Below are 52,500 nucleotides of genomic sequence, written 5' to 3' on the forward strand. Positions count from 1 at the left end.
TTCATTATAACGTCCTGAAAACTCCTCACAGCCTTGGATTTTTTTTATCTCATTCTGTCTAATATATATATATGCAAGCTAATACAATACATTAGACTCCTCACTCGTATCATTATCGAACCAAGAGTTTAACCACGGTCTATTCATAGCACTTGCTTAGCGTTACCCGACACTATTTGGGTCTTCTAGATACCAATACCTCTAATCTATCTATCTATCTATCAGTCTGTCTGTCTAATGTTCGTCTGTCGTTGTCAATGATGACCAACGACATCACATGGGAGAATAGGAGAAGATGGATCACGATGGCCGATGGGAGATCGGAAGGTTCTGCCGCAGGTCGGGCACAGGGGTCTGTTGAGAAAGAAGGCAAGGAAGAAATCAGATGAAAATTCATACGTAAAAGCGCAAAATCACGGTGGTGCTCCAGCATGACTGAAGTTGCATGGTTGAAACAAATAAAAGAACACACACACACACACACATTCATATAAATATATAAAGACATAACATGCATATATGTATGTATGTATATATAAAATATATATGCACATACATATACACAAACATAATTACCCATACAATATTTACATATACACCTATATACATACATACATTCACGCACGAATGTACACATTGAAAAATTTTATGGATGATTCTCTGTAGAATTTAATATTGTTGTTTGTTATGACATTGTATTTATAAACGAAAACGATATACTTATTACATTTTTCGTTCAGAGGGCAGCTAGAAGGGGCTCAGCAGTTACAGTTGGATATATTCTAGTTATGTTGCCTGGTAGAACCCTTAGAATCATTATTGTGTCTGTTACTATCTGCAACATTAATGTCACCTACTTTACGAGATCTATTATCAAAATTACTGTCACCACCATATCATCAATATCACCAATTTCTTCAGATGAGACAGCATTTCAAAATGCTGCGCCGCATTATAATAATGCATTAAGGAAAAGTGGATTTTCGGAGATCTGGTATAGTCAGGCTAATTCTAACTACAATAGAGCACGTAGAACTAGAACTAGGAAAGTTTTGTGGTTTAACCCCGTATTTAATATTGCCTTAAAAACTAATATAGGTAGGGAATTCTTAAAATTAGTTTCTAAATACTTTCAATCTAGCCATAAGTTCTATAGAATTTTATAGACATCCTACTGAACCCTTGCTGAATTACATAAAAAGTTTCATTAGAGATGATTTAGACATGCTAGAACACCTACCAAAAACAATTAATGAAGAGGCAATATTGGTTACCCTCGATGTTATCAATCTTTACACCAATGTCCCACATGACTATGGAATAAAAGCAATCAAATTCTGGTTGGAAAAGTACTCCGAAGTACTCCCGGAACGCATAAATCAGATCTTTATTATTGAATCTTTAAAATTTATGCTTTAGAACAATTATTTCCTATTTGATGACACATACTATCGTCAGAAATACTGAATTGCGATGAAAACGAAAGCAGCCTCTGTTCTTGCGAACCTAATAATGGGTTATTTTAAATTCACCTTATATGAAATATCACTTCAGAAATATGGTTACCCATTTTACCTTTACATAAGAGAAAATTGGAAAAAGATACCTGGATGACTGTTTTATCATTTGGAAGGAGAACATCGATAAACTTTTGGATTTCAAATCAACACTAAATGATATAAATAGTAACATTCAATTCACAATGGAATATAATAAAGAACAGCTCCCATTTTTAGACATCACGATAAAAAAAGTCAACAATCAAAATATAACTGACATAATATCTCCTCTTTTGCCCATGCCACCCAAAACACATCAAAATAAATATCCCTTTCAATTTGGCAAAAAAGGATTTGAACAATAGTGTCTGATAGAACTACTCTTGACCTTCGTCTTCAAGACCTCAAAACAACGCTTACTGAAAGACAATATTCACCCTCACTTATAGACGAAGGAATTAAACGTGCCAAATAATTAGACATAAAAACACTAAGAACAACAAAACATAATGCCACACCTCATTTCAAAACACTACTATTTATATCAACACACAACCCCAGAAACAGTGAGGTATTCAACACTGTTGTGCAAAATCTCCCTTTACTAACTAGAGTTCCAAAAATGAACAACATCCTGAAAACATACAAACTCATCAAATGCAAAAAGCAACACACATCGCTAAAGAGACTACTAACAAATGCTAAGCTTTACAAAACAACCACGAAACAAACGGTCAAAAAATGTGGACGCCCAAACTGTGGAAACTGCCCCAACTTACTTGAAGGCTCGGATTTCCTTTTCAAACAAGGACAAAGGTTCACAATTAAAACTAGTTTCACTTGTGCCTCTGAGAACCTAATTTATGTAATAACCTGCTCGGGTTGTGGACACAACTATATTGGACAGACGAGTATGACCTTGAGACGGAGAACCGCTCTATATAAAGAGCAAATCCGTTTCCCGCAATACAGGCAAATTCCTCTCAGTGAACACAGAAAAATGTGCAGATAACATCAAACCAAATTTCACAGTCTCTCCCTTCTACCGGTGCAAAGACACAATTTCTCCACAAGAACGTTTAAATAAAGAAACTTTTTTCATTGAAAAATACAGAACACGTCTTGATATGCACGCATAACCAACTTTTATCTTTTTACATATTTCAATTCACAATTACATAACTGTACATAAATCCCCTCACTAAACAAGTTTTTCGAAACTTTCTTTTATGTGTATATATATATTCCCCTTCCGTTGCCCACAACAATAACAATAATAACAATAACCAATTTTTCTCCCCTTATTTTTCTACTTGTGAAGTCATTCACTCGTAAATATCATCACACACAACATGGACAAAAATTTCTTCTTAAGAAAATATAAATTCAAATAAGTAAACCTCAATATCATGAATAGCGAAAGCGAAACCGGTCGATATATTAAAAATTATACTGAAACTACGTTAAGTGTGTGTATTTTCCTTTTTTAATTTCTTATATATATTACAACTCAGCACGTGGGGATAATCGAAATTCCTTCTTTTTCTGTTACTACTACTACTACTACTACTACTATATATATATATATATATATATATATATATATATATATATATATATATATATATATATATATATATGTATACATATCTGTGTGTGTGTGTGTGCGTGTGTGGGCATGTATTTGCGCACATATTTATTTGTATATTTGTAATTTGTAAGTGGGTGGTGGAAAGAACTAGGGACCGTTGAAGAAAAATGGGGTGATAATGGTGTAGTCAAAAGGAGCGTCAGTTGTCAATGCTCACCTACTTACTTTTGTCATGTTTAGAAAATGTGTATGAATATATATATATATATATATATATATATATATATATATATATATATATATATATATATATATATATGAATGTATATATATATATGTATATATATATATATATATATATATATATATATATATATATATATATATATATATATATATATATATATATATATATATATATATATATATATATATCTTGACGGCGTTTTAAAATTTCATTCTCTTTAACCCGGGCAACGCAGGATATTTCTGCATATATATATATATATATATATATATATATATATATATATATATATATATATATATATACTTATATATATATATATATATATATATATATATATATATATATATATATGCAGAAATATCCTGCCTTGCCCGGGTTAAAGAGAATGAAATTTTAAAACGCCGTCAAGATTGCGCAGGTCACAACTGCTAGTAGCTGAGATACCAACTTTCTTCATTAATAACTCACCAACCAATGCCAGCATGGAACATAGACGTTAAGTGAAATGTTAAAAGAAAGTTTTCAACTCATATATGTATATAAAGTAAATACACATAATTCAAAAACACATTTTGTGTAGCTTATTTCGTTACCAAAAAACAGGCACAGATTATAATCAATTAAAGATCGATTTTGGCGATTCATTTGACAGAAATAGTAGAAAGCTAATCCAATGATAAATCTGACCGTGGATCTTGAAAGTTTACAGTTAAATCTCTTGTGGTTCCAAATGATGTCATCTGTATTGCAGCGTTGTATTATCTAATTTTGTTTTGGAAGTGCTTGGAATCTTGGTCAGTTGATGAGAACAGTTTCTTCAATGGTTCTGGAGGTTGGGGATTGCAGGGGGCTTAACCTTTCTACCACTGCAGCACAGTGCAGGTGTCTCTCCAGGCCTCTTTCTTGCTTTACAGTTGTCTTTGCACCAATGGAAACTCTAGTGTCATCTGCATAAGGAACTGCTGGATCATAATTGAAAGCTGCTTCATAGAAGTTGCTTCTCTGAGTTGTTGCAACTGCTCTTCGTTCTGCAGTGGAGATCCTATTCCTTCTCAGCCGTGCGTTCCTCTGTTCATCACTATAAGATGGTCTGGCTTTTGTAGTGCACAGGCTGTTCGTTTTTGGTATGCTTCCTTTTCTTAAGCTGTCTCTTTTTCTTTGGACAGAGACATTCTTTTTAGTTGACCTTGACATTGTAGACAAATTTGACATTTTCCTTCTAGGTATGGTTATATACGTATACAGAAATACACGGGTGCAGAAGATAGTAAACGATGAAAATAAGTGGGTAACGGAAATTATATTTCTTAATACGACGGGTAGAAAGTAAATAAGAAATTTTTACGGAAAATAAAGCATTGTACGGGTTGAAGCGAAATTTGCCAGTGAACCAAAGAGCCAGTATCGAAGGAACCAAAAAAAAAAAACCGTTAACAACAGAAAACACAGAACCGTTGCAAAAGTAAATAAGAAATTTTGAGGGAAATTAACAAAGTGTACGGATTTAAGCGAAATTTTTGAAGTTACTTCCGTCGGTAAACTATGGACTTACCTTCATCAGTGATTCCGTAAAAAAAAAAAAAAAAAACCCCACAAAATGTTGCAAAAATAAATCAGAAATTTGTAGGCAAATTTAACGAAGTTGTACAGATAGAAGTGAAATTTATGAAATTACTTCTGTCAGTAAATTATGTATGAAATTACTTTCAGCAGTAATTGTGAACTTCTTTCTGCCGGTAGTTTGTCGTTGTTCGTAAATAGCGATTGAAAACTTACAGTGAAAACAATACCAGTTGAACTTAGAGTGAAAACAATAGCGTCTGAAAAGTGAAATTGAAAACAATAGAGAGTGAGTGAAATATAGGGAGAGAGGGGGAGAGAGAGATAACTAGTTAGATAAACAAGATAGATACAGATAGATAAATAAGATATAGACACAAATAAGATAAATAAGATATAGACACAAATAAGATATAGATACAGAGACATAGATAGATATAGAGACAGAGATGGACAGAGACGTATAAATAGATATATATATAGAGAGAAAGACATAGATAGAGATGAATAGAGAGATATAGACGTCATTTACGCTAGAAAACCGGAAGCAAATATTCTAAAAGCTTTGAAAGACGTGAACCTAATATTAAAAGTAATATTTAAAATTCTTTTTATGACCAATGGATGCTAGGAAGACAATCATTTTCTGAAAGTTACTTCGGAAAGAGTTACTGCCCTTCTCCACGTAACCCAGGAACGGGTGTTTTCTGTCCCAGGGGTCCGTTACTCATTATGTGAAAAATTTTAAGAGTCTAAAACCATCCCTGGAACATACGTAATGTATGTTCCCAGTTTGGAGAAAAAATAGTTGAAAAATACAGCCGTTATAATCTTTTACACACACAGAACGAGATTTATATTATATTGCACACACACACATACACATTCATACTGCACGTGCGTGAATATGTAGATATGTATGTATGTATATGTGTATTCACACACACACACACACACACACACACACACATACACACACACACACACAAACACATTACATGTGTGCGTCCTTGTTTTCTTTTCCTTTACATTAGTTTTATAGTGTGACAAGAAAGTCCTTACCAAATCCGCATCAGATTCTGAAACACGATTAATAGATAATTATATGACACTGATATCCAGAGTTTCTTAAATGTTATTTGACATTAATCTTAATTTCTCAATATTAAGTACTGTATATCATTTACATACTATATCTATTCCCATGTCAAGCGAAGAAGAATGATATGCAACAGGTTGTTTGCAGATAACAGGTTGTTTCCTTCGATTTGGACGTAGTATTCTACATAGTTCAAATGGCCTCCAGTTATTCTTTTCTACTCTAGGCACAAGGCCCAAAATTTTTGGGGAGGTGGGACCACTCAATTAGATCAACCCCCGTACGCAACTGGTACTTAATTTATCGGCCCCGAAAGGATGAAAGGCAAAGTCGACCTCGGCGGAATTTGAAATCAGAACGTAAAAACAGACGAAATACCGCTAAGCATTTTTCCAGGAGTGCTAACGTTTCTGCCAGCTCGCCGCCTTTAAATGGCCTCCAATTATTGACTTAATTGTGATATGCGTTAAACTGATATTAGAGAATATCGGTGCAAAAATTTGGCACAAGGCCAGCAATTTGAGGAGGAGGAGTTAAATCAGTTACATTGACCCCAGTGCTTATTTTATCGACTCCGGAATGGATGAAAGGCAAATTCGACCACGGAAGAGATTGAACTATACATTTTGACCGGCGTGTAAACGATTCTGCCAGCTCGCCGCCTTAAAATTAGAAAACATCAGATGTTCTACTCTACACATTTTTTATGGACCGAATATTTAACCAGCTAATAAAAAGAACTTAAAACTTAATTTTAAATATAAAAATATTTTCACTTTGTGCGACTTATTGGGTATTGAAAGCGGTCAGGTGGCTTTTAAACAATTGATGGACATTCTAATGCGATAAAAAAGATATAAAGGATACCGGAATCTAGAATGGTATGAAAATGTGATGCGCAAGAACAAGAAAGTAATCAAATGTTATTAAGAAGAGTGGAATAGGGTTTGATTTGTCATTTACTGGTAGGGACGACACGATCGGTTGAAGGTTCATTTGCTTGAGATATCTCGTGTAATGTCTATGGCTTATTGTTATTGGATGAGATTGGGTTGCAATCGTATTTTTCTTTACTTTTCGTAAATGTTTGCATGAAGGAGGGCAGCAGGCTCCCAAAGAGAGTTTTCTTTGCTGAACTGCGTCAGGGCAGGCGGAGCCGTGGTTGCCAGAGAGTGCGATACAAGGTTGTATTGAAGAGACATGAAAAACTCTGTTAAATCCCCCAGACACCTTGGAGGAGAAGGCTCTTCAGTACGATGAGTGGCACCAATCGCTGACGTTCGTAGTTCCATCCATTGAGGAGAAACAACAGGGAGAATACAAAAGGGCACATGAGAGATGACACTTCTCCGTTGCGTCAAGTAGCTTCACCTGTAGTACATGACATCACTGCTGGAGATCAAGAGCAGACCTTGTAACCCACATGCGAATCTGCCAGAGATGATAATTGAACAAGATCAGTCAATGGTGACCTAGATGGAAAGAAGAATAAGAATAAGAAAATAAAGCAGGCTAAACAAACAAAATGATGTGGTTAACATTTCTGAGAGTTAAGAAATAAATTAATTATTTTAATTTGAAAGTTTCCCAGTGAGAAATTTATGAATAAAGAGATATGTGTGTCTGTTCCGACAACATCTAAATAAATTTTATTTCAAGATTTTTACGAAGTTATAAACATTCGAGAGAAATTATTAAGAGATGTAAATGTTTTTGTCTTATGATGAAACCCCACCACGGACAGGACTTTGTTAAATGAATATTTTTTAATGAAATATTCCAGAGATATTTTTTCGAGGGTGAAGATAATTTTATTGATTAAATTTGGAAAAACAAAATGCACATAGCGACATCACCAGCACTATGTAAATTGACAGAATGAAATACAAACTCAGTCCACTAGCAACTGAAAAAATAAAAATCAAATACATGTATTGCCAAACCAAAAGTAGCACTATACACCGTTTGGCCATTTTCACGAGTTTTACATTTCATAAGCACTACCAATCCATGAAATTATGAAACATTAATTACATTATTTGTTGTCAGTATCATGAAACTTGGAAGGAGAGATAGAAAGAAACACACACACACACACACACACACACACACACACACACACACACACACACACACACACACACACAAGAAAAATGACAAAAATCAGGAATCAAGTTACAATGTTACCATGTGTGTTGTTGTCACGCCGGATCCTGAGTGTACGATCTACGTTACGATATGAAGAAGTAATCTAGTTTTACCAAAACTACTGTTAAAGTTTTAGGGTTACTTTTTAGGATTATGGTTAGTTTTAGGGTTAGTTTTTAGGATTAGGGTTATGTGAAGTCACAGTAGATTTGGTAAAACTAGATTACCTCCCCTTTATATTGTTACGTAAATGCCTCGGAACCTCTGTATTTAAGTAGTACCTAGAAAATGCTTTTAAAATGGAAAAATATTTATAAAACGTTGAGCAATATAATAAATAATTTTTTTATATATAACCTTATTTGAACTTATAACCCCCCCCCCCCCCCCCCCCGCCACATGGCTAAATTGCCTAAAGTGCTCGTCTTTACCATTCATTACCAAAAAGTGATCGTTTTGGACTCTGCCTTCGAAAATAGGCTAGGTTAGGTTATGAAAGACAGATTCCAAAATCGGTAACGGCAAAGGTGAGCACTTTTGGCAAATTTCACCATATATATACACGGAGAGAGAAAAAATTGTATGTATGTATGTATGTATGTATATATGTATGCATGTCTCTTCAACTTTTTAGTTATTGAAAATCTTCCACTGAAGACGGAGCCGGTTTCCAACAAAGATACAAAGCTCCATCTTTGGGATGTAGTTAACATAGACAAATTCACATTTGGAACTTGAGAAAAGTCTTGCATATTTTTACTGTTCCACTCACAGATTGCACTTGTACAAATTAGCCGATCGATTTCTCTTTCTAAAAATCCCAGTTTATCCAGATTCTCCTTTAAGCATTTACTAACAAAACCTAGTGCTCCAATTATTATTGGTATGAATATGAATTCATAGTCTGGATATAGAAGATGGAAGTTTCAAAGCAGTTGTCCATAGATGCCCTCTTTTTTTTTATTTTCAAAGAGATATTTATATCTGTAGGGCAGCTGACCTCTCTGGTGGTACATACCTTTGCCCGTCTGTCCCAAACATCAATATCCAGCCTGTTATGTTTACATTTGACAGAAGTTTTGATGGGAATATTCCACCAGTATTCCTTGGGTTGGTGTTTATGAATGTATTTCACACAGAAGTATTTTCTAAGTTTATTTTAGGGCAGTCTTTTTTTGCGGATGGCATTGTAAATTGTTTTAGCAACAACATCGTGCCGCATAGTGAGGTAGTACCGTGACGACATTTTAGGACAGCTGCTAATCACATGCGTGATGTCTTTCACAGAAACATGACATAGCCTACACATGCGGCTGCACCTTGGGATTACAAAAGTGTCACTGTCTCTCGTGTTCATCAGGTACTTTGAGACCATCTCTTGTTCCTGGATTGCAAACACATAACTCTCAAAGTGTGATGTGATGTAGTGGTCTTGTGTCCAAGAGAGGCTGCGCTTCATGTCAATTCTACTGCCTTCCTCAAGCTTCCGGGCCACATACCCATGCATAGTCTGTTTTTGCATGCTGAGTGCTTTCCATCCAGGTCTTCTCTGAGGTAAGAGAGCCCAGCTGTTTTGGGGCTGTATTGGAGATCATCAGGAAGAGAGTGCTTCTTGAGGAGTACCAACTCGTACCATGTTGCTCACTTCATTTTTCAGCACTGCATTTATATATTTATTTTTGCTGCTGTTGTTTACCAGATGCTGCCTGAGTGATACCATACAGCATTCGATCTCAGCACTCTACCACTTTCATTTCGATCTCAGCCCTCTACCACCTTCATTTCTTCTTAGATAGAGCCTGTCAACATCACTGTTTCTGTGGAAGTTCCCAGCTGTTGTCAGGATTTTGCGGGTCTTGATATATATGGAGTGGATTTCCTCTACAGACCAATCAAGTATCCCAAATGTTGGGATCAGCACTAGTACTGCAAATGCATTGTGGTATATTGTCTTGTTGTAAGAGGCGAGTTCCGACTGTCATATTTTCCTAAGTTTGATGTAATATTCTCGAGTCACTCTATCTTTATCTACAGTGCCTTCATGATACATTTTCGTCTATGCCTAGGTACTTGTAACATTCTTTGTGTGGAATGGGAGAGATAGAGAGACCGTTGATGCACAGGTTTTAGGTTTGGTGGACTGACTTTTCATGTTCTATAACCAAATATGAACATTTCTTTTGGCCAAATTCCATACCCATATCAGCTGAAAATGTTATGTACTCCAGTTTTTTCTTTGGCATTGTTAACACTTTTAGTACAAATCTTCAAGTCGTCTATAAAGAAATTATGAGTTACACTGATATTTCTAGCAGTTGAAGATCCTAGCATGTAACCATTTGTTTTCTGCAGTAGGAACGATAATGGATTCAGTGCCAAAATGAAAAGAAGTACAGAAAGACAATCTCCCTGGAATATTCCCTTTGAAATGTCTATACTATCATAAACAATTATTATGTTCTCAGTTGTAAGGGTAAGAATTGTTGTCCATGTCTTTGTGAGTCTCTCTATAGTAGTAATTAAAGTAGTAGGTACTTTTGCCAGATGAAGGCACTTCAATAGCCATGAATGAGGGATAGAGTCGAATGCCTTCTTATAGTCAAGCCATACTGTCACAAGGTTTCTGCGTTGTTTTTTTACTTCAGAGAACAGTTTTGTTTATTAAAAGTTGTTCGGCACATCCCCACACTCCCTTGTTTCTACCAGTCTGTTTATCAGTCACAATGTTGTTCGACTCACAATGGTCCTGGAGGAAATGGTTGAGGCAACTTGTGTACAGTTTGTACATAATGTTTCGGTAAGCAATGGGCCTATAGTTTCCTGCCATCTCGGGGATTTCATTTTTGGCAACAAGATTTGTCCTTGTTGCAAGCCCATTTGGTATAACTTGATTAACTTTTACCTCATCTCTCATTGTTAAAACTCAGCAATTAAATATCTTGAAACAGATATACCAATCCTCCCGTCTAGTCCAATAACTCACTGCTAGCACTTTTTCCCACACAGCTAAACATTCTCCTTACATAACTAAATTTCAACTTTTCACTCTTATTTAGGTACGTACTTATCTTTCTTTCTATATTAATTTACACATAACTGTATATATGTGTGTGTATGAACCTGTATCTATATGACTGTTTGTGTATGCATAAGTACATCCATTGATGTATGTGTGTAGACTTACAGGTACCCATATGTGTGCGAAGAGGCGCGGCAAGATAAACAACATACGCACGGATATACACAATACCTTCCTAGGTTCTAGCTAGTCCCATTGGACCACCCCTCTTTTTGTTATCTGAAAAACTATAACCCATTTAATTTTAATTTTGCTACTTACTTTAGCTATTCAGTTATTTTCATTCACATAGTATATTATATTATATTGTGTAATATTGTAGATTGGATACAGTCCGCCCATCTATACATCTATTGGTTGGCACTCCGTCGGTTACGATGACGAGGGTTTCAGTTGATCCGATCAACGAAACAGCCTGCTCGTGAAATTAACGTGCAAGTGGCTGAGCACTCCACAGACACGTGTACCCTTAACGTAGTTCTCGGGGGAGATTCAGCGTGACACAGAGTGTGACAAGGCTGGCCCCTTTGAAATACAGGTATAACAGAAACAGGAAGAAAGAGTGAGAGAAAGTTGTGGTGAAAGGGTACAACAGGGTTCGCCACCATCCCCTGCCGGAGCCTCGTGGAACTTTTGGTGTTTTCGCTCAATAAACACTCACAACGCCCGGTCTGGGAATCGAAACCGCGATCCTACGACCACGAGTCCGCTGCCCTAACCACTGGGCCATTGCACCTCCACTATACATCTATACACATTACATAATTTAATATAATACATAAACAACTCTGGCTAAACTCTTTTAAGCGCTTGAGGAATAAATACTTAAGCTTAGATATTGCTTGATAAATTAATAATTGCCTCTCATTAACCACAGATATTCGTAAATGTTCCTACCACATTATACACTTCTAATCTGCATGGATATAAGCGACTTTCTACCCCTTACGATAAATATTCATTGTTTATCTATTTCCGCTCCATCGATTAACGGTTCTTTAATGTCTGTCCTTTTATTTTTGAAATTAACTGATCAATAGTATCCTCTTACTGTCTTGAACATTCCTACTCCTGATCTGGGGTTGTTTCAGGTATGTCGACCACATATAATACCAAGTAAAACACATAGAAAATCAGTGATAAATAACAAATTATAGTTAACTGTTATTATTTTAATTCTGTAACTGCCGGTATTTTCAATTCTATTTCTTACTTTTTATTTTTATTTTACGAGCTAACCAAAATACTCCTATAGTTATTGTATATTTAACCCATGCCGACAGTAGCCTTCTTCCCGTATATAGGAATGTACTACTAAGTATTATAACTATTCCAATTCTGTTACTAAATTTTTGCCGGTCAAAAGGTTCCCAGAGGGACAACGTGTAATATGAATTGATATATCATCATCTTCTCGCTTTCTCCCTCTTTTTCTTTTTCTTTACTTTTCCGCTCTGATGAAGTTATTCAAATTGGTATAATTAATTACTTACAATGATAATTATTATTATTATTATTGTGGTAGTTAAGCCTGAGAATAGCACCAACAGAAACAGCTGTCAGATGAGATTCTGTCTTTTATAATCAATAAATGATAATTGTTCATCAATTATCATTCATTAATTTTATCTCCATTTTCTTTTTTCTTTAAATATAGATAAACGTCGGTATATTCTTGTCATTACTTGTCATTTATGAGCATTAATACTAATGCTCACAATCACATATAGGTAATACACCAGTTGCTTCATTGGATACAAGTATCCTTTAAACGGTTGTTATAACCTCTAACTTAACTCACTTATCTCTCTCTCTCTCTCTCTCTCTCTCTCTCTCTCTCTCTCTCTCTATATATATATATATATATATATATATATATATATATATATATATATATATATATTTATATTTATAAAAAAGAAGTTTGAAAACGCCACTATATAAAATAAATTTTAATTTATAATTTTCTCAGAGATATTTCACATGTTTCGGTTCTTAAAAAAACGAACCTTATGAAAAATACATATTAAAAAAAAAATGTAATCAATAGAAAAGTTCATAATTGTTTCTTACTGGTGTCAACATAGTCCACGTGGGGGCGTTTTTTGTGTGGGGACATAATGGTTGTCTAGTGCGTTGACTTGAATCATTGGCTGTAGTAGTGGTAGTGACCGTATTGGTAACGGTAAACGAGATTGACCTCTGTCCGTATAAGCAGCAGTAGTTAATTGGTTGTAGTAGTAGGGGAGATAGTAGCACAAGCATCAGCAGTAGTAGTATATATATATATATATATATATATATATATATATATATATACATATAAGATAAAACTTACTTGGAGGCAATGCATGGCATTCGATCATATAATAACAAATAATATAGAATTATATGCATATATCCATACATATACGTAGATACCTACATCTATATGTATACATACAAGCATATATGGGTACAGGCCATCACAAAAAAACGTTAAACACAATGTGAAACTAAAACATAAAGACGAAGACAAAAAACGAACTTTTGTTTCGAACAACGAAAAACACAAACAGAGAAACGAGACATGCAACATAAAGAATATTTTGAGAAAATTGTGTATTTTCGAAGTTATTTCGCGTTAAAGTTGTCGTATTTCGGTAATTTCAACCAATCAATGACGTCTATTGAGATGAAAACAATTACTGCTGTAGCTTGTCAACAACAACTTCCGGCGGTGTATATTTCGTTTGTCACTGTTATTTATGACATATTTCATCTCAGTTACGTTTGTATGAATAAACGAGTGTATCAGAAGCATGTTTACTTCATGACACCACCACAATCGTTCGTGCATTTCTACTGCTTTTAGTTTTTTTTTCCTGTTTTTCAGCTACTATTTTCGGAAACACATTTTTGTCTCCGTCCCCCTCCAATCTCTTCATTTTTCACATTTTTCCGTAACTCTAATCCTAAAATCCCAACCCTAACCCTAACCCTAACTCTAAAACCTTAACCCTAACCGTAACCCTAAAACCCGAACCCTAACCCTAACTCTAAGACCCGAACCCTAACCCTAACTCTAAAACCCGAACCCTAACCCTAAGCCTAAAACCCTATCCCTGACCCTGACCCTAAAACCCTAACCCTAAAACCCTAAAGCTAAAACCAGTACAAACGCACGAACAATGTCATAAATAACAGTGACAAACGAAATATACACCGCCGATAGTTGTTCTTGACAAACAGCGGCAGTAATTTTATTCAGCTGAATACACGTCATTGATTGGTTGAAATTACCGAAATACGACAACTTTAACACGAAATAACTTTAAAAATATAAACTTTTCTCAACAACACTAAGAGTAAAAGATGTTTTATATGACGCATTCTACCAGTGTTCGAAATTTGAAAGTGTTTCGTTACAAAAAATAAATTTCTCGATGTGCCGTTCAAAGGGAAAAATCCGTCACAACTTTCATTTTGTTAAACTTACTACTCGCATGCTTATGGATGACTTTGATTAGAGAAGGCTAAATCGAATAGGCTAGAATCAGGGGTTTTCAAACTTTTTGACTTGCGGACCCCTTTATATTTCAGGCTTTACCTTAGGGACCCCTTTATAAACGCTTATGAAATTTACACATAAATATTTGCTTAAAATAACATATATATACATTTATTTATTTAACAATATTTAACAAATAGGTTTATTGTCAATTAAAAGATTTCGATTAAAAAACATATATAAAATCAAATTGCCCATAAAAAGTATTTGCCGTCCACGGACCCCCTGTTTTGTCCTTGCGGGCCCCCTGTGGTACGGGGACCACAGTTTGAAAACCCCTGGGCTAGATCACAAACCAGCGAGTGACTGTCTACAGGAAGAGTGCTAAAATAACACACAAATCTTCTTCAAGTCATACTTAGCTGTCTTAAAAAAAAAATTACCTCAAATAATTTAATCCTAGAAACAACACGTTTCAAAAATAGACAAGTGGGTCACAGTTGGTATGTATTTAACTACATGTCTGTCTACTCACACATGGTTGACCGGGTATAGCATTAAGTAACATCAGCAAGATCACGATTGTCTCGTGGTTGTTTTCTAGTACCCATGCAGAGAAAGCAATTAAAAGATTTTCAGAAAATTTTCAGTGAATATTGCATTAGAATGGCTTTCTACCATCTTTAATATGCCAATATTACTACGAAAGATTAGCATTATAGAGTAACGAAACACTCGTCAAATATTTAATGTTCCTGCTGCTTAGGTTGTACCAACTGTCGCAGATATTTACAAAATCGCACTTGATGTAATAGCACCCAACCCTACCACTCAACATTGCCATCTGTGACTAGCTCTTGTCAATAACCTTTCTACAATTACTTAACTGATTTATAATTCTTTTCTAAAGGAAAGAAAATTAGTAGACAAAACAATAGCCCCTTTAGTAGTGGCATTCCCTTCTATTAGGCGTCATTCCTAAGCATGAATACACGATGTGTGTAAGCAATCAGATTGAAGAAATAAAATAATGTTTTATCTACTTCCAGCTGTTACTAATTTGAATTTACCTTTTTATGTAATAAAGATTTCCTCGTTTGCCATAAAATGCATGTTAAATGAAACGGTATTCTTTGTTCTGTGGTATTTAACATTAATTTATATAACTGAAGCTATGAAAACCTTTCAACATTTAAACATTCATTTACAGTTCATTTACAGTCACATATACATGGAATAATAATTTCTCAATATCAAGATAAAAGGTGTTCCATTAACGTGTTGTGAAGAAGTCTACAAGTAAAATAAGGTAAAATAAATTTTAAATAATGTTCTTTACTTTGAACATCATGCACGGGATTTCTTTTTGTATTTTTCGATTTTTTCCTTATTCATTTTAAATTTGTTACCAATTTGAGTAATTTAAGAAATGTATAACATCTTTTTTACCATCCACAAAGAGTCGAGCGGTGCCTAAGGGGTCGTAATTATTTCTATCATGTGTACAAAATCCTGTCAAATTAGTCTTTTCCATTAGCTCCTTTGCTGGTTTGGTAGTATTCTATGTATTGAATTTTTTTTATCAGTGTTTTAATCAGAAATATTCTTTCTCTTTTAAATATTAGAATAAGTTGTTTCTTTGCCAAAATGTTGGCTGTTCACATCCTATAACCTACATTGCGTAGTGATCATTAGTAAAACCGCTCTCTCAATGCCGGCTGATGCCGGCTTTTGCTAATAATTGGTGACAGTATAGCAGCATTTACTGCAGTAAGCAGCAGTTGCATTGAGAGATTAACGAAAGCTTCGTTAGTTTGTAGTATCAAGTTCAACAACTTTATATAAATATTTCGGGGAGGATGTCCTCTACAAAACTAAATTGTCCTAGAAATAAGTCACATAACACTGCGACAAGAATTATTAGTTAGATAAACTGTTGTTGTTACGGTTCATACAGTTGTTACTTCTGTCGAAGCAGAGCCATAATAAAAACAATCGTTCCAGCCATGACTATTCCAATTTGTTTCAAACGCAGAATATTTCGGGTTAGTTTAAATAATCTTTCTTTTTAAGGTTTAGATTATGATTTGAAGGAGATAGGTTTACGTAGAGATTTACTGGTTGACTCAGGTAGATTGTTCCTTATTAGCTTCCTTTGTTCAAATACTGACTCTCTTTTTAGCACGAGGAAATGCTTTCTAGTTGGGTCACCTACAGTTTCTTGTTGGTTCAAACAGAGAACACTATTAGATTCTTGAAGTAGCTTACTAGTTGAGACCAACTAAACACCCACTAGCTAGCTCAAGCGTAAGCTCTTTAAAGGTCTTTATTTGCTTCTTGTAGAAGTCTCCTAGATGAATCGCGAGGATTAAGGACCTTTCTTTTGTTAGAGTAGTGGCTCTCAAATTCTTTCGTGTAAAGACTGTCACGTTGGCTTTTATAGGATCGTGTAGAGATTTCTCAATTAAACATGTTATAGTAGTTGGCGTTATTTCTTTTACTCAATGTTTGACAATGAAGATTAATAAGTATTGTACATAACGTTAATTCATTTTCATTGAAAACAGAAAGGTTTCTTACAGAAATAACCAAAGTATTTTTTTTCATTGTAGAATGGTTTTATATTGTCTTGTGTAACATCATGTTAGCTTGTAAGGAAATGGTCAGCTGGACGAACAGGTCTGACCTTCAGATTTATTAGTTCATGTATATCACCCCACTGCCTAGCTGAAAGTCCATGCAGCGTATGCTGACATGCAGTGATGAACCCTTTAGCATTTAAACCGCCCATATCTGGCCAAGACGTTCTACCTGTTTTATAATCAAACTGGCCAGATTTGGCTTCCTACACTAACCCTACAGTATTGTTATAAAAATAACACATTGAAATCGCAAAGTTACAAAGCAATGCGTGATTAATTTTTATCAATGTGAATAAATGAGCATTACATTTGACAGAATAATCTGAATGCTAAAGGCGGCGAGCTGGCAGAATCGTTAGCACGCCGGGCGAAATGCTTAGCAGTATTTCGTCTGCCGTTATGTTCTGTGTTCAAATTCCGCCGAGGTTGACTTTGCCTTTCATCCTTTCGGGGTCGATAAATTAAGTACCAGTTACGCAATGAGGTCGATGTAATCGACTTAATACCTTTGTCTGTCCTTGTTTGTCCCCTCTATGTTTAGCCCCTTGTAGGCAATAAAGAAATAAGAATAATCTGAATGTTAAGGGGTTAATAGTATCGGATGTTGCGTAGAAATTTAGATATAAGTATTCTCTCCAACGTCTGGTCTATTTCTCTATATCTGGATTGGATATTCTGGTTTTGCTCATAGCAGAGGCGAGGAAGTTGTAATTGATTGTAGCCATTACGCCTTTGTTTCTGCTATTCTGCAATTGTTACTGGTGCTGTGCATATCAAAACAGATTTTAAATTTATATATTTGTGAATAGTGTCATTAGGGGATCCTAAAACTGCTAGTGATACTATCATTTTACCTTTTTTTAATATTTTTATCTGGAATAAGCGTATAGGAAAGTGGGTTATACATCATTAGATGTACACCTGACTTTCCTATATTAAATTAGGAATTGAACGGAACGCTGAACTCCAGACTATCAACACAAACAATATTTATTCATGGTGGAAAGTTATATACATCTTTAATCTTGTTTGTTGAGACGTCTTCGGTGTGTCAGAACATGGTTGTTGGGACGTTGGTATATTGATGTGAGCTGTCTAGCGTGAGTTCGGAAGATGGAGAGACAGCTAGACACGTCCTTGCTCAATCGCTGGCCAGTAAGAAAGAGATCGATCAAAGCGGGAAAGCTTGGTTGTTGAATTCCACGCATGCGTGAGACTACGCATGCGCACGGCGTTACTACAGGGCTCCCCTCGCCAGTGTGGAACGCACGATAATATAATTTTTGTTGTTGGAACGCCTGAGGCAGGATGGCCACTGAAAACCACCCACAAGATGTAGCACAAACACACAAAGAAAATGAAAGAAATGAAATGTACACTCGTGTGATACATGCATGCAATGTACAAATTGAAGGAATGAAAGAAAAACATGCAATATGGTGTGTCCCTGGTGGTGGGGTTGTTGGCGCACGGCATTGTGGTAGACAGCACATTGATGGAGAAGACGTCGGCGCAGGAACTGTAATATAGCTGTTCTGTATGTGTGGTGGTAATGGTGTTGACGGTGGTAATGATGTCCAGTTTTACAGTGACGACAAGGAGAAATGGTGACGAATGGAAAAACAGAGGACTCCTTTTATTTAAACGTGTCACACGGTCGAACACAAAATAATATATCAAAGATGATATACATGATACGTTATACTACGATAACATATGGCCAGTAAAAGGGAGACGATAGAAGATGATAAACACAACCGTATAAAATGAATAACAAGAGATATTTAGTGTGGCATAAAAGATGTATGTGTATGTGAGAGTGTGAATACGACATATAAGAACATAATAAAAGACAGGCCGTCTATATGTATGCGAGATATTACAGCAGATAGAAAGTCAGTACACGTGAGAGTTTTATACCAAGTTCTTGAGTACACAATTGGAAGTATCGCAGGCTGTAATTCTTGTCTGTTTATTATCGTGGTGAAGCTAAGTCACCTAACAGAATCGAAGAGAGAGATTTGCCGCGGTGGTTTAGTTTGGTGTACATAGTAAGTCGTGTTGACTATGGTTGGAGATGTTGGTGACGTTGGTGGTCATCGTTGCTTGGTAGTTCAGTCTCCATGGCCGCATTTGTTCTGTAGTCGGGGTCACCAGTTATAGGTTGGTAGTCCAGAATCCATGCTGCAGTTGTTCGTACTCGGGGTCACCACTTTATAGGTATGTGTGTGGTGGTTATTGTAGCTCAGCGGGCTGCGTGTTTGAATCACGTCGGGGGGGGGGGGGTCACCACTTTAAGAAAGTGGGTTATACATCATTAGATGTACACCTGACTTTCCTATATTAAATTAGGAATTGAACGGAACGCTGAACTCCAGACTATCAACACAAACAATATTTATTCATGGTGGAAAGTTATATACATCTTTAATCTTGTTTGTTGAGACGTCTTCGGTGTGTCAGAACATGGTTGTTGGGACGTTGGTATATTGATGTGAGCTGTCTAGCGTGAGTTCGGAAGATGGAGAGACAGCTAGACACGTCCTTGCTCAATCGCTGGCCAGTAAGAAAGAGATCGATCAAAGCGGGAAAGCTTGGTTGTTCAATTCCACGCATGCGTGAGACTACGCATGCACACGGCGTTACTACAAGCGAAAGAATATTAGAATGATGTTGTAGTTATATTCCGGGATATTGTATTAGTGTTTGGTGTGATTGTATTTGTAGTGATATAGACTGTGAAGTTTCGATCAAGTGTCAGTAACAAACTGTGTTCCTCGTCTGCCAATATTTTTGTAGTATGTTGGCGAGTTGGCAGAAACGTTAACACGCTGGGCGTAACGCTTTGCGGTATTTCTTCTGTCTTTACGTTCTGAGTTCAAATTCAGCCGAGTTCGACTTTATTTTTCATCCTTTCGGTGTCGATAAATTAAGTACCAGTTGCGTACTGGGGTCGATCTAATTGACTAGCTCCCTCCCCCAAAATTTCGGGCCTTGTGCCTAGAGTAGAAAAGAATCGTAAGAGAATCTGTGTTTTTAGCGCAATATATATAACACAAATTACGTCGTTTCATGTTCTCTATAGTTTAATGTAGTTTGTAACCTGGAAAATGGAGACTTCCCTATTGTTTGTATACTAATGCTGTATCTTTGCGGTGTCCAAATGTGGTACGTGTAAGTTTTAGAAATATGTTTGTGTAATGATCTGATTCATTTACAATGTATTCTATGTATGCTGTGAATGTTGTAGAGATATTGTATGTAGTTTTTAGTATTTTCATATAACGTGTGTGTGCGCGCGCGCGTATGTGGTATATTTATGTTGTTTGTAGTGGTGGCTGGTTGTATTACTTGATGTTCGGGAAATTACTGATCCTAGTAATATTAGTTTCTACACTGCTTAAGCACGACAACTTGACAGGTTGTTTGCTAGCATTTTGCGTATTGTCTCACGAATGTTGTTAAGTATTTTGTTTATAAGTAGGAGGCAGAGTATGGAGTTGGAACTTTTGCAATCGATGGTAATCATTCTAGTTTCTGTAAATTTGGCAGTGCTGGTTTGAATAATTGTTCAATGATTCCTTTGGCTTCCACTCGAGAGAGGTTCTTACTGATCTCCTTACAGCACATGTAGCACGTGGCCACAATGACTTCAGTCATAACAAAAGGACGTGATGACCTTATCTTATGCATTCCTAGGCTGAGCTGTCGCCTGCTGACAGTACTTGAAACGGGCCACCATCTTCCCCAGGGTTACGGATTCCGTTCTCACCAGATCTTGAAATCTGGGTTAGTGTCTGGAATATCTGGTTCCTGGACCTGAGGGAAAAGGATGGATGGAACGCAAAGCTAGCAAATTTACCTTCAGTGTACAAACTACTGAGGAAGCGGCGAAATTTACACGTATATTTGTGACCCTAAAGTTCCAAGTTTCGTGTTTTCCATAGAGCATTACTTACGTCTGACAGAAGGAAGAAGTTAAGATAGAAGTCATGATGGAAAATAGTTATTTTATATTTTGCTTGTTTTCTTTGTGCAGTGCTTGGGGAAATGGTTTTCGAAAGATGCCTAATAAACGAGTTCGCTTTCTGTTGAGTGCATGTATGTTATTTCCTGTTATTATTATGATACGGGTTGTGGTAATGTTTCTGCTGAAACGTTGCTATTTTTCTATACCGTATTTAATTGTTTATTTTGCGATTTATGATGTGATTTATGAACAGAATGGTTGATCTCTTTTATTTCTTTGTTTCTTGTTTTTTGGTGTTGAGTTTATTCATGTTATGGCTGAGCTTATTTCCAGATGTTATCAGTTGGTTATTTCAGTTGTGTAATCAACACTGTATTTTTGTATATTGCGTTGTTGAGTACGATTTTTTTAGAGGGATCCTTTGTTGATATATAACAGTGTGTGGAGGCGCAATGGCCCAGTGGTTAGGGCAGCGGACTCGCGGTCATAGGATCGCGGCTTCGATTCCCAGACCGGGCGTTGTGAGTGTTTATTGAGCGAAAACACCTAAAGTTCCATGAGGCTCCGGCAGGGGATGGTGGCGAACCCTGCTGTACTCTTTCACCACAACTTTCTCTCACTCTTTCTTCCTGTTTCTGTTGTGCCTCTAATTCAAAGGGTCAGCCTTGTCACACTGTGTCACGCTGAATCTCCCCGAGAACCACGTTAAGGGTACACGTGTGTGTGGAGTGCTCAGCCACTTGCACGTTAATTTCACGAGCAGGCTGTTCCGTTGATCGGATCAACTGGAACCCTCGACGTCGTAAGCGACGGAGTGCCAACAACAAAAACAACACTATAACAGTGTCTAATATAGTGTTCATTTCTATGAAACATAATTCTGTTTACTAATGGGAGTGGTTTCTCAGGGCATTTTTTAAGTTTGTGAGAGTATTTTTATATTGTACATTGATGTGTAAGTATTTTATGATAATGATGCAAAGATAGTCAGGAGAGAGTTAGAAGTGGTTTGTCATGTAATTCTGATTGCTAGAAGTGCAGAGGGTCATGCCTAAGAAATGTTGTTGTAGTTAGTTTAGTGAAGCATATAAACATATTACTGTAGGTTATTTAGAATGTGATTTAGTTGTGATCCTGTTGTGCTTCGCTTGTGTTTGTACTATAGGGCTGGTGAAAAGTAAGTAGGCATTAAAAATTGGTAATAAAATCTATATTACAGTTCTGTATTTAAGAGATTAGGAATTATGTACATTATTTACAATTGACGGATATTTGTCATTTTGTTTGTTGTTAACATACCGTTTCGGCTGATATACCTTCCCCAAGACACCTGATGAAGGCTGGAGGGTATATCAGCCGAAACGTTGTGTTAACAACAAACATGACGAGGAAAAATATCCGTCAATTGTAAATAATGTAAATAATGTAAAATCTATATTCCTTTTACAAATTTATTGAAACAAATGTTCTTTATTACATTGGAAAATAAAAGTAAATCTTCATATCTTCATATTTCAATGTGAGGATCGGTGGAGTCAACCAGTTTCCCCAAACGGTCAGAGTTGGAATGAACAACCTTCTGAAGGGATTTCATTGAGAACCTCATGAATCCGTGTCTTCAAGTCATCCAGTGTGCGAGGTTTGTTTTGTGTAGCCCCACAAGTAAAGATACAAGAAGATCCAAAAATAAAGTTGCAGAAGACAAAAAGGGAAACGAACACTTAATCCAGCGAGAAAAGTATTGAAAATAACCGTTAACCGATATGGATGTATAAACGCCCACGGGCAAGCAGCATAACACGAATACACACGCTCATACAAGCAATACATACATACATACCAGGCATGTGCCGTGAGTAATTACTCAGGGTAGGCAGTTGGTGACGTTTATGTAGTAAAACAAAAAAATTAAGCGAAACACAGGTGCTCAACTGAGTTGGAGGCAGATTTACTTCTGCCTTTATAGCGTATAAAGAAAACGTTGTTGTAGGAATGTACGCAAAACGTGTACTACAGCACTACTATGCGTAGTTTTAATACTGAGACTGAAAGGCAGGGGCGAATTATGCCTACCTAATCTACAAAAAAATAAAATAGTCAGGGTAACTTTCATAATTTTATCGAATTAGGTGTATATTTTGCCATAAAAAGAAAATGTTACTATCGATCTATTTCATTCAGGCTAGGCACTGCCTACCTTGCCTACCCAAGCGGCACGTCCCTGATACATACATACATTGCAGTTGAAGTACAGAAGGACGTGTGTAATATGTGGAATATAAGGAAGGACATGTGTCTGTGGAATATAAAGGAATGTATTTGAGTTTATGCATGTATCTGTCTAAATCTATTGATGTTAATATTTATGTATAATTTAAGGCGGCGAGCTGGCAGAATCGTTGGCACTCCAGGCAAAGTGCTTAGCGATATTTGGTCCGTCTTTACGTTCTGAGATCTAATTCTGTCGACTTCGCTGCTCATCCTTTCAGGGTTGATAAAATAAGTACTAGTTGAACACTGGGGTCGAGGTAATCGACTTAACTCCCCTCTGAATTTGCTGGCCTTGTGCAAAAACTTGAAGCCAAGATTTATGTATTACTTGTTTTGTGTAAAAGGAATTTATAAGTGTAAATACCTGAACATCTGTGTGTCACATCGTCCAAACTTAATTTCATTACTTATGTATTTATTCTTATCTTTTATAATAAAATTCTAATTTATGCTGACAACTATTGCACGTACTTATTTATTGATGATCTCAAATCGTATTTCTGATGTTAACAATTCTGACGATAGCATTTATTCCGTGAAGTCACGTATGCTAATTTATATTTCAATCTTAAAACTGTTATAAAATCAACTGTTATAAACGAAACTTGATGCCTGTCAATTACTAGTGTAAATTAATTGATCGCTTATTTTATCTTTTAAGCTTCATCTTATTCTCACTTTTACTTTTTCTTATAAATTTCATCAGTGAATTTGTTTTCTAATGTATCTTCTAAATTCCTCCAGTGAGAGGTGCACTTGATGTATTGTTCGTGCAGCGTTTATTAAAATGCATTACTGAGACCTACGCAAGGAATGGCAAATAAACTGATTTAAATATCAACGGTGTTTTTGGCCCCTGCCTTCTAGTGCTAAATCTGGTCTGTATATATTATGTCCCACATACTACCAATGAAACAAATGAGTATGTATGCACACACACACACACACACACACACACACACATTATACAAAGACAGGACACTGTACATGCTAGAAAGGGCAGTTAAAACCCAAACCACGGATAAAAGCAATTTCAAAGAGAATGAAAATAAAAAAAAATATATATGTAGAAGGTTGAAAAGGAACACACGAGTTGATATGTATAAGGAAAATAAGACAAGGAAGAAAATTCTAAAATAATTTTATCATGAAGAACATTTTAGTACTGGTTTCAGTCTTTGCGACTTTTTGAACTTAAAGTAAAGCATGAAAAACAATTGTGGAAAAATTAAATGAAATGTTTTTTTAAAAATATTTCCATAGTTTTCAAATGCAAGGGACATTTTCCTTTTTTCAGTCTGTCTCTGTCTCTTTTTTTCACTCTTGTGGGTTCTAGGTAATTAGCAGCAGTTAGTTTGATATGAATTCTTGTCTTTGATTGTTTGCAGCAGTGGTAGTAGATAATGGAGGTGGCGAAGAAGAAGAAGAAGAAGAAGAAGAAGAAGAAGAAGAAGAAGAAGAAGAAGAAGAAGAAGAAGAAGAAGAAGAAGAAGAAGAAGAAGAAGAAGAAGAAGAAGAAGAAGAAGAAGTACGTGCACACCCGGCAACCCTGGTCGCCTACTGTGGAATATAAAAAGAACTTTTTCAACTTATCGTTCTTCGATACGAAAAAATTCACAACCCTCCATCTCAATAAACCACTACTGTCCCTGGAAGTTGTTTTTTTATATTTACTACGATTTGCTTGAAGCTATCTTTCTTCCTATACCTAGATAATAATAATAAATGAAATGTCCATATATATATATATATATATATATATATATATATATATAGTTTTAGGGAAAATAACCAATTTTCAAGAACTCATCGATGAAAATCCACTATCACATATAGAAAAATTATATTATATTATATTATATTTATTATATTTATCTTATGATATTTACTTTACTTTATATTATACTCATTTATTGTGCTTTTAATTATTAATTTTTCTATATGTGATAGTGGATTTTCATCGATGAGTTCTTGAAAATTGGTTATTTTCCCTAAAACTATATATTTTATATATACTTTATCTATAAGGCTCAATTTAATTTTAATTTTTTATAAATTGATTTTAATTGAGTTTTTACCTGTAATTTTGGATTTTGTCCCTAATATTATATATATATATATATATATATATATATATATATATAATAATAATAATAATAATAATAATAATAATAATAATAATAATAAATAAAATGACCATATATATATATAAGTTAGATAAGACCGGTTTATGGGATTACCCTCGGTTTCACGTCCTTATCTAACTTTATTTATATTATCAGGTCATCCCACAAGTTCTGTCCGATTTTACTTTTTTTAAAATTGAATGAAATTTAATAGTATTTTAGAATGTCTAATGGAATTAAAAATTATTTTTATGCATTTGTGTACATTTAAACTAATTAAATATTATTTTACAGAATAATAGAATTAAAATTTCTTTGATTAAAACCCTTTCTAACATGAAAGTATCCAAAGGGCATTTGAGGTACATAATGCTTTATGTGTGAAAAAAAGGAAACTCTGCAGCCGAAGCGTCTCGAAACATACACTCAATTTATGGGAAAGAATGCTTGAATGAAAGAACTTGCAGAAGATGGTTTGTAAAATTCAGAAGTGGAGATTTCAGCCTTGAAGATGAAGACCGAACAGGACGTCCAGTTGAGTTTCATGATAAGCTCCTTGAGGCATTACTTGAAGAAAATCCTGCATTATCAGTTGAAGAATTGGCAATAACTCTTAGTTCAAACCATACAACTGTTCATCATTATCTTCAACAACTTGGAAAGGTTCCTAAACTTGGAAAATGTGTGCCTCTTGAATTGTCCGAAAGCAACTACAAATCCCGAGTTGACATCTGCTCTTCTCTCCATTCTCGCGAACTCATTTCACCCTTTTTGAATAGACTTGTGACTGGTGACGAAAAATGGATCTTCTATCGAAATGTTAAAGGTCGTAAACAGTGGCTTGGTAAAAGGGAAAAAGCTCCACCACAACCGAGAAGGGAACTTCATGGGAAAAAGGTTCTTCTCTCTATCTGGCAGGATTGCAAAGGAGTAATTCACTTTGAATTGTTACCACCTAATGCAACAATAAATGCTCAAGTCTACTGTCAGCAATGGTGAAACCGTATGGCATATACCAGTCAATGTACGCCACTAGCCCAGAAAGAATATAAGAGACGATATATATATATATATATATATATATATATATATATATATTTATATATACACATATACACATACATATATATATATATATATATATATATATATATATATATATATATATATATATATATATATATATATATATATATATACATACACATACATATATATATATATATATATATATATATATATATATATATATATATATATATATATATATATATATATATATAGAGAGAGAGAGAGAGAGAGAGAGAGAGAGAGAGAGAAAGGGAGAGAGAGAATAGGAAGGTTTTAGGTCACTGATGATCTAAACAAATAGGTACGTTGCGTAAGTGCTGTAGCTGGTAATCCGTTAGGATCCAAGTTCACTTCGGAGGCTGGAGCCAGAGATCCGTAGCAAGCTTCTGAGTCAGCGGTTATAAATTAAAGGAAAAGGAAAACAAAACTAAAGCAGGACAAGCTTATCAGATCATTTAAAATATTTTAACTAATGTAAAGGTAAATCTAAATAAGGGAAAGTAAAAGTAAATAATGTCCTACAGCTGTTTCTGGAATATCCCAGGTAATGGATAAACGTGTAGATCAACATGTCCATACATTGGGTATTCCATCATCAGAGACAAGATGTATGTGCAGGAAAGTTCTAGACAGAAAATTTAAAGTAGATAGATGTATAAGGTTCATAGTTCATCTTGTTCCGGAGGGTATGGAGGTTTATACGTATTTCCGTGAAGTTACACATTGATTCATTACCTGAGATATCCCTGAAACAGTTGTAAGACATTATTTACTTTTAGTTTTCCTTCTTTAGATTTACCTTTACATTAATCAAAATATTTTTAAATGATCTGATAAGCTTGTCATGCCTTAGTTTTGTTTTCCACTTCCTTTAATATATATATATATATATATATATATATATATATATATATATATATATATATATATATATATATATATATATATATATACATATATATATATATATGCGAATATATTTTATTATTTCAATTCATTTTCTTTTCTCTCAAAGTATAAAGCACATCATATCTGCCAAACATATTAAAAGAAGGAAAATAAGCAATGCTTTCTAACTTCACTTGGTTTATATTTGAAAGTAGTTTTAATTAAATGGCTGAATTTCAAAAGAATTTTTTGAAATTCCTTGCTTATGTGTACTATAATAACAATGTTTCCAAATATACTGACTTACACTATGGAGTTTCCACAAGTTCTGCTTGTTATTATTATTCTATTCAATTATTTTCAGGAAAATGTTAATATCATCAACTAAAAATATAAAATGTTCTGTACCCTGTTTATTTGGAACGTTAATAGCTGCAACCATAATCATTGTTTTCGCCTGTAAGTATTTCTATCTATTTCTTATCTTCAAACACCAACTCTTCCTTTTTTTGAAATTTTCAAGATTCTCCATTTAATGTTAACTCAGTTTACCCATCATTAACGTTGAAGTTTTTGCTTCAGAAGCATTTTGACATATTTTTTAATATGATTGTTTTAAATTCATAAAATAAGTTATTTCCTTAACCCTTTCAACCCGGAATTTTTCTCCAGAATTTTTTCTCAAGTCAGTAATGACGTGGGGTTTGTACACATGCGAGCCTTTTGGGCTGTCATTATAGTGTCATACACACCGATCTGCCGCTATATGCTTACCAGAAAAATCGGAGCGGTACTATACTGCATCACACAGGTTGTAAAATTTTTGACTGGTACAAATATGTACCAGCCGGGCCGAAAGGGTTAAAACAGTGGAGGGAAGTCGAATTGAAATTATTTATAGAAGCGAAAACTGAAGCTCCATCTCAATTAAAATTCACTAACTTTTTAATCATGAATTTAATCAGATTTGAGCATTAAGAAATATTCTAACATTGAAATAGTAATAAAAGCCAACTAATCAATTAGTTTGAACAAATTCAGTAAGACACAGCCAATGTCTAAAGCACTTCTTAATCAATAGAAATATTTTCTTTTAAGAATAATGTTGTAAAAAAAAACAAAAACACACATTCACCGATGGTTACTGCAATAAAAAAAAATCCAACCGTCGGTGGTATATCCGGACATTACAAGCTTCATTTTTCAATGAATGAACATTGATCCGGAGTAAAAAATTTCATGCTGAAAATGCCATTTTAAATTCATGATGTGGGGTCTGATCTAAACTCATTTTCAAAGGGTAAAATACATACGATTTAAACCACTATACTATAAAGAAAGAAAATAAAAACATTAGGATGTTGAAATGAAAACTTATCTTACTTTAAGTAATGAAAAGATACATACGTACGTACATACATACATACACACACACACACACACATATATATACATACATACATATACATACACACACACACACACACACACACACACACATATATATATATATATATATATACACACATAATAATAATTATATACATAATTGTAACAAGGGATTGGCAAAAACGCCTCTCCACGCGCTGAAAATAGACGCCAAATGGCGCTAAAAGCCACCTTAAAAACTCTAAAAATACTGACGTTTTTGTGGTTGAAGAGAAAGATGTAAATTCTACTTTTACTGTATATTTTTCAAGTATGTATACATATTGCTGTGCGACGGCTCTGCTAGTATAGGTATGTGTAGGAACTTGTACATTTATATAACGGAATATCGACACTGATGATATTCCTGGTCCAGGAATCGAAACCACAATCTTACGATCATGATGCTGACACCCTAACCACTAAGCCACGCGCCTCCACGTTTTAATGTTTACAAGTGAAAACGTAAATGTTGTTGGTATTTATCTTTAGGGGGTCATTGTTCTTGAAATTATTTGACTGTTATCGAGAAATTTTAATCTTTGTGTTTTGAGAGGTGAAGTATGTAGGCTAAAAAAAAAACGTAAATATCTCTTCTATTCGGTTTCAAGTGTGGTTGTTTTATAATATATTATTTGGATTTATTAAAATATGCAAAAAGTGGACATTATAAAAATAGGCAAGAAATTCTAAACCAGGTTAGTCCTCTACCCTCCTTGCATATATCTGTGTATTTCTTGGCGTGTGGACTTAATCTTTTGGGAAATTTTGTTGAAAATTTAGTAACTTTTAGATAATTTCTGCATCACTTGGCTAATATGGTGCTGTAATATCTATTTTAATGTGTATTATGGGAGTAGTTTATGGTGAAGGTGAAGATGGGAGAAATAAGGTGGTGAGGTATTTTTTCTGTTTAGCTGTTAGGGAAACTATTGGTTTGAAATGATTTAGTGTTTTGAAGATTTTGTGTGTGCATAAAGATAATAATTCGGAGTTTCGATTCAGAATTTGGTTGTTGGCTGTAAGTATGTGGTAGGGCTCATTGGTGTAAAATTAGCGGGATTTATTGCTACCATTCCTGATATATTCACTAAAAGTTCATTGTCCCATATTTACCATCTTCCTTCTCTCCTCCTCCTCCTCCTGATTCTCTCCTCAGGTTGTTCTGCCTCCTTCCTTCTCTGTTTCAACTTATTCCTGCTTCCTTCTTTGTTTCAATTTACTGTCTCCTCTCCTTCCTTTAACATCTCCATCGTTTCTTCGCCCTTTGTGTATTCACGAACTCTTTCCTCTATCTCTTCCGCTTGTTCTTCTCTCTTCCGCTTGCTCTTCTCTCTTCCCCTCTTCTTGCTCCACTCCCTGTCTCAATTTACTTTTCTCTCTTTCCTGTTATGTCCCATCATTTCTTCGTTCTTTCTTCTTCTCTCTCTCTTTCTTTCTCTCACCATCTCTCTCTGTACTCACAAACAAATCACACATGCATCCACAACAATAAAATAGAGGTAAACAGCGCGGCGAAGATGTCGAGAAACTGGAAGACTATCGCGATAGAATTGTTCCTAAGAGTTTGGAACATAGCCGAAATGATTCACCCAACAACCTTATTGAGGCAGCCCTGAGAAGCAACGGATTTACCAGGTCTGTGGCGCAAATAAAGCAGAAAAAGAGTGAATTTATCCATTCCTATTGTAAGAACGACCGTGCGAACTCATAAAAGGAGAAATGGTGACGAATGGAAAAACAGGAGAACTCCTTTTATTTTAAACGCGTCACACGGTCGAACACAAAATTATATATCAATGATGATATACAAAATATGTTATACTACGATAACATATGTGAATTCGTAAATACCAGTAATGAAGAAACGATAGAAGGCAACCGTATGAAATGAATAACAGAGATATTTATTGTGACGTTAAAGATGTATGTCTGTGTGTGAGTGTGAATGCGACATATAAAAACATAATAAAAGACAGGCCGTCGTACAAAGAAAAGAGTGTGTGTGAGTGATACATGTATGTGTATGTGAGATATTACAGCAGATAGAAAGAGTCAGTAACACGTGAGCATTTATACCAGTTCTTGAGTACACAATAGGATGAGTCTGTATATGAAAGAAGTTGAGGCGTATGTGTGGCAGAGCGATCACTAGTTGTGATGTTGGCTTCCATGCCGGGCCGGGCTCTTGAGGACAGACGTTTATCGCAGGCTGAATTCTCTTGGCTGTTATTTCGTGGTAAAGCTGAAACACCAAACAAAATCGAAGAGAGAGAGAGAGAGAGAGAGAGAGAGAGAGAGAGAGAGAGAGAGAGAGAGAGAGAGAGAGAGAGAGATGTGCCGCGGTGGTTTGGATTGGTGTACATAGAAAGTCGTGTTGACTATGGTTGGAGATGCTGGTGGCGAGGACGATGCTTGGTAGTAGTCGTAGACTCGTGTTGCTGTTGGCGATGTCGTTGGTGGTCATCGTTGGACGAAGCTGTTGATGTTGTCGCTGGAACTGCTGCTGCCTCTGCTGTGTGGTACACGGAACAGTCTCTACAGAGAAACTGAACCGAGACGAACTTTGCCGCTGAATTGAAGCATTTTATAGTTAATGGTAGGCTCACCAGACATCAGAAAAATACTCTATCACGTGACCTTATTAGGGGCCGTGATTGGTCAGTTTGCGTTCTGGCGGGAACGGTTCGAAGAAGTTGCCGCTTCGAATAATAATCAGTCACGTGATGACAAGGAATGGTTTTCCGCTACGCCCGCGCTTGTTTATATTTAAATGAGAAGATTGTATGTAATGGCGATAGTAGTTTTGTATCTAATGGCGATAGGTAGTTTCACTACACTATGTACGCATTAGGACACACTTGGACAAACTGGATACCATTTTTAAAAATAGTGATTCTCCAAGAGAAACACCTGTCACAGAGAATAGTACCTATGTTGAAACTCTATGTAGACAGCTCAATGAGGAAGCCAACAATAAGGTAACCATCAACAGGAATATTCATGTTAATGGAGATGGAAAAATGAAAGAGAGAAGAAAATGAAATTCCTTAAAAAAGCGGCACCAATACCACATGTAAAAGCAGCAGAAAAAGTAATCAACCAAAAGACTGATGAAACAATTCAATGATAGAAAGAAAACCACAGAAAGACAGTAAAAGAAACAAAATGGTACGTGAAGTATATACTATCTGTAAATTTTATGTAAAAGGTGTCTACTAGCATAAAGAGATGGAGACGAACTGCCGTTTTGCGCATCCAAAGCTGAGGCAGGAAGGAAACCATAACAAAAACTACTCTCCACTTAGCCTACAAGATGGAATAAAACCTTGCCCAGAGCGACTCGGATCTCAATGGAGACTGCAATAAAGAAGTCCACTAAAAACCTGTATGCAGGTGCAGTGCGAACTACAACAATAGAACAGCAAATTTTTTTAGTGTGGCACAAAAGATATGGCAGCGTCTGACATGGTTGCAAACAAAACTAAGCCGTGCACACCCACACATAAGACCACCACAAATAATAGACCCATGATGGCCCCCATTGCTGCCAAGCCGACCATTACATCCATTCTTCTGATAAATATCACAGACACCCTACAAAATAACAGCAAGCGTCAGATGGAGCTAATTCGTACAGCCTTCACAGTTTATCGACCAGATTTTTAACAACATTCAGCCAACGAAGGAGGAAACCTACAAGCTGTCTGCTAGCAGTAAATAACGCCTTTAATATATTTTGCGACAAGACTGTAATTTTGTAAGCTCCTATGGAAATAAAATCGCTAATTTTATTGATTTGCTTTTTTAATAAGATATTTTTCTCCATGTTTAGATAAGATAATTAATAAGACAGAAAGCTACAATTAAGTTTATCGCATCTTATTTTCACTTTTCACTGTCTAATTTTATATTACTGAAATGTAGATTGTCATATTTTTCTTTGATATTGCTATAGTTAAATATGCTCGGTACATTTAAAACAAGTTACAATCAATATTTTCAAGACATTAGCTACAATTGTGTACTTTCTGATTATTGAAACTAATATAAATTAGCAGCTTTAAAAACTGCATTCATGAATCCATATAAAAGCTTTATAAAAGTTTTGTAACAAAATGTTGATATAACACAAATTTCTGTAAATTTTGTTCATGAATAGCGTCTTTCAAAAGCTCTATGTTTAACGCATATGACTCTTAGATTAATCAAGTTTGGCCACTCTGAATATATATATATGTATGTATGTATGTATGTATGTATGTATGTATGTATGTATGTATGTATGTATGTGTGTAAGCACGTGTGAATGAGTATGTCTACCGTAAACGAGATATTTGAAATGCGGATCCAGATACACACAATCTGAACGACTGAAAGTCAGAAAGTTTTGCTGGTGTAATGGTATCAATCCTACTAGGGTTACAGTAAACCCTGAGGGTTTTCTGTTTTTACTCGTCGAAAGGGATTTTAATTCTATGTATTGTGAAATATTATACAGGGTGTAACAGAAAAACCTTCCTCTCTTGTTATTTCGGTACGTATTAGCTAATGAAGTTAGGTGGATAGGAAGGTGGCGAGCTGGCAGAAACGTTAGCATAACGGGCGAAATGCTTAGCGGTATTTCGTCTGCCGTTACGTTCTGAGTTCAAATTCCGCCTAGGTCGACTTTGCCTTTCATCCTTTTGAAGTCGATAAATTAAGTACCAGTTACGCACTGGAGTCGATCTAATCGACTTAACCTCTGTGTTTGTCCCCTCTATGTTTAGCCCTTTGTGGGCAATAAAGAAATTGAAGTTAGGCAGGTAGTAACGGTGTCTTTATGTAGCTAAGGGCTACCGTAGTGTTTCTTTTTCCAGTTACTATCACAGTTTGGACCGGTGCACACCGTTTGCTTGCTTCTGAAACATTTGAAACTAAAGTGTGGGAAGATCTGTTCCTGAACCATGCATATAGCTGGATTCGCATTCGATATACAATATTTAGAGAAGGCTTGTTTACATAATTGTCGATGCTTCTGTAGTTATGTTTTAAATGTAAACACACAATTACGCATATACAGTAATCCCTCGCCATATTGCGGTTCACCTATCGTGGTTTATTATTTAAGCTTACATTGATTCCTCTGTGGTGTTGTTTTGCATTTATAATAAAATAAATATATACAAATTATAGAAATAAAAACAAAATATATCATGTTCAGTACTGTTTCTCCTTCGCAGATTTTCGCCTATCGCGCGGGCTTTTAGAACGTAACACCCGCGATTGTCGAGGGATAATTGTATATGTAAAATAAGAATTAGATGCAGTGAGCAAGAGAAAGGCAACGTTTGTACGGATATGGAGAAGGGCAAATGCGCAAAATTGTCGCGAACTCAAAGTGAGAAAAACTTGAGGAAGAACAAGACAGGATTTCTGGAAAAGTGGTGAAAATTGAACCGAATTCGTAGTGTCTCACAAAAGGGATGAGAAATGTCATCGTTGATAAGCAACACGTAATTACTGCTCACGTATGATTTTAGAGCTAATCGTCTGAGAAGTAAAATAATAATAATAATCGTTTCTACTAGAAGCACAAGGCCTGAAATTTTTGGGGAGGGGTGAAGTAGATTACATTGATCCCAGTACTGTGCTGGTACTTAATTTATCGATCGCGAAAGGATGAAAGACAAAGTCTCCCTCGGCAGAATTTGAACCCAAACCGTAAGGGCGGAAGAAATGTCGCTACGCATTTTCCCCGGCGTGCTAACGATTCTGCTAGCTCGCCGCCTTAATAATAATAATAATAATAATAATAATAATAATAATAAAAATAATAATAATAATAATAATAATAATAATAGTAATAATAATAATAATAGTAATAATAATAATAATAATAATAATAATAATAGTAATAATAATAATAATAATAATAGTAATAATAATAATAATAATAGTAATAATAATAATAATAATAATAAAAATAATAATAATAATAATAATAATAATAATAATAATAATAACCCCAAAAATTTCTACAGGAAGATAGGGAAAACACCAGTAACAATAAAGTCTGTCCCATCAAAAGAAGAAGTGCAAGAATTTTGGAATAAAATCTGGGCAGAAGATAAAACACACAATGAAAAGGCCCCTTGGATTGATAGAATATCTACAGACCTAGACTCCTTAGAGGAGCAAAAGTGGGAGGGGGTCAAGGTAGAAGATATAAGATCTGCTCTCAGGAGGTCAAGCAAATGGAAGTCTCCAGGAAAGGATAAAATTCCTAACTTCTGGTTGAATGCCTTCCCAGAAAGCCATGAACTACTAACAAAACTTTACAACGATGTTTTGCAAAATCCTAGTTTGGTGCCCTCTTGGCTAGTTAATGGTTTAACATTCCTGCTTCCAAAAAATGAGGAAACAAACGAACCAAAAAATTATCGCCCCATAACCTGCTTAACAACAATGTATAAGACACTAACATCTGTCCTAACCGAGTACACCTATAGTTTTTTAATAGAAAGTAGCATATTCCCTAATGAGCAAAAGGGATGTAAACGTGGATCTTATGGTTGTAAAGATCAGCTACTCATCAATAAGATGATCTTAGAAGATTGTCACAAGCGACACAAAAACTTGTCAATAGCCTGGATAGACTATAAAAAGGCCTTTGATAGCCTACCACATAGCTGGATTAGGAAATGTCTGGAAATGTATAAAATAGCTCCTACTCTGCGAAACTTTTTATTTGTAAGTATGAGATCATGGAGAACCACACTGATGTTGAACAATGACAATGAATCTCTAAATGCTGGAGATGTAAGAATTTCATGTGGCATTTTCCAGGGTGACTCACTATCACCACTCCTCTTCTGTCTAGCCCTAATACCGCTCTCAAAATTGCTCAATGATGCACAGTATGGTTATAAAATATTTGATAAAAATATAAATCATCTCATTTACATGGATGATTTAAAGATCTTTGCAAAAAATGACCAACAACTCAAAGGCCTACTAGCGATTGTTAAACAATTCAGTGATGACATCAGGATGCAATTTGGCCTTGATAAATGTGCAAAAGCTACCTTTATCAAAGGAAAAATGACAAATACATCTAATGTGAACCTTGACCAGCAAAATGTCATAAAAGAGTTAGAACCAGCGGAGAGCTACAAATACCTAGGGGTAATTGAAGGGGACAATATCAAGCACTCAGTGATGAGGGAAAGGATCAGAAGAGAATGTTATCGCAGGGTGAGAGCAATACTGAAGACAGAGCTGAACGCGAGAAACAGGATCGAAGCGATCAATGCTCTAGCCATACCAGTCGTGACTTACAGTTTCAACATCGTTAACTGGTCAATTACTGAAATATGTAATGTTGACAGAAAAATACGAAAACTGTTGACAATGCATAGAATGCACCACCCTAAGGCAGATATAGAACGTCTTTATCTGCCAAGAAAAGAAGGAGGCCGAGGACTTTTACAGCTGGCATTATCAATGAAGGTAGCCACAATTGGCCTAGACACCTATCTGAAAAACTCTGAGGACTGGATGCTAAAACTTGTCTTAAAATATGAAAGCAAGAAAGCATCTTACACAGTAACAAAACAGGCAAAGGAATATCTAAGTGAATTCCAATTGCAACAAATTCAAGAATTAGACGAACTAGAAACACCTGCAGAAAAAGCTAAGCGCTTGAAAACCCGTGCTAAAATTGCTGCCTTAGCTATTATGACTGAAAAATGGCATGGAAAACCTCTCAATGGCAAATACCCAAAGAGAGCGAATAATGCAGATATTGACAAAGCCCTTACCCACCAATGGTTAATGGCCTCTGGCTTGAAATCAGAAACAGAGGGGTTTATCATAGCAGCCCAAGATCAATGCCTACCTACAAAGAACTACCAGGCCAACATATTAAAGAACGGCAGCTCCCCATTATGTCGTATATGCCAACAACAAAATGAGACCATCGATCATGTTGTCTCCATGTGCAGTCTGCTTGCGCCTACAGAGTATCTCAACAGGCATGATAGAGCTGCACAATATATTCACTGGGTAATATGCAAAAACCTGGACTTGCCCCATGATAAAAACTGGTGGGAACACAAACCACCCCCAGTACTTGAAAATGATCACATTGCACTCCTCTGGAACTTCACCATTCAAACTGACAGAAAGATAGACACAAATAGGCCAGACATCATACTGAAAGACTTCAGACAAAAATCATGCCTCCTCATTGATATGACTGTCCCAATCGATATAAACGTATCTGTCAAGACCTACCAAAAACTGAGCAAATATAAAGATCTTGAAATAGAAATTAGCAAAATGTGGAATCTGAAGACGAAAACACACCCAAGAATAACAACCGAGAAGTACGTACTGTAAGCTTGTTAAGAAAAAAGTACGAAGATATGAACGTGCAAAACAATCTGACAACAGAAATAAACGAACCGGTACCCTACGAAAACGACGACCGTCAAAATAAAGGGCCGGACGTTGTTCCTCATGTCCCGCAAACAAAACCAAAACGGCATAAATGGACACGTGAGGAACACATTTCGATCCTACACGCCTATTTCACAGCAGTACTCTACCCAAAAAACGAAAACGCAACAACACATACATATAAAACATGGAAGAAAAATAATGTAAATATAGACCTCGATAAAACAATGAACCCTAACAAACTAGCTAACATAAGAAGATATATTCTAAAAGCAAAAAAAATATCAGAAATAGAAATAGAACAATTGAAAGAAAAAATACATCAGGAAAATCTAGATAGTAGTCACACAGCAATGCCAAATAATAATATAAACACTGAGATAGCAAAACACGAGGACAAACGTAACATTCCCGGCAAAAACGAAGTAAACAAAAAACAACAAACCCAGACCGTAGAGATGTATAATAGTGTACAAAAAGCACCAATCCAGAACACCACAGACAAACATATGAATGAAAAGGAAGGCAAAACAAATATAAAGCCTGGAAATAACGAAGGGAAACCTGATAATTACGATACTATGAAAATGAAAATAACCGAAGAACTGAAAACCACAGATCTTAGAATGGACCACAGATTATATCTCCCAAAAATCAAAATAGACAATAAAACAACATCAATAATAAATAGCATAAACCTGGCCGTCACGGAACTAACAACCACAGAAACAACAGGCAACATCACTGAGCTAAATGACTTAATATATGCGGCAGCCACTGCAGCCACAAAAGAAGCAGGATACTCACTCAAACCCATCCGAACAGGAGTTCTACCACCCAAACAGACCTTGTGGATAAATAACATCCAGAACAAAATTTAAAAAAAGAGAAAAGATTTATCGATTCTCACCGAAATTAGTAAACAATCAACACTACTAAGTAACAAGAAGAAAACAAAAATACTGTACAAATACAGCATTACAGAAAAAGACTTACCTGAGGCAAAAGAAAAACTAAAGCAAGACATCCTTGCCAAAGCACAGAGGATCCGCCGGTATGAGAAACGCCAACGTTTCTTTGAACAAAACAAACAGTTCAAATCCAACCCCAAAAAACTCTACCAAGAACTGGGTAAAAATAAAATAGACATTACTTCAGCACCAACAGCAGAAGAACTAGAGAAATTCTGGAAACAAATATGGTCGGTGAAGCAACAACCCCAAAAAAGGACCATTAAAACAACGAACTTAGCACCTGAGCAACTCTGGGCCCCTATAACAACTGAAGAGGTCACCCAGACACTGCAAAGACTAAGCAACTGGAAGGCACCTGGACACGACAAGATCCCCAATTTCTGGTTAAAACACCTGCCAGCAATGCATAAAAAGCTGGCAGAAAACTTTAACAACATAATAGCAGATCCAGAGACAATGCCTGAATGGCTCACAAAAGGGAAAACCATCTTAATCCCCAAATCCACGGAAACGGAGAAACCACAAAACTATAGACCGATAACCTGTCTCCCTACGATCTACAAAGCCTTTACTGCAATAATATCGCAGAGATTGAGTAAACACCTGGAAAATAACAACCTGTTTCCAGAAGAGCAGAAGGGATGCTGCAAGGGCTCATACGGCTGTAAAGATCAATTATTGATCAATAAAGCCATAACTGAAGATAGCCGCAGAAAGAAGAAAGGCCTCAGTATGGCCTGGGTGGACTACCAAAAGGCTTTCGACAGTGTTCCCCACACGTGGATTCTGGAAACACTAGCCATAAACAAGGTGGCACCAATTATCATAAAATACATAGAGCACTCAATGAACAAATGGCAGACAGTGCTACAGCTCCAAACAAAAGAGGGACTTGTGAAAACGAAAGCCATCCCCATTAGAAGAGGAATATTCCAGGGAGACACGCTCTCTCCACTCCTGTTCTGCCTGGCACTCACACCTTTAACAGAATTGCTAAATAGAACTGGATGCGGTTACAAATGCTATGGAAAAACAGTCAGCCACCTTCTATATATGGATGACCTAAAATTATATGCAAAAAACGACAAAGAGCTAGAAACACTACTACAGACAGTACACGGCTTTACCAAGGAAATAGAAATGAAATTCGGATTAGAAAAATGTGCCAAAGCAACCCTGAAAAGAGGAAAATTAGTTAAAAGTAGCAATATAACACTAGATAAAGCCAATGAAATAAGAGAACTAGACGAAAGCCAACCATATAAGTATTTAGGAGTCAATGAACTAGATAGGATACAACATACACAAATGAAAGAAAAAATAAAGAAAGAGTACTATAGACGAGTTAGATCAATACTAAAAACAGAGCTCAATGCTAAAAACAAGATAATGGGTATCAACACTTTAGCTGTCCCAATTATAAGCTACAGCTACAACATCCTTAACTGGACACTAAACGAACTATGTAAAATAGACAGGAAAACAAGAAAAATAATGACAGGATATAGGATGCACCACCCAAAATCTGACATAGAAAGGCTATATATACAACGCACAGAAGGTGGCAGGGGTCTTATACAGCTAGAAAACTATTATAAAATAACCACCATAGGACTGCAAAAATACCTACTCCAGAAGCAAGGGAAACTAATACAAATAGCCACAAAACACGAGCAAAACAAAAAACTGTTTTCAGTATTTAAGGAAGCTGACAAATACAAACAAGAAATCAATCTACCTAACAAATACGAAGAAGAAGAAGAAGAAACAACAAAAGCTATAAAACAAATGAAATCCAAACTAAAACTAGAACAGCAACGGACCATGATAAAACGATGGCAAGAAAAGCCCCTACATGGTAAATACTGGGCTAAACTAAATGCGAAAGAAATAGACAGAGAAAAATCCCAGCAATGGCTGAGAAGCTCAGGACTCAAAGCAGAGACTGAAGGATTTTTAATTGCTGCACAAGACCAAAGCCTCCCCACCAGAAATTACCAAAAACACATAATGAAAAGAAATATAACAAGTAACTGTAGAATATGTGGAGATCGACAAGAAACAATAAATCATATTATCTCTGGCTGCCCAGTCCTGGTTAAGAAGGAATATATTCACAGACACGACAGAGCTGGGACCTATATACACTGGAAGCTATGCCAACATTATGGAATAACAACAGAAAAAAGATGGTATAAACACACGCCAGAAAAGGTCACAGAAAACGAGAAAGCAACCATACTCTGGGATATGCCAATACACACAGATAGAGAAATTAAGGCAAATAGACCAGATATAGTTGTCAAAGATCATGAAGAAAAAAAATGCTTTCTAATTGATGTATCAATACCAGCAGATGACAACGTTTCTCTAAAAGAAATGGAAAAACTTTCAAAATACAAAGACCTGGAAATAGAGATAACTCGAATGTGGAATCTAAAAACAGAAACAATTCCTATCATAGTAGGTATAATAAAAAAATATTCAGACAAATACATAACAAAAATACCAGGACTTACAAATATATATAACATACAGAAAATTGCACTACTGGGTACTGCACACATTCTACGCAAAACACTTTCAATACAGTAAACATAAGAGCACCACAGCAAACCACAGCACATACCCAAGGCGCACAGAGCTGCGCTCGGTAGTGAAGTGAAAGCACGTTATAAAAATAAAACTACTGAATAATAATAATAATAATAATAATAATAATAATAATAATAATAATGATAATAATAATAATAATAATAATAATAATAATAATAATAATAATAATAATAATAATAATAATAATTAATTATGATGATGATGATGATGATGATGATGTTGATGATGATGACGATGACGATGACGATGACGATGACGATGACGATAACAAGAACAAGAACAAGAACAAGAACAACAACAACAACAACAACAACAACAACAACAACAGCAACAACAACAACGACAACAACAACAATAACAATAACAACAATAATAATAATAATAATAATAATAATAATAATAATGATGATAATGATGATGATAATAATAATACTATTGACTGGAATACTCGCAGACTCAATGTACGAACATCTGAAAAAAAAAAAATGGAGTCCTGCCACATGTGCAGAAAAATTGCAAGCGTAAGTGCAGAGGTAACAAGGATCAACTCCTTATAGACAAAACTGTACTTAGAGACTGCAAGAGGAGAAAAACTAACTTAGCCATGTTGTGGATCGACTATCGTAAGGCGTACGATATGATCCCACACTCTTGGATAATGTAATGTATGAAACTATATGGTATTGCATCGAATGTTGAGCGATTGCTTGGAAAAAGTATGGCGAATTGGAGGACGGACCTGACAGCATACAGAGGAAGTTTAGGGACAGGAGGGGCATCTTTCAAGAGGACTGCCTGTTCCCACTGATCTTTGTACTGTGCTTGATACCCCTAACACTGATTCTGAGGAAAGCAAAAACTGGGTATGTATTCAAAAGCCGCCAAGAAAAAGTCGACCATTTGTTATTCATGGATGACTTCAAACTTTATGGTAAAAATGAATCCCAAGTCAGTTCCCTCGTTGATACGGTGTATACTTTCAGTGCTGATATCAGAATGGAGTTCGGACTGAGGAAGTGTGGTGTGTTAGTCTTGAAGAGAGGCAAAATCAAATGTATGGACGGGCTATCGATACCGTCGGGGGAGGTTATGAAGCAGATAGAAGAAACCGGGTTATATGTACTTGGGGATTTTGGAAAATGGACAAATTGATGGAAAAAGAAATGACAGAAAAATTCAAGGTGGAGTACTTACGCAGAAACAAGACGAAACAAGATTGAAGTTATCAACACTTGGGTTATTTCACTCCTTAGATATGGAGCAGGAGTAATCGCATGTACAGTAAACGAACTAAACAGCAAGGTTGAAAGGGATGTTTGTTTTGGTGTCTTGGGTGGCATGAATCAAATAGTAGATATTGATTGGCGTCTGTGGTTTTGTAAAATATGTCCGTTTCTATTTTTAGGTTTACTTTTTTAATTAGTATATCCAAGAATGGGAGCTCCTTTTAGTAGTATTCCATTGTGAACTGTATGTTTGGGTTGACATTGTTCAATTGACTTTTGAATTTCAGGAGTTCATCTGTGTTTTCATTCCAGAGTATGAAACAGTCGTCCAGGAATCTTTTCCAATTTTCTTTTATGTATTGGGAAAAGGGTGTTTCCAAAGGTAGATAAAGATTCCTGGTATATTATTACTTCCAAGTAACCCATTGTTAGGTTCGCAATGACTGGAGCTGCCCTAGTGCCCATAGCAATTCCGGATTTTTGTCGGTAGAAAGTATTGTCAAACATGAAGTGGTTGTTTCGTAAGATGAATTCAACCGATTTAGTAATGAATTCTTTACTGATCCTGTTTGGGATATGTTCCGGGAATTGGTCCAGCCAGAACTGAATTTCTTCTAGTCCATAATTATGAGGTATACTGGTGTATAAATTAATCACATCAAATGATATCATGATTGTTTCTTCCTTGACTTTCTTTGGGAGGTGATTTAACATATCCAAGTCATCTCTGATATAACTATTGATGTGTTTAAAGAAGGGTTTTAGGAGGATGTCCATAAATAGACTTAGTCTGTGTGTTTCACAGGCTGAGCACTCCATAGACACGTGTACCCTTAACGTAGTTCTCGGGGATATTCAGCGTGACACAGTGTGACAAGGCTGACCCTTTGAATTACAGGCACAGCAGAAACAGGAAGTAAGAGTGAGAGAAAGTTTGTAACCTTTATTTGAACTTTATCTATCTATCTATCTATCTATCTATCTATCTATCTATCTATCTATCTATCTATCTATCTATCTATCTATCTATATATATATAACCATATAGATTCAAAATAGCAAAGAACATTCACTTCAATTCAACTCCAGATTTTTACAACTAAGTCACATACATACATACATACATATATATATATATATATATATATATATATATATATATATATATATATATATATATATATATATATATATATATATATATATATATATATATATATATATATATATATATATATATATATATATATTATATATATATATATGTGTGTGTGTATGAATTTTCTGTAAATAAATCATTGTTGTTACTGCACTATGTAATAATTTCAATTCTACCATTCAAAGCGAAGGCATTTATGTAAGCATTTTCAGAAGTACTTTTATAAAATTACTCTTGTAATTGTTCTGTCAATATCATTATTAATTTACGTGACTGCTGTAGAAGAATAAGTAATTAGAATTGAGGAATTCGTTTCTAAATTAGAACTCGAATTTAAATGATTTAATTGCAATGGAATCTAGTTAATAATTACTAAAATACAAATTGTTTGATTTTTCAGGTAACATTCTTGTCCGTTGGGATATGATGATTCTGTCGAATTCAGAGATTTTATTTGGTTCGGAATTTCAACAAAGAAATAAATTATTGGAAGAAACATGCAAGAAATATTATTTCGAGGATGTAAAATATATACGCCCCTTGATTATGTATCACCCATTGAATTTGAGTTATTGCAAAGTTCCTAAAGTAGCTTCCTCATATTGGATGCGATTTTTCAGTGCTCTGGGAGACACAACAAGCAGAATAAATGCTTTTGATCGAATTCGTTTTAAAGTACATCGCATGCACCTGGCGAATGTTTCACAGACTTCGGGATTTAATAACATAAAAAATAAACTTATTGTCACACGAAACCCTTTCACTCGCCTCTTTTCTGCATATGTTGATAAAATATTTCTGTCTGAGAACTGGCAAAGATATGGACGACTTATAATAAAAGATTATAGAGACAGAGCGAGCTCATATTCTCTAAAATGTGGTAACGATGTTCAATTCCATGAATTTCTCCAATTTGTAACCGCCAAACGCAATGATAATTCCAACCGACACTGGAATCCGATCACTGTGATATGCAATCCTTGTGGTATAAAGTATAATTTCATTATAAAGCTAGAATCTTTTGCAAAAGATAGAGACAATTTCATTCGACAAATCGGTATAAAAAGAGATAATATTTTAAAATATAATAATCTCTCCCACAAAGACTATACCATTCATGCCATCCGAGATCTAGCTGCGACTTCAATTCTACATTTTAGAAACAAGTCGCCCAAAGTTTGCTACAAGGAGAGAATTTTATTTTCGAAGTTATTTTCGGCTTTCCAAATTCAAGGTTATATTCATAGAGAAGCTGTCTTCAATGTTGAAGATTTTTCAGATGCGAGAATTTCAGATCCTGAATCTATTATATCTGTATATATCAAGATATATAACAATAATCCGTTAACAAGTCGAAAAGAATGGGAAGATCAACGGAAAATGTATTTCGTAAAAGCTTACCAAAACATAACGTTTGAGATTCTCAAAAAAATTAAAAAAATGTACTATTTAGATTTCAGACTTTTTGATTACAATCTAGAACCAGAAAGAATTGATAATCTATAATGAATTTATTTAGTTGAAACAAAAAATATACTTTTTGATTGACAAATGACAATGTTTGTACCTGTTATAGTGCCAAAATAGAAGGGGATGTTTTTGGACTCTAGACAGCAAGTTCTTAATTGACGAGTGGTTTAATAGTTCACTCATTATTGGACTCAAATCCTCCAAAAGATATATCTTGAAGTACAGCTTATCAGCTTGCTTTGAAAGAGGATATACTTTAGATAAGTAATATAATACGGAACCTCGGTAGTTGGAAATGAAATTTGTGAATTCACACACGGGGTATTACATGTATATATATATATATATATATATATATATATATATATATATATATATATATATATATATATATATATATATATATATATATATATATATATATATATATATATATATATATCAATATGCGGCACTTTAACAGAGCGAGACACACAAATATACAAAAACTAAGTGAATAATCGAAATGGTTTAGATTATCATAATAATAATTCATTAAACTAGGTAACTAAGCATAAAAGAAGTCTTCAATGATGTGTCCAACAATCCAATGTGCTATGGTCAATGTGGATCATAATTCAATATATTAATTGTTAAATATGACTGCATGATAGTTATATTTTCCTTATGAGTCTTTGGGTTATACAATTCCTACAAACAAGAATCGAAACAAAAACAAGACACTTCTCTTTCTTTACCAGAGGGAGCATTTTTCACAAATATTTTTGAATTATTTCATATTTAACATACGAACATATCTATTTCGTTAGCTGCAATATCAAGATTCAAGCAATACGACTAAGAATGATAAACAATATGCAGTTCACAAGGAGACTGATTGCTACGAAATAAATAGACACATTTCAATACATGAAATTTCAAAAGCCATTTTATCTTGATACATAATCGTTTCTAATTTAGACAAAGGTCAGCAACTTTCAAAGGAAGAGATAGTCGATACCAACGACTAAAGTAATTTTGACTCTTGCTTTTATCGACTCTGAAAAGGATGAACAGCAAAGTTGATCTCGGTGGCTTTTGAACCCGGAAGAAATAACATATGGCATTTTTATCTGACACGTTAACGATTCTACCAATCCACTAACCATTTTATCTAAAAGCATAATACAATTCAATTATATATTTGACTTCACTCGCCTTGGTATTGTTGTACTTTTCATAATTAGCTAAAGTTGAATTTACAGTTTATCTCCAAATGGATCAGTATGTAGCTTGATATTAAAACGACATAACTATTAGGTCGTCAAGTATGAAATTTGTAGAAAAGAAAAAAAAGTTTGCTAATGTTTTGTAAATACAAAGAGTAGTTTTATTCATCAAAGTATGCACCCATATGGGCAATATCTCTTTTGCCATTTCAGTGGTAGCTTGTCCAGTCCAGAACTGGAAAAGCCTGGCAATCTACAGTCAATAAAACTTTGGAAGGCCTGTTTTACAGCATCGTCGGAATTACATTTTTTCCTATCAAAAAGTTATCCAAATTCGGGAAGAAGTGGTCATCAGTGGGGGCAAGACCAGGTGAGTATACTGGATGATGGAGAATTTCCAACTCCAACTCCTGTAATTTCACCAATGCCATTTTTGTGATGTGTGGGCTGGCGTTGTCTTGTAATAAAATAGGAGTGAACCTATTGACTCATCTAGGCTGTTTTTTGTAAGTTTCTGCATCATTTAGTACAGTTGGCTGCTGTATACTTCGGCTATGATTGATGCGCCAGATTTTATGAAATCATAATGGATCGCACCTGCACCAGACCACCAAACACACACCATCAGCTTCCTTTGAGGAATTTTGCTTTTTAGACTGTTTTGGTGGCTCGTCATTGTCCAACCATTGCGCTGAACATTTACGGTTGTTGTATTGGATCCGTTTCTCATAACATGTTACAATTTGATTCAAAAGTGATTCATTTTTGTGACGAGAACGTAGCATAATGCAGGCTTCCAAACGTTACTGTTTCTGATTTTCATTAAGTTTATGTGGAACCTTCTCATCTAACTTTTTCACTTTACCGATTTGAACTAGGTGAGTCAATATCATTTGCTTACTAACACCAAACAATAGCGATAATTCACGAGCACTTTCACATGGATCTGACTCGACTGGCTTTTAGTTCGTCATTATCCACCATTGTTTCTGGTTGACCGCGTTGCTCATTTGTGAGGTCAAAGTTACCAGAACGAAATTTTGTAAACCAATTTGATACTGTCTGCTGTGTAATAACATTAGAATGAAATACTCCATTAATATTCCGAGCTGTCTGTGATGTTGTATTTCCAAGAAAGAACTCATATTTCAAAACTGTACGAATTTCCGACTTATCCATCTCTAAACAAAAATAGCAAAAAACAATTTATAAATACTTTATAAAGCGTAAAATGAATTAGAATAAAGAAATAGATGTGTCAGCTTTCTAACGAAAAATAAAGAGTGTTAAAATATAACAATGGCGCAAAATGAGCAGCTGTCAAAGCTTACGATATACCTTACTACAAATTTCATACTTGACGACCTAATATTTCTTATCAGAGCAATTTATTTCCTATACAGGAATGTAAGGAAAAGAAACCGCAATTCCTAATGTTTGACAGAGAAATTACAGACTTAAATTAAAGTTGCATACAATGTTTGTGGTGTCTCCTTGTTGATTATTCATTTATCTGAATAAAAACTAACAAACAACTTTCCTCTCTTTATATTGAAAATATATCACGAAAGAATTGTGTTACATCGTTAATTAAACAAATAAACACACACACACATACACACACACACACACACACACACACACACACACACACGCTAAATTTTCAGCTTCAGCCTAGTAGGGTCCTGACGTATTGAAATACTGACTTTCAATAAAAATAAGTATCTGATCCTTAAAATCAAGAGCGTTATTCGCAATGCACTTATTAATTTCATACATACATTTGGGCAGAGAAATGTCATTGCAAGCCGTGTGTATTGTAGTTCGTTCAGAAAATTTTGTCTTTGTATTCATTGGAATTAGGCACGTATTTCACATGAATTTTAGCCACATGTGTGTCACAGGTATTTACCTATATATGTGTGAAATATAGTCTAGTGAAATGTTATGAGCTGAATAAACGGAAGTTGATTAATACGTTCAGTTGCAGTTCCGCTGTCTTTTGTCGTGAAGGAATTTCTAACTTATAAGAGAAATTCAGATTATAAAAAAAACTTTTTGCTGCAGTTTTATATTAATTCACTACGGATATTAATTTTTTTTTTGTAACAACAATGTGCAAAAGAAATTAATTCAACTTGCTATTATTCCAAATCCCACCCATCTATGAGAACATTTGTGCAACTGGTTTTATATTTGTGTCGAGATGTAAAACCCACATTGATGTTAGAACGGCTGAATTAACTTCAATAGTACATAGAATTAGTCATTGGGTTACTATCGACGATTTTGTTTTTATGTAATGTAGTCCGAACAACTCAAAATAACAGGATCCATTCTTCTCTGAACAGTTGATTATGGTCAGAAATCGCAATTTTAAAGAGTGTGGCAAACTTTCCATAACAAAGAGAGGACTATACCGTACTCACGATAAAGAGAAAACTACTTATGCATACCCACGAACTCATTCGAGGGTGTAAATTACATAGAAAGTGCTGCTTTATAGTACTGACGTGCTACTAATATAAACTGGTGCCTACCATATCATCCAATGATATCTGATGAGAAAGGCAGCGGCTCGTGGCAACGGCAGAAATCGCTGCCTAACAATCAACTAGCGTTTAACGCTAAGTTTATATTGACAGGCTTATCAAGTCATTATATTTTATAGTGTAGGAGGGCGGTGACCGGAAGAATGCTCAGCGGTATTTCGTCTGTCTTCATGTTCTGAGTTCAAATTCCGCCGAGGCTGACTTTGCTGTCCATCCTTTCGAAGTCGATAAAATAAGTACCAGTCAAGCACTGGGGTTGATGCAATAGACTTACTGCTTCCATGGAAATTGCTGGCCTTACACCAAAATTTAAAATCAGTGATGGCGGCGGCAGTGGTGGTGATTGTGGCAGTTGTAGTGATACAGACAGTTGACCATAAATACAATGACGGCTGTCTTTTTGCTGCTAGCTAACTAGGACATGTGCTGTAGAAATAATCATCTTTTTTGCAACAGTGACAGAGCCATTCGCACCCAGCACTAGGGCTACAGCAACAGTCTGTCTTTTGGAACCAGCTAAAAATTACGAATGCTACAGATCAGCCTGTCGTAAGGCAGTATTGTTATTTTGCTGGTGGTAGATGGCCTATTACCAGCAGATAATTTGTACCATCGTCACAGCAATGGACAGTATTTTGTAGCCACAATTTTCACACTTAACGTTTCTCAAACGAACTAAATTAAATTGTTTCCCAAGTCAACTTTCTTAAAAACAAGCACATGTGGTAACTCTTCAAGAAAATTTGACAGAACATATGTCATACAAACTGCTTTGCACGGACGCATAATAAACTTGCAGGAAGTTGTGTTCTTGGCTATCTTCGATGTCATTTAACCTTTTTCTGCACATTCTCGAGGTTTCCAGTATAAGCATAATGCGTACTCAGCAATTATCAAGCCTGCCACATGAGACGTTGGTGCTCGTCCCCATCTTGGATGGAAACACACACACACACACGCACACACACACATACACACACACATACACACACACTCACACATCTATATGTACACATCATACAACCATATAAACACACACACATATATGTATACATACATACAAACATATAAACATACATACACACACACACACACACACACACGCACACGTATCTGATACTGTGTTATTGGTCAGTCTTGTCGCAACGATACCAATTGACTGATATGTAGTGCCTATAGTTGTCCAGCCTAGGGTTATATGTATTATTCTCATTTATTCAGCTTAACGTCATTGCGTGAATTTATATCTCGAAATTAAGTAAAGAATTTGACAATGACTTAACCAAGAATCAAATTTGTCAGAATCTTCACAAGGAATATGATGAGCAATTCTTGTAAGAAGTTTGCTTACCAACCACATGGTTCCGGGTTCAATCCCACTGCATGGCTTCTTGGGAAAGTGGCTTCTGCTACAGTCTAGGGCCGTGCATAGCCTTGTGAGTGGATTTAGTAGAGGGAAACTGACTCTCTTATCGAAGACGATGTATGAGGGTTCAGCTTTTGCCGAACGACCTGCACAAATGATTTGTTTATAGCGATCAAATGTATGTGCTGTACATTAGCTGACCCCTTCCATCAAATCGACGTTGCCTGGACAGGTTCACGGTGTACTAAACATCAGCTACATGGAATGAAGTATTTTACTCAAGAATACAACGCACCACAACGCCGGTCTAAGATTTGAAACCACGACCGTGACCTTCTTAACGTTGCCTGGTGCTAAATAACATGAAGGTTCGAAGCCGCTTCTTTCAATCTTTCCTGGTCTCCAACCACCCTCAAATCATCTATCATCTCCTCTGTCTCTCTGTGTCTCTCTCTATCTCTCTCTCTCTATTTCTCTCTCTCTCTCTCTGTTTCTCTCTCTCTCTCTGTTTCTCTCTCTCTCTCTGTTTCTCTCTCTCTCTCTGTTTCTCTCTCTCTCTGTTTCTCTCTCTCTCTGTTTCTCTCTCTCTCTATTTCTCTCTCTTTCTCTGACTATTTACTCATCCACAATAACATGAAGGTTCGAAGCCACTTCTTACAATCTTTTACCGAACAGTGAGCCTATATTTTTTTATGGGTTAGTGCTATGTGTGGACAGAGAAAAAATAAAAAATAAAAAATAAAAAAAAAATAAAAAAAAAAACGAAAAAAAATAAAAACGAGCTTTTCATTATTCTTTCATACCTAGAACAAATAACTTCTTTTGCACTTTTCTATTGAAATAAGCCAATCACAAGGGAGCTAACTCTGATCAACTTGCAAACGTAGATTCTTCCACTATTTTTATGCTTTATTTATTTAGTAAGAAAAAGTAAAGAAAATAGAAGATATCGAGCATGCTTGTGTATAATGTTAATTTCAATTTTAAACGATTCTGAGGTTTTCATTTTCCTGCTTCTATCTCTACACTCCTTTTCTCCACTGTTAAGAGAGTAAAAAAAAAAAAAAAATAAAAAAAAATCTTTTCCAGTTGGCTACCGCACACAGTTTGTGCTGTATAGTATATGTAAGGGAGGTTATCGCTCCCATCTCTAGCCTTACGTGATACTCACAGACCTAGGTTTCTGAATGGTTACCTGTCCTCAGTGTGAGACAGTCACCGGCTAGTGATGAGGGCTCTCTCCACCTTCAAATACTATGTATCGTTTAAGCGACTCACATCGCTGATCTCGTAAAGAGAAAAACAACTTGATTTAAATCTCTGAGCGAGAGATATACAGTAACAGTACTAAATAGTAAAGTCTATTTGCCACCATAACGTAGCTGTCCTACACAAGGACGGTGTTACTGTTTTTTAGCCTCAGAAAAATATCTTTTCCAGTTGGCTACCCGACACACAGTTTGTGCCCGTATAATATACGCATGGGAGGTCATATGTTCACTCACTCTTAAGAAAATGACCGCTCATAATTACAAAAATTTATAAGGAACCTCTCTCTCAGTCTAAAAGGGATTGTAGGTAGCAGCGCCAATAGTCGCCAGTCAAAATTTCCACATTTTATTTATCTATTGTTATTTACTTTTGATTGCTATTAATTTGATATGTCTTTACTTTTCTATGATCTCTCTCCACTCGTTTTATAGAGGATAGATTTATTACCATTTATAAGCATTAACTGGAGAAACAACGTTAAGTCTCACCTTTTCAAGGTACGTGAATTACATTATCAAAATTCTGTTTAGATTGCAAGTTAACTGTATTTAATTTCTTTTCTCTAGACAAGGGGTTAAAATCTATCAACTTGAATTTACAGAGTATTTTAGTTTACAGAGACAATATCTATATATCGCCTGAGGAAACAACTAGATTCCATAATGCAGGAAAAAAGTTACATAACCAAATCCCTGCAAGCCTAGAGAACTACGTTGCGTGGAAACACTTGTAGTGATAACAAATGAATGTCCACTTGTACCCCTTGTTGACATCACTGTATTCAATCTTGTGTGTATCTGTGTGTGAGCGTGCGCGCGTGCGTTTGCGTATGTTCACATATATTCATATATGTCTGTATTTGTGTGTGTATGTGTGTGTGTTTGTCCCGCTACCTCCCATCATCACTTGACAACCGATACTAGTGCGTTTATGTCCTCGTAGCATAACAGTTAGGCAAGAGAAACCGATGGAATAAGTACTAGGCTTACAAAGAATAAGACCTGGGGGCTGATTTACTCGACTAAAACCCTTTAAGGCGGCACCCCAGCATGGCCGCAGTCAAATGACTGGAACAAGTAAAAGAGTAAATGAACACACACACA

The 52,500-nt window shown here is 35.5% G+C and overlaps 2 protein-coding genes across 2 annotated transcripts in view; both read left to right on the forward strand.

Annotated features, from left to right (window-relative positions):
* The first annotated feature begins 28,054 nt into the window (after positions 1-28,054).
* LOC106876244 (carbohydrate sulfotransferase 8) lies at positions 28,055-45,317 on the forward strand. The gene is made up of 2 exons (XM_014924732.3): positions 28,055-28,143; positions 43,930-45,317. Exon 2 carries the CDS (start codon positions 43,953-43,955, stop codon positions 45,033-45,035), a length of 1,083 nt encoding a protein of 360 aa, XP_014780218.3. The 5' UTR covers positions 28,055-28,143; positions 43,930-43,952; the 3' UTR covers positions 45,036-45,317.
* Positions 45,318-51,578: 6,261 nt separating this feature from the next.
* The window catches only part of LOC106881162 (MAM and LDL-receptor class A domain-containing protein 2), a 232,956-nt gene continuing 232,034 nt past the window's right edge, over positions 51,579-52,500 (forward strand). Inside the window, exon 1 of the mRNA XM_089349698.1 lies at positions 51,579-51,894. The gene's annotated coding sequence lies outside the window, so the exon portion shown is untranslated. The remainder of the gene's footprint in view (positions 51,895-52,500) is intronic.

Source organism: Octopus bimaculoides, chromosome 3 (genome assembly GCF_046866305.1).
Source record: "Octopus bimaculoides isolate indiv1 chromosome 3, ASM4686630v1, whole genome shotgun sequence".
Taxonomy (NCBI): domain Eukaryota; kingdom Metazoa; phylum Mollusca; class Cephalopoda; order Octopoda; family Octopodidae; genus Octopus; species Octopus bimaculoides.

Excerpts from the sequence above, each read along its gene's own strand:
- LOC106876244 (XM_014924732.3), top strand. The coding sequence starts at position 43,953 with ATGATGATTCTGTCGAATTCAGAGATTTTATTTGGTTCGGAATTTCAA.